General features: G+C 36.6%; 1 protein-coding gene across 1 annotated transcript; it reads left to right on the forward strand.

Annotated features, from left to right (window-relative positions):
• Positions 1 to 1,013: 1,013 nt before the first annotated feature.
• aph-1 (gamma-secretase subunit Aph-1) lies at positions 1,014 to 43,234 on the forward strand. Its single transcript, XM_081762135.1, has 4 exons — positions 1,014 to 1,228; positions 15,713 to 15,933; positions 21,385 to 21,635; positions 41,664 to 43,234. The coding sequence occupies exons 1-4, from the start codon at positions 1,116 to 1,118 to the stop codon at positions 41,820 to 41,822; spliced, it is 744 nt and encodes a 247-aa protein (XP_081618261.1). The 5' UTR covers positions 1,014 to 1,115; the 3' UTR covers positions 41,823 to 43,234.
• Positions 43,235 to 72,089: the final 28,855 nt, after the last annotated feature.

Below are 72,089 nucleotides of genomic sequence, written 5' to 3' on the forward strand. Positions count from 1 at the left end.
ATTTTTTGTCTTATACTCTTGACCTCTCTTGGAGTCACCTTTCGTAACTTTTGAGCCAACGCAACACTAAATCTGCGTTTTAGTTTTGGACAACATGTGTAGTTGTTATAATTGATAGCATGATTTCATTGCGTTATACCCTTCAATTTTTGCATTGATTGATACAGAATAAGGTTCTTGAAATTATTTAATAGAAGCAAATGTTTTTAAGTACTGATTTATCCAATTTCTTCAGTTTCTTGAGATGAAATCCAAAGGCCTTATGCAAAGTTGTTCTGACACGTTATTACTGTCATACTAAAGAGTTCGACTAGCATAAATGTACTGTAGTAGTCAGTCCTTTACTATGACGCTAATCATACGTCAAAACGATTAAGGCCCGTAGCTCCAACGGGTAGACCAAGTTCACACCGTTATGTATACTGAAATTTTGGGCCTTTTGCAGAATCGTTTAAACGTATGATTAGCGTCGTACTAAAAGCCTGACTATTGCAGGAAACATATATGTTAGTCGTACTCTCTACCTAGGTAGTATCTCACTAATCACCCATTAGAACGATTCTGCATAAGTCGGTCTATCTTTAAAAATTTTATGAGTTGAATTTTTGCACTTTAGGGGGAAGTTACACCTAACATGTATGTAAAAAAAAATCACTAATTTTAAGGAGTGGATACATTTATCTTCTTTCGTTAAAAAAGGAAACCCTAATGTTTCCTATTTGATGATAACAGCTGTTTGCTATAATATCATTTTTGTTATTTGATCTAGGAGGTCCTTCTGTACCAGTCCTAAAAGAATTTGATTTCCCGATACGGGTAACACAACACAAAAATGCAAATAGCTGCTATTTATAGCATTATAACTGCTATTTGGATTATAGCAAACTAATCAAAAATATCCGTTGCGTTGACACAACCATTACGGAACGTGCTAACTTATCAATACGTACGGTAGAGGTTACTAGATGAAAGACTTTCGCTTGGTCTTAGCTACACTGCCACTCGTTTCTGCGTTGTTCTATTGTTTCTTATTGTATGATATTCTGTGCAACTGCTTGGTTTAGAAGTTGTATAAAATGGTGGAATGAGCAGCAAAAGAAAATAAATTTGCAAAAATGACTGTGATGGAGTTTTTCGGCTGTGCATTTTTGGCATTTGGCCCACCACTTGCCATGTTCACATTTACAATTGCTAAAGATCCGATTCGAATAATAATTTTGATAGCTAGGTAAGTTTATTGTGTTGCGATCTTTGACAGGTTGACATAATAATTGAGCATTTAGTTAGTTCCTCAGATGTATAGTATCTGAAAATCGTGATAGAATATGTCATATATGAAATCTGTATTATATTTAAATCTGTATTATATTTAAAACTTGCAGTTCTTGCAATAGTTTGTGTTTTTTTTTGTTATTGACGTGAATGTATCCCCCCTCTTAGTAATAAAAGGCTATATGAGACCTGCTCAAAGAGAATTTAAACCCCTACTCAAGTTTCAATCCGATACTCAATACCCTATTCGGAATTGAACTTGTACCATGCACATAAAAAGGTAAATAATTATTCTATATATCACCATCATTAATCAAGACAATGTTAAGAGTAGAAGTGTTGAAATTCGGAAAAAACAGATATGTATTAGTTGTTGGAAATCTCATGAGAGTAAAGTTACGGTTTATGTATATATATATATGAATGACAACATGTTCGATTAGCGAACTTACCGCTCAAAATGTATTTTCTACGATACGTGGGTTTACTTCCGTACATGATATCTACATTGCAGCACCGAGGCTATAGAAGACCTACAGCTTACTGTGGAATCCGGGCCACATCTCACCTGGGTCTCCTGCGCCAAAGTGGCGGTGTTCGATACCGGGTGGTAGGTCCAGAAATATGAAGATGTAATGAGGCATGTAGTTGTCTGTATTCAAAGATGGCAGTTTGAGTGATATTGATACGCACAACTGAATAGCTCTCTTAAAGTGAATCTGCACCGAGAAATGAAACTTCATCCTTTATAAAACCATTTTAAGTAAGTAACAGCGAATTTCGAGCTAGTAACGTGACTGACATAATCTCCAAGACACGAACCCTAACCAGTTGCGACGAGTGGCTTTCAACTTAGATTGTGTTAAGTAAACAATGTTCCAGTTCCGAAGGTTTGAATATTTTACCAAAGCTCGTAGTTATGGTGCTCTTATATACACAAGATGACAGTGAGTTTAACACTTGTACTTTCCAGTACCTGATTTACCATATTTTATTAATCAACGGTGGGTACTGTATAATATTCAGGATTGAAGTACCGGTACGCGGTATTTGAATCTTAAATAAATCAAACAGTAATTATGTTATAGAAGTTCCTTGATAACAGACAAATTAGAGTTTGCTTGCTAAAGTTCTGTATAGTTCCTGAAAGAGTATAGTATGGCAGTTGATTAAGAGGGTCATATTCAGTTTGAAATAATTTATATCGGGACACGTCTTTTTAGGTCTGAATCGAGGGCCAGATCAGAAGGTTTGGTCGCCACTTTTCTTTGCATTACGGAAGTTAACAAAGTAAATGCCAAATGCCTATGACAATACTGAAGTATTTGAACTAATGGCTACCAGGAATTTCACACCCTTATTTACACGATATAAAATATAAGCAGATGTTTTATCCTAATATCAAACCAAGCTATCTTTACATCATAATACCCTTTATTATAATTACTTGGCTTCTGGTGAATCTATTCGTTTCGGTGGATTGCCAGTGTTATTTTGTAAGGACTTTATGTAGATAGCCAAGTGAGTACTGCCGACTTTGTAGAGAAATTCATGCTGATTTATTCTGTATTGTATACGCAGATTTTTCCTTACCTAACCTCACCGAGATTTGATTCTTAACGTCTAACGAATGGAGTTAATCAGAAGTTACGTCTCATAGAACACTCTTCTGTCAAATTATTATCTAATCGACCAGCAAAGTTCTAGAACACAGGCCCCCCTTCCCATTTTAGCTATAATAAAACCAACGTGCCCTGCGTGGCTCTAACCCGCCTTCACTCGCTAACGCTCGCTCGGCAATACTATGTGGAATAAATATTAAACTTTGGTACAGAAAGGAACCAACCTAGCTACTAAGCTATACGGGGGGGAATTTATTCTAGAACTTTCCCTGATTGACCTTACTACATAAATATTTAGGATAATACTTATGTTGAAATGGAGATTCGGAATTACCCCTGACGTTTATTTATTTTTTTTTCTAAAGTACTTTAATGAGAAATATTCTTACAGAATTTTATCCTCTCTAAGAGAGAGTTTTTCCATCCACGGTTAAAGTTCTTGTTACGTTGTAAACGCTGATTATAAAATAACGGAAAATTATTTTATTTTTCAATGTTCAGTTAACTCTCTCCAGTTTATGCGTGGCAAATTATTAGTTCAGGTAAACTTTGGTTCATTTAGTAGTTACTGCTGTAACAACATAATAAGAATGTTGTTCTTGTCAAAGAAGAGGAACCAAAATGATAGATAAGAATTTAAGTTCATCTTTTGATTTGAGGTTTCAACGAATTTACACTTTTCATGATCTCTGAAAGCCGAAAACGTGATTTGAAATAAAGTGAAATGAAATCTTTAAGTTTTACGTCCCACGCCTATGTCGGCTAGGCTATAGGAGATGGTGGTGATGAGAAAAGAAGGAAATTGTGTAATGAAGAATGTGGGAGGAAACGGGAGAACACCGGAGAAGACCCACGCACACGGTGTTTGCCCGTCACAAAGCTCACTTGGCGCAAGCTGGGAACGAACCAAGAGTCCTATGCACCAGAGGTGAACGCTTTACCACTGAGCCGCTGCGGTTCCGAAAACGTGATTTGTGGATATCTGTTCGTCCCGATGTAAATGTGTTCATTCACCTAGAGGCCGTACTGTTCAATGTATCCGCAGCAAATTTTGTTCCTACCCGCAAAATTAATGGTAGTTTATTGTAGGGTGAAAAAGAAGTGCAATTTTCTGGAAAACGGCTTCAATGATTTTGTTTGTATTTCACACATCGATATTTTATTAGCAATCCTGTAGTGTCGTATGAGTTACCTCTCTAGAAGATAATCAGAAAGTATAACTTATTTTTCGGGTGAGTTTTTCGTGGATTATTTTCTCAAGAACATTCCAGGCGATTTATTTTATATATCTTAAATGCGTATTCCAGTAATAACTCCAAAACATGACATGTCATTTCTCATGAAATAAAACTGCGAAGAGTTGTTTTCTTCAGAGGATTTTTTTTTTCCGGAAGCGCCTTATATTTATGTCTGAATTTCACTAATATATGTTGCAGTAATAACTGGAACATAACATTCAGTTTAAAGATTTTGGAGGGAGAGAGTGTAGTGTGGTGACCCGTACCTTATTTCTTTTTGTATTTTACCTACAAGATCATATTCTACTGTAATGAAGCAAAATTAGATTGCAGAAAGTAATGTTAAATGAACGAATAGGGCCATTTTCTCTCTAAAATACGATAGAGACGAAAAGGGTTTTCATAACCGGATTTCAGATAGTATGCAGTACTCTTGCAGATTACCGTCATGAATTAGTTCAAGACGAATTTCTAGCTTTTTGATGCTTATTGTTACTATCACATTGCATGAGACATGGTGAATGTATAAATAAATATGATCTTTTTCCTTAAAATCACGTGTTTGCAACTTCCAGTACACGTTATCAGCAGGGTTGTTTTGTTTAAAATAAATTTTATATACATTTTAAACATTTTGTTTTAAACACGTGTATTTTTAAGACTTGTTTTAAACATATTTTTATTTTATTTTTGTAAAAAAAATTGCCAGAAAAAGAAAATGGTCAAAAAGTGCTTCCAGGCCCGTAGCCAGGGAGGGGCTAGAGGGGGCTCTTATGTTTTGTCCCCTCTAAATACACGCTGAAGAGAATTTCCAAACTGACACAAAACCAGTGAAATTCTTGCTATTGTAATTACCAAATTAAATTCAGCTTTGGGAATTCTACCCATTTACGCGTAAAATTATATGTTTCTTTGCTAGATGCACCAAACATCTTCAACTGCCTTTACCCATTTCAAGAATTTGAAACCATGCCATGTTATTGCAACCACGACAAGCATCCGAGAATACCAGGTGCACTTCCAAACAACAGTATCATAGTCCACAACGTTAGTTGTGAATATAAATAAACTGTAATGTCTCTCTTATTTTGGAAGATAGAAAATTGAGTACAAACGTTCAATAAAACATATACCTCTATTTTGTATTAATATAATCTAAAGTTGCTGTAATATAATTTTGTTCTAATGTTTAAAGAATAAAACTTCAATTTTAATTGATATGAAAAAAAGTACCTCGCAAAGAGCTCGTATTAAGCACACAAAATTGAAACAGGAAATTACGTTCGATTATACATATATAATAAATATTCTCTTTTAAGTTTTTCTATTAATAAATGCAAGTACTTTGGTCTCAATTTTTTTTTATCTCATCATTCTTAGGAGTTAATACAAACAAAACAAAAAAGCTGTAGTAAAAGCTTACGAGAAATTGATAATTTGTAAAACAATACTACAAAATAGCCCTTATTGCTGATCAAGTGAATAGAGCGCGCGTGTTTGAATGTGATCTTGGGGTTTGATACCCGTGGAATTCTTGAAATCGAGAGCAATGTGGTGGTTCGTATTCCACTTTAAACTGCAAGTTTCACGTTTTTATTAGCCTCGGTACTGGGAAAAAAAAAAAAAAAAAAAAACCATGCTAAATTTTAACAAACAAACAAGTTGGCCTTCTACAAAATGAGAATGTGAAGGGAAAAAAAATTATTATCATTATATTTATAGAAACTTAAGTCAATTTTATGAACATATAATGATGCCATTATACAATAAAAGTCAATTGAAGTGTTTTGTTGTGACAAAAAAGTCTATGTCAAAATATTCTCTTCATAATATTTTGTTTTCTGCAAATAGAACAATCCTGAATAATGGGACTTGTGCTCACTCTAACATTCAGTTAATTAGCTTTTGTTTAGTGTAAATACGACGTACAATGACGTTCCTCGTCTACGTTTACCATAGCACTATATTGCCCCAAGCACCTCAATTATATTGCATCGTTTTTTTTTTGTTTTTTTTTTAAATCTTCGTATGTTAATGATCAATGTTCTTAATCTTAATTTGTGTACTTTAATATTGTCAATACAGGATATTAGGTATAATAGAAACTATAGCTCTTACAGATTCTGTAAATAATAAATAAGTATGCAATTTTGTGGTGTTGTGTCATGTCTTAATCATTGCCTCCCCAGTATTCACTTCTGTCCCCCTGGCTACGGGCCTGAGTGCTTCTCATTCAAAAGACTATTTTCTTCCCACGTGAATCTTTTGATTTCTTGTGGCTACAGCAGGTCAATGTGGTGATCTACAATTTATTTTGCCTCATTTTTTTCCCTTGCTTTTAACGTTTCTTGTATTTAAATGCTTATCAGTTAATTTGCGAGAAAGTGTCGTAGCCGAAGGTTAGACTACTTATAGAACTGATATTAATAAATAAATAAAAGAATTATCGTGGAAACCAGTTTTTGTGTTGTATTCAGAAAACAAAGGGTTCTTTGCTAAATTGTGCTTCTGGAATATTGCAGGTATTTGTTGACACAGTACATGTTGGTTCTCATTTTCCATACATACATACTTTAGAGAAAGAAATAATCCAAAATGAAAGAAAGAAAAACTACGTGACAAGGTGCAATCTAGAATTTTATGATTGCCGCTGGAGAGGGGCGTCTGTTTAGAGGTCATCCGCCCCCTACCCTGTATTTCAGATGTTGGGAGCGTAATGCAGATTTCCTGAGCAAAGTCCACAGAAAATAAATGAAGTCCTTATACCGAACAAATACGGATTTTGATCACCGTATCTGTTGACCGTAAGGAACTACAGGCCTAAATTGCTCTCTTGTACATTTTTTGGCCTAGGATTCCAAAGGTTTCACTACTCTCGAGTTTCGGGCCTACTTAAAAGTCTGGAAATTGGGCCTAAGCAACTTTCCAATTTATATCATCTATATTTCATCCGTATTTATTCGGTGTAAAGACACCAAACTTGTTCTGTTGGACTTTGCTTATCAAAAGGTTTCTAAAACTGCCTTACTGTCCCCAAAATCTGAGATTCATGGTAGGCTGCCCTCTTGCCCCTACTGACGCTCCTGTCTAGTGGGAGTCATATGAAACTATTCCACGCCCTTTCATGTGGATTTAGTTTCATTTATTTCGGACTCTTGACTGCGAAGGTATTACGTTTTGAAATTGAATTCATTTGCTGAGCAAAATTGAACCTTATTGAAAATGGATCCATTGTGCTCTGAACGCCCCAAATATTACTTTTCTTCAATAAATTTTTGACTTGAGAAAAAGTAACCAATTACATAGGCTTGCAGAAAATATACTAAAGTTAACACAACGTGAAGTGTGCTTCAAATATTACTTTCCGAAAATTTATTATTTTAAAATAATTTTATTAGCATCAGTGTTCTGAAATAGTAATCAAATTTTGCAACTGAAATCTCACCCGGGGGCGCGGTGGCTCAGTGGTAGAGCGTTCACCTCTGGTGCGTGGGGTCCCGGGTTCGATCCCAGCCCCCGCCAAGTGAACTTTGTGGTGGACAAACACCGTGCTCGTGGGTTTTCTCGGGGTTCTCCCATTTCCTCTCACTTTCTTCATTCCACCATTTCACTCATCTCTCATAATCACCGTCTCCTTTAGCCTAACCGGCATAACCGTGGGACGTAAAACTTAAAGATTTCATTTCATTTTTGAAATCTCACCCGCCTTCACGAAACGTGAGTTTAGCCCCTAAGGGCATAACTAGATAATGTTCAGAAACAGTAACCCCAAAATGACTTGTCTTAGGGTTAAATAACCGCACAAGCTTATTTCTGGTAAAATTCGTGCCTTAAAACATGTAAAATGACTCCCTTTGCATTTGAAATTTCAAATTGCAATCAAAGATGGCAGCAATGATACTTGCCATCGCACCATCTGATGTATCAGACCACTTTCAAGTTTCATCATCCTCCCTCAACCCGTTCTCAACACACAAGGGTGCAGAGTACTTTTATTTCACTATGTATATCGATAGACTGTGAAATCTCCATAGTAAATATATTTTAAAATCTACCTATAAAGCTTATTACAACCAAGTAAGTACTTACGGGAGTTACTGGCAAGAGGGAGTAATAAAAAGGGGTCATGATATGAAATAAGTTGAGAATTACTAATCTATACTGAAATATTCTGTACCGAACACGGTGTAGTCTTAGCCGGGATAAAATAAATGAAAAAGTCGGTTTGCAAGCAGTGGTGCTATTCAGCCGGTTCGCTAGTACCGGTTGTTAAATATTTCGAGTTCGCAGAACCATTTGTTATAACCAGACATAATAGTAAATTTTACCCAGTTAAAACCAGGAACAATAAATTTTAAAGTAACTACCTTTGATTTAAAAATTCTGACAGCTAAAGGGTTAAACAAATGATTCCGTAGAACAAAGGATAAGCGGTTTATTGCTTAATCTCAAATGCTCAGATATCAAGAATGAAAACTGGGATCACATGAGTGTAGCGATGAGGGTGTTTACGTATATTTGAAACGAATACTTATTATCAACACTTGCTGATTCATTGCTATATTAAGGTCTTTCCAATACTTTTTGACAGCCATCTATGTTGGGTAATTTGTTTCCTAGATATTTGCAGTAGTTACTGTATACGATGTTGATTTGGCTAATTGGCAGAACTTACCACTGCCACTTTTCACTAAAAGTGGATTTTGCTCTTCCCCCGATATATTTGCCATGTTCAAATCGTCCCCAACCGGCTTCCTTTGTAATAAAGCAAAAACTTTTCCCTAACGGCATTCACAAGTAACACTCCAAACAAGCAATAAACGGCATGATTGTGGTATCGACGGGGAGATTGTTGCCATCTTACGTTAAAAGTAGATACATTTTGGGTATGTATCAATAATAATAGTATCACAAATATAAAAAGCACTAAACTAGTCCTTTCAAAGTCAAGCCATTCTTATCGAAGTCATCACAAAGATCAAAGACTGTTGTTTGAATTGTTATATCATCATGAGCGTTGCATCTTACCTTGTGCACTGAACTATAGAATACAAATGCTGCATATTTGGTTGTATTTTATGATTGCAGTATGTGCCCATGTGTGCAACTGTGACTCGTTACACAGGGGTGAGTATATAGCTTTAAGTGAATGATGGTTGATCAAATCCATTTTGGGGTTGACTGTAAGATTGTGCTAACTTGATACTGTATAGACTTACATAATAAAGATTTGATAACTTCGAAGATCAGCTAAGAGGGTGATGGAAATTAGAGATAGTCCTTCTCCCTCTTTTTAATAAAGATTGAATTAGTGTTTGTGCTGATAAAAATGTATGTGGTCGGTGCAAATCGGAGGACTTTGCTTACTGATAGGACTTCAGTGTGGGCTTTATGACTTAGATTTTTGACTTTTTGTGTATTTTTGCTTCTAAGTTTGAATATAGTTCATTTGTATAAAGGGATCAGATATTGTTTGTGCTGTCATGTAAAATGCAAAATATATATATATGTGTAGATATTCAGGAGGAGGGAAAACAGCCTATAGTTTAGGCATTTCAATGAAAGTGTGTTATTCAATAGGAAATAACGGCAAATGCCCTCCAAAAATAATGTGTTCAAAACCATGAGTGAGCCAAATTAATGAGAATATGACATAAATGCTGCAGCAAAAGAGGTATATAGTATGCTACAGCTTAAAACTATGTAAACATAAGAAGTTCTCTCGAAACTATTCTTGTTGGAGAACCTCGTAAAAGGTTATTTCTCCAAAAACAGACAATATTAAAAGTAATTAATCCCCTGCCTTACATTTCGTCGTCTGAGATTCAATACCGCGTAAGTAACGTTTCACCAATTTTACAGGAGAGACAAAAGACTGTTTAAAAGCTAGTTTCAGCCTCATGATACGCGATATTACTTTGACGGAATAACAGAGCCGTTTATCGTGATATAGGCGTACTACTTAACCAGATTGTGCACCACCCTACAATGACTCCAATGGTATCGAAAACTCAAATTCGCCAAAATTGGAGATACCCGGTGTTGAATCTCAGACGACGATATGTAGTGTTGTACTTGTTCTTGTGTTTTGTAGGTATTGGTTTATGTGTTTATATTGACAATATAGTACTGTCAATTTGGAATTTGAGGAACTGATGGAAATATTTTGAATTCTGATTTCAATGAAGCAATGGTATAAGAAAGAAGAGGTGATTAGAAAACCCGTTCAAGTGAAAACACATTTCGAAGTTGCTCACAAGTTTGGTGTTACACTATGTTCTTTTACACTTTACTTCTTGTTTCATTTGGGGTTCTTGCGCAACATACATACGCAACACTAAAACAAAACTTACAAGTAAACCTTACGTTTGGGTGAATCGAGTTGCTGACTGAGACACATATGAGAAAGTAGTACTAAATGTGGTCAGTATTTCAGTGAAGTTGTAGGTGCGAAGCTCCAGGGGTTTAGGAGATACAGCTACCAGAACATCACATGGAAGTACAGAATAGTCTTCATACAGTTGGAGGTAAAAGCTCTGTAAGACCTCTTGTAACGACAAAAGGTGAATAACAAATATATGAGTACATATTAGAACCAGGGGAAAGTCATATAGTAAGGGTATACCTGACGGCGGCCATTTTGAAGTCCGCCATTTTGAATTAACGTTAAGTTTTTAAAATAGGAATAGGGTCATGTGTTACATGATTTAGGCGTAAATTTAATTAGAAGAACAATGGTGACATTACTTTTAATTTACGCGCAATTGGTAAAAAGTTACAGGGAAATTAAATATTGTTGCAGCATATGTATTAGTCCTTTACTCCACCTTGTAAATTTTGAGTTAATGATAATAATTTAATAAAAAGCAGGTGGATAAATATTAGATCCATGGTAAGAGTTGCCTTGATGGCGGCCATGTTCAAATCCGCCATTTTGAATCAGACAAAAGTTCTAAACAAAACGCATAACAGTGACACCTTGTTAATAGAAATTTTACCATAAATCCAACAGTATAACCATTTTTACTTTACCATTAACCATCACAAAATTAAATGGGAATAGAGTAATGCAATAGATGACTTCGGGCTAGAAGTTAATCAGAAATGCAATGGTGGCCTTACAATATTAGTTGTTTGATGAGCAAAAGTGGTTATATCGTTGGATTTATGGTAAAATTTGCTATTAATAAGGTGTCACTGTTATGCGTTTTGTTTAAAACTTTTGTCTGATTCAAAATGGCGGATTTGAACATGGCCGCCATCAAGGCAACTCTTACCATGGATCTAATATTTATCCACCTACTTTTTATTTAATTATTATCATTAATACAAAATTTACAAGGTGGATTAAAGGACTAAGACATATGCTGCAACAATATTTAATTTCTCTGTAACTTTTTACCAATTGCGCGTAAATCAAAATAATGGCACCATTGTCCATCTGATTAAATTTACGCCTTAAATCATGTATCATGTGACCCTATTCCTATTTTAAAACTTAACCTTAATTCAAAATGGCGGATTTCAAGATGGCCGCCGTCAGGTATACCCTTACTATATGACTTCCCCTTAGTACTAATATGTACCCATATATTCTTTATTCACCTTTTGTCGTTACAAGAGGTCTTACAGAGCTTTTACCTCCAACTGTTTGAAGACTATTCTGTACTTCCATGTGATGTTCTGGTAGCTGTATCTCCTAAACCCCTGGAGCTTCGCACCTACAACTTCACTGAAATACTGACCACATTTAGTACTACTTTCTCATATGTGCCTTAGTCAGCAACTCGATTCACCCAAACGTAAGGTTTACTTGTTAGTATTAAAAGTAGAATCCAATTCTTAACCTGAAACCAGATTCTTGTGTTTTGTGTGTAATACATTTTTGAATATAGTTAGCAGTTTTTAGTATAGAGGAGCAAGCAAGCGATGTGATAGTGTGCTAAATTTGAGTACCAAGTTTCTCGTGGAGTTTTGCTTAGTTATTTCAATTTAATGAACTGGTATTTCTTTCATATTTCATATTTAATCCATTTTCGTCCCCTTAAGATAAGTTGAATTTTGAGTGATGTTAAATCTCAAAATGATTGGGAAGTATCGTTATGTAGGATATTTTTAATAATGTATTTTATATATATATATATATATATATATATATATATATATATATATATATATATGCATAATTGTCGAATTACTTAAATTTCAGTTTTCAAACTGTTATCCATTACAATTTAGTAATCACGTCACATCATTCATGAATATATTTTCATTCATGTTCTTTATTTTGATTTTTTATACATATATATTTTATCAGGAAATAAAATTAGAAAGTAGCATATGCACAGAATGGTAGAAGTGAGCACATACCTAAGACCAATTGTTGAGCAACACTGTTCTGGAATGAGGCGGCGAATCGTAACAGGTATACGAACTTCGAGTTTCCAGCAAAAGAAGTGATGGGAATACCATGCAAAACTTCAACAAGGTGTGGGTGCACGAGCTTATTACTTATCATCGTGTTTATCCCTCGTCCTGGTGGCGAAGTGGGTAGAGGCCTTCAAACGGAGCTTGTCAGCAGCTGATTTGTCTCGCATTGGATCCTGTGTCCAAGTACAAACATGCTGAACAGTGCTTAAGTGGGGATAGACACTCGACAATAGTGAAATTAGCTCAGCAACTAAGAATTTATGCGTCAGCGATGCGCCGCATTATTAAGAAGGACTTCCATGTGCGGAGATTTGTGCAAAAAAGAGTACCGTATCACCTGAGGTATAAAGGTAGCACGCAACGATTCATCCTGCATGAGTCTCGGGAGATTTCAACAAGGACATCCCATCCCACGGTGTCGTGTTTGAATACCTTCACTCACACCACCATTATTTGATAGGGCAGAGCAACGCACACCCACAGTTTCCTGTAATCCTGCATGGCATTTCTGCCGTGTAGAACTTCTGATTTGGCGTACACACATTACTCGTTATTTTTACCTATATTCCCAAACATCGTCGAGTAATAACCGAACTTCAATGCCTGTTCACACTACCGCTCTGCGCACATGCTCAATCTGCCAGAAACATTTGGAAGTACACACACACACTTTCAAATGTGTTATATATATATATGATATAGATATAATTTATACCCAATTTGCGAGAAAAGCGGTAGTTGCCATGACAATAATCAACACACGTATGTGGAGAAAAAGAGCTGAGTGGAGATTCGGACTGTAGAAATAGTTCGTACATATGCAAAATAATGTTACGTAAATGCTGTACATTTTATAAATATTGAATTACAGCTCAAATAAACTAATTTTCCTAGAGTAATAGATATTAAAATAATCACGCGGGGCGAAATTAGAATATTTATCAGAAAAGAAAGAATAGATTTTCGTACAGATCTACTTACTACATAATCATGTACTAAACATCCTTATCGCAATGATTTATGTATGATGTAGAGTGAGTGATGGTCATAATTTACATGCCTTCGTGCATAGGCAGAACACTTGAAAGAAATTCACGAAGTATGGTTGCAATATATCATCAAATTACTTATTCGATGCCATACTTCTCAAATAGTGTGTGAACATTGGTACAGACTTTAAGATCTTTGAAAAGTACAATATTTCTCACCATTACGCTATGCACTTAATCGTGTGTTCGGATCCTATTTTAAACATGAAACCTCGTCTCACATAGCCTCGGTGTTAAAAAAAAAGTTGAAGTCCAATCCATTATACATATATTTTGGAATAGTGTTACAACAAAATTTTCTGTCTCCGTACGTCATTTTGTTTTTATAAAGTTCGGCATCTTGCGTTGTAGGCATTCCAAGTGGGTATTATTATGCCAGTTCATGAATGCGACGAATTTCTAGAGCACTTGCGCATCAAGTAACGAATGAAATACAGGACATATGACGTTAAGGCACATTAGCATCAGGGTTTGCCGTAATTGGTCCAGCTTGCTCCTGTTATTGTTCAGGTTTTTACCAAATTAGAACTTACATCTGAAAGTAATTTATTTCTTCTACATCCATCAAGCAGTTTACAGCATGCTGCTCACATCGAATCTGGGAAATTCCAGCTTTGATTTTTGACATTGATTTCATCCATATTTTTATTTGTTTATTTTTAAATTCTTTAATGAAAATTTAGCTCAAATGAAATCGAATGGTGGGATAATGCAGTATAACTGGATTACTTTCTGCTTAGTACGCTCACTTTTGGTGCACGTGATCCTGGATTATACTCTCAGTAAGTGTCCAGTTCATTGGTCTCCCGATTGGAACGTAATGCCGGAAAGTAACAAAATCCTCGTACACATAACATTTGCGCCAAAGAATTGTAGTGTGAGAATTAGAAAATTGTTCATGTGAAGGGCGTACTAATGAAGATGCTTTTCTCGCATAAGGTTTTTGAAAGTTATTTCATTCAGCTAAAAGTATGTGATAAGTGGTTACGGTTGGTATCCGTATGCTAGTAGTGATATTAAAAGAGTTACAGCTTACGGATGTTTATAAAATTAAAGATAATACAAATTAATAAGATTAGGAATAGATAAATAAATTCATGCGTAAAATACCGAGTAAATATCGTAAATTGTATGTGGGTTGGTATGTGGCTTTTGAAGTTCAAAATTCTTACGTATAGTAGTGTTGTGAGTTCTAAGAGAAAGTACCTTCGTCTTGTAATGAATTATGAACAAATGCCGTACGATTATAGAAATGTTCAGGTGTAGAGAATAGTGTATGATGTTATTTTTATTTAACCTTCTGGTTCCCAAGGGTTTGAGGTATTTTGTGTATAGTCTTATTTTGATTTTAATGTTTTTTTCGAGAAATATACAGGGTGGCCCAACAATCTTCGCTTTGTTGGATTCACTGTTTCATACTGATATTGTTTTTTATCTTATTAGACTTTGGACCAGGAATTTTGGATCACACATAAAATCATTGTGATAAATTAACGGAAACGCGTAATCAAATATGACATTTTCGTCACAAATATTATATTTGTTTACACCAAACCAACGTTATTTGCTATTTTGCGAACAAGATAAATGTAATTAACAAGTAAGATCTTATACTTTATTAATTTCATAAGAAAAGTAAGTATATGATTCTGTATTTTCTCACATTTTTGACTCATTTGTTTTAATGTCTTCAAACGCACATCACGTGGGTCACCGGTGGGTTTCACGACAGCAGTAACACATACATATTGTCTGTATCAACTGTGGGGGTCAAATTTCAGAAAATTAACACAGCACAGAAGGAACCTTCGTAAAATCCAAGTGATTGATGGCAGTGGCGTAGGAAAGGGGGCGCCAGAGGGGTAGCCCCCCCAAAGAGGTCCGACAGTGCACTTTGGTACTTTGATGTTTGTAATTTTTTTAATATTTTTTTTTTGTTTGTAATTTTTCTGTATGTACCTATAACAGCACTTGCCCCCCCTCCCCCAAACACACATCCTGGCTACGCTACTGATTGATGGCGATACCGGTAACCCACGTGCTAGGTAGAATGTTAACAAATTTGAAATATGAGTACCTAATGTTTGCTTGTTTATTTCAGTGCCTTTTTCTGGTTACTCTCACTGCTCTTATCATCTTTATTGTGGTTTTTGGTGGTGCAGTTGAAGAATACGTTGGAGTTTGGTTTGGTATTTTCCGTCTTATTTCAAGAATTGTTCCGATTCCTTCTATATAAATTACTTCGGAGAGCCGAAGGAGGTTTGAAAAAGGTTACCGACGTAAATACGCAAATAACAAACAACAAACATGTTCTCGCGTACGGTAAGTTAACATTGGAATTTATATGTTTGATGTGTGTGACCTAAATCATTCATATCAATATCATTTATTTTCCTTCCAAGCTTAACATCTCTGAGATAGAGATGAAAACCTTTCTTTCCTTGCTAATCATTAATGTATAATAGAACCCCTAGAATCTTTCCTATATTTCCACTGCCCTCATGATTCTTAATTTCTATTTTTCATTTTACTTACACAATCTTCTCTAATCTGTGTTAGATCATTTTAATTATGTCCCGTGCATTCGTTTAATCTTCCTATGACATTATTCTTTTGTTTTTATATTTTTATCGGTGATGACATGTAATGAAATGAAATCTGTTCGTGTTCGTCGAATTCATTGTCCGTCTGCAAATTTATGGACAATTCTGAATTCAAACTTAAGTAGATTGAGATCTAGAAGGCTGCAGTGGGTTAGAAAAAGTCACAGCGGCTACCGTTGTGCCCACTGCTGGTCCTCAAATAAATGATTTAAAAAAAAGAAAGAAAAAAAAACTTATTTCAGATCCATGTATCCCAAAGCACAGAGGAGTACGGTACATGATAAAAGAAAGCAGGACTTCTAGAACTGCCAGAAATTATCACTTTATTGAGGATAATTCGTATGTAGTTCATCTAATGATAAACTACCTCAGAGTTCAAGCTCAGATAGCCTGAAGTCCAATTTTAGCATGGCATGCATACTTTTTTCAATTTGGGAGAACCGGGCACTTCCACTGCATAGATTGCCAGGGTCATAGGTAAAAGTCCATGTTTCGTGAAAAGTAGTTGCAGATTCCAAGCCTGGTTGACTTGTGATGGGTTGTAACATGTTCGTACACAACTCTTGACGATACGATTTTGGTCTTTGCGAGAGATTATTCGGCACAGATTATCTTTGTTTAACTAATTCTGCGAACAGATTAGCTATCCAAGTTCACTAGTTCAGCCACTGTACGCACACTCAATCTTTGGTCACTTCTGATCATCTCGCGTGCTCGTAATATTTGTGTCAATAACTAAAAACGCGACTTGGCTGAACCATCATTGTCTTCAACACTTTCCCCTCCCCTCCATGGAATGTTTATGCCATTCAAATATTTGTACTGTATCCAAGTATCAACGTATGCCTTGGTCAGCATTCGGAACGTTTCAGTTGCGATTTCTTCACAAGAAACCTGATATTAATCCTTTGTTCCACTTCGAAAGTAACCACTTCCTGTCACACCACGGTTACTCGTGATCACGAAATGACACCTCAGTCGGAACTCCCCAAGGATAAGTAAATCGAAACTTCATGCAAACGGAAGATAGAGTTGGAGCTTCAATACAACGCAAGTAATTTATTTCAACTGCTTCCGTTTATGAAATGTACATTCATTACTGTTTTTGGTGTAACATCTTGTATATGTAGAACGGGTAATACACTTTTCACTTTTCTTTGAAAATAAGTGTATGTTTCTTTCTCTTTTTTTTAAGAAAAACAGGTGGAAATAAGTAAGTCTTTCCGAATTAAAATTTTGAGAAAGAAGAATTTTCATTAGAAATAATTTCCACAAAATGTTCGAATTTTTTTCCATTTTAAACTTTTGAAAAATCGTCATTAGACACATCTGTAATTTTAACCGAGTGGTTTGAATTTGAAATGCTTGTTTTCTGTGCTGATAATAGTATTGTGTACGTTTGCGAAACATGGTCGCTAACTTTGTGAGAAGAACGCATACTAACGCATTTGAACAAGAATTTTAGAAAGAATCCAAAAAAGTGGATCAAAAGATTAGATTTTGGCCAAGAATTTTAGAAATGATCCCCCAAAAAAATGCATCAAGCGATTGTGATCTTGGCCAATAATTAGTTTTTGGATCAGGGAGCACAAAATTTTTGAAGGGCCCCTAAATCGAGTTTTCGTATATTTTTTTTTACAGAATAAGCACATCATATTGAGTTAAGTGATAGTTTGGGTTTGGCTACACTTATGTAGTTCTCCAGGTATAAGGCCTACAAGGAAATTTTTGCCTGAAATATATTGGATCTTCTGATCCAAGAAAAGCTCCTAAGGCGAATATTCGGACTGAAGAAGGATGAAAATGGGTAATGATGGAAACTTCATAACGAGGAGATGCATAATTTATGCTGGTGTTTCCCAACCTTTTTGACCGCACACTTGACAGTGATCGCGACACTTTTTATTATTATTATTAATAAAATTATGATAGCGTAAGACTATAGGTTTCTACGAAGTAGTGACTATGTAGTACTGAGCATTGTTGCTGTCGTTAGTACAGTTTGACCGACAATTGATTTTAACTGATTAGTAAATACTTCATGACTTTTAAATTCTAAGATTTAACGACACACCCGATGAGATTCACCGGTTGGTAACCACAGGTTTACACCGTTGACCTAACGTTGTTAAGGTCATTAAGTCTAGGAGACTCAGGGGGCAAGTCATGTAGTAGATGGAAAAATAGGAACACTCAAATTTTAACTGGAACCCCAATCGGAAAAAGACAATTAGGAGGACGTAGACGCGGATGGGAGGACAATTAAGGTGGATCTCGCAGAAATAGGAATACAAAGTAGCAACTGGATCAAGTTGATCTAGAACGCAACTCAGTGGAGAGCTATAGTGAATGCGACGTTGAACCTTCGAGTTCCATAGGACATAGAATAAAGTTAGTTATGTAAGGCAATGAGAATGCAACACAAAGATTCTTAAAAGCGATAAATGTTCATCACTCTCCCGCCGGAGTTTCTCGCACCAAAGACTGTAGTTCTTATCACTTAACCATGAAGCCTGTGTGACATTTGACATTGCATACGTAATGAAGGCTATGAGATGTTGGAGGGAGAATGTGTTCGAAAGCCTTTTAAAGCTTTTTGTATAGAAACTTATCCAACGTAGCTACATCTGGTATTTATTGAAATATGTAAAATTTATATAACTGAAGACCTATCGGGCTGCAATAGCCTTTCGAGAGATGTAACGTTAGGGAATTTTAAGTGCTGATTTATTGTAACTAAGATTGACTTAGCAGAATGTAAGATTTAAATTCGATTTGTAATCCGTTAATATGTCCTACGTTGCTCGGTGGAAAACAAATTGAATTTTGTGCAGTACTCATAGTGGGAAAGTCTCTTTATTTTATCTGTGATCCAAAGTGCAGATGAAGCCATTTTACATTTAATATTTACACACCAAAGAAGAATACATTGACAAATAGTCACTAATAAAACTTTAGGTAAAGCTGGTATAAAATGGATTTATTAAATTTATTAACAATGGGTGGAAGTAATTTTAGAAAGGAGTGCATATATTTGACAGCCCTGCCTTAACAGTTGGCTGGTAAAACTTCAGAACATTCATGAAATCCACCAATTAGTGTGCCCAGTCTTGATTACGAAGTAAGACCATTAACCAGGGTGGAAAAAAATCATGATTTTTTTCAAAAAAATCATTTTTGTTGATTTTTTTGATTTAAATCGATTTTTTTGATTTAAATCAAATCTTTTTTTTCGTATAATACAAGTCGCGAACTGAAGAAAAAACATTAGGAATTAGTATTAAATGTTAATTATGTCATTTAAGTGAAAGTATTGGGTTTTAATTTTGAATTAATTCCCAATCGTTAACCTATTTTAATACCAAACAGTTTCTTAAGCATTAAGGAAAAAGTACAGCAATGTATATCAACATGACACTTTTCTTTTCACGAAAGTTACTGATATTTGACAGGGGCATATTTTTAAACAATTGGGACTAGCTAGCGGCACGAAATACATATAAAATACGTAAATTTCGCCTAAAATTAACTAACTCACTCTATGACCTATGGAACCCGGAGGTTCAATGCCATGTTCACAAAAGCTCACCACTAACTTCTATCCTTAGTCAACTGGATCCAGTTTGTACTTTGTATTCCTATTTCTGCGAGATGCAACTTAATATTGTCCTCACATCTGCGCTTAGGCCTTCCTAATGGTCGTTTTCCGATTGGACTTCCAGTTAAAACTGAAAGCGTTCCTACTTTCTTCCATTCTCGCTACATGTCCTGGCCACCTGAGCCTCCAAGATTTGATGACCCTAACAATATTTATGAATGGTATAAATTATGCAGTTCCTCATCATGAAGTTTTCGCCATTCCTCATTTCCGTTCCTTGTGGTTCCGAATATTCCTTTCAGGATTTTATTCTCAATTACTTTCAGTCTGCGTTCTTCCCTCAGCGTAAGCGACCATGTTTCACAACCATACAGCACAACAGGCATAATTATCGTTTTATATATTTTAAAGCTTCAAATTCCTCGACACAATTCACGACGATAAGAGATTTTGAACTGAATAATAACACGAATTCCCTGCAGGAATTCCAAAATAAAAAAATCAAGATGATCATTTCGAGAAGAAGAAACACTTGTGATTGTTAAAAATATGCTTTATGTGACGTGAAAAACAGTTCAAATGCGAGTTGTCCGTGCATTTAAGACATCTATACATAGCAGGCACGTTTTTATACTTTTCTGTTGGCTATTTTATTTCCTCTAACAATTTTTTCTGCACAGGTGCGGCAAATTTTCTGCGATCACATCGCAGATCGTGGCATGTTCTGCAATGGGGTCAAGTATCCACTTTATCAAAAGTATTATTCGATATTTTAACGCATCCAAAATTTGTCGTATTACGATCCCGAGGAACTTCTATGTATTTAGTACATAAATTTCGCCCAAAATTTTAAAATCTATATATTTTTTTTTTTTTTTTTTTTGTTTCGGAGAGGGGATCGGACCCCTCTAAATACGCCCCTATTATCTGGAAACAGACAAATAGACGTGAACACAAAAGAGTTTTCATCTTAAATGTCCATGGTGATTTCCCCGTTGGAGTAGAAATTTTAAAACCCTGTGTTACAAAGAGAAGAAAGCAGGGTTCACCCGTTCCCGTTCAAACGGGATTTTCCCTGGTCGTTCCCTACATGATACTCGTTTTCATACTGTGCTTACATACATTTGAGTCTCATTGTATTATGATTATTATCTTCCATAATCGAAATAACAGAAGAGAAACGGGATTTTACTTACTTTCACTTTAAATTAATTCATTTCGGAATTTGATTTAAATCAACGATTTTTATTAAAAAAATCAAGTGATTTAAATCTTGATTAAAATCGTGATTTAAATCAGACTGATTTAAATCAATCCACCCTGCCATTAACCGTTCACGTACATGTGTTATTGTACAGTACATTGAAGCTTATAGAAGGCAGAATATTAGTAATTTGTTAAGATGTCTGTCGTCCTGTTGTTAGATTATGATTAGATGTAAGCCTTAGAATTCAATCTGCAATATATAAGTAAACTCCTAACACACAAATAGACGAGCTGTTGTGCTAAAAATTATGGTATATAATTTTAATTTTATGTAATAGTTATCAAACTCGATCTGTTTGTTTACAGTCTCTGGTTTGGGTTTTGGAGTAATGAGTGGGGCATTCTCATTAGTGAACGTCTTAGCTGATGCAGTAGGACCTGGAACAATGGGATTGAAAGGTGGATCAGAGCTGTTCTTCATAACATCTGCAGCAACTACCCTGTGTTTCATTTTGTTACATACATTTTGGGGAGTCATCTTCTTTTCAGCAGCAGATAACAAAAATTATGTGTTGTTGACGTGGGTTGTCGCCAGTCATATGGTAGTTTCGTGTTTGGTAAGTAATTTCTCATAATATATTTTTAGTCTGATCTCTTCACTTTAATTGAAAGTACAAATTTTTGTCATATATTTAGTATCTAAATTAATTACATTTTGTGATGCTGTATGTTCTTGTGTTTCAAAGAACACATTAATTTGTCATGAATGTGAATAGTTTAAACAGAGTGAATCTTTGGATTTCTTGCCACGTTAAATTTTTGAGTGATTTTGCATTAATGCTGACATGCTGACAATATTCAGTGATCGTAGGCCACAATGCTCGTTGATAGAACACTTAATGCTGAGTCATTCGATCGCATGTCCTAATTTATCCAGTCCATGTGAGCACTATTTTGTACACTCCTCCAAAATATAATTGCGCCCATGAATTTTTCTAAGTCCCTTAAACTAGGTAGTTTGGCAACAATGCATTCAAATGGGAAGTAATAGGGATAATATTACGAGACTTCTGAACACAGTTTGATGTTCAAAATACTCAGTTTCTCTTTTTCTTCTTCTTCTTCTTCTTCATGGAATGTTACTTTTAAAATAAAATAGTTCCTTTGCAAGTGCAGAAAACTTTTTTGTAATTAAATAAGAAAAAAAGATTTTCGACGAAAAGAATCGTAAAAAGAACAAGGACGATTGTTAAAAGTTCGTTAGCTATCAGTACAACTGAAGAAAAATTCTAGTTGTTTCGATAGCTATGCATGTTAAGTTGTTCCTTTATGTTGGGATTCAATACTTTTGAACCTGATTCGAATCCCACTGGGTGATCTTGTTTGTTTCTAACTTTTCTGCAATTCTTGCCTTACAGTTTGATTTATTTATTATATTATATATACTTATTACGTGGAGGTAATTGACAACTTTCTAACCTATAAAAAAAAATCAGAAAAGCCGAAGTTCTAGTGTTCAGGAAACCACTATCAACCGTAATAACTTCTTCATCACTACTGGTGCATATTCCATTATTATTATTATTATTATTATTATTATTATTATTATTATTATTATTATTATTATTATTATTATTATTATTATTGTTGTTGAGGGAACAAAACTTGTTTGAGGTTACTATATTTGGGGAGGCAACATTTTATTTCTTCGCAGTTTGTTGTTACACCTATAACCTTTCTGTGGTCTTGGTGCATCGGAACGATTTCAGACAGCTTTCCACGGCGATCTCACTTTTTCTTTATTTATATTTCAAACGACTTAATACGAATGAAAATCGAAAAATCCTTGCCCCTGTCTTTTTTTCGAGCGTGTGACACATTTTAATACAAAATCGAGATACACGAGCGATGCGGTAGACTTTTCTTGGAACGGCCCGTGTGACTTTCGATTTCTTCCGCCGCGCGGCGCATGCTGTTAGCTGCCAGAGATGGCTGGCGTGCTCAAGACATCCACGCCAAATGAGCAGCGAAATGTTACTAGTTTTCTATAGTGCAAGGAATACAGCCACAGATATCCACAGGAAAATGGATCCGGTGTATTGGAACAGTAGTTTAGCAGTGCGAAGTGTGCAGTGATGATGCTAGGAGTTTAAAAGTGAGCAACAAGATGTTCAGGACAACGAGCGATCGGTCCGACCTCGTTCCTCAGACACCGGACAGCATTATGTATGTTGACAAAATTATGAAAGCGGATTGATGAACCAGTGAGCTTAGCATATTCCTATGGTAGTGTTTATGACATCGTCCAAGATTCGTTGGGATAACGAAGGTGTCAAGTCGGTGGGTTCCAAAGCTTCTTAATGATGTGAAGAGCAAGCGAATGGTCATGTTAGTGAATCACTTGCAGCATTACGCCAGGTAGGACGACAGTTTTGTGTACTTCATTGTTACTGGCGAGGAAACCTGGATACTGCATAACACTCACGAGTCAAAACAGTAGACCATGCTGTGGAGACAGCCCGGCTTGCCAGTAAAATAAGGAAATTACGAGCAAATGATTGACCGGTAAACTAACGCTCACAGTGTTCTGGGACAGTCTGAAACCACTCTCACTGTGTTCCCTGCCAAGATCTAAAACCATCAACGCAAAACGCTACTGTTGCACATTATGCCATCTGCGAGCAGCCATAAGGAAATGTGTCAGGATATTTGAGATGTTGAAGACGTGTTTTTCCACCGTGACAACGCAAAACCGCACATTGTGAAAACTTCACTCTTGGGGTGGGAGAGTATAGAGAATTCCTCTGACAGTCCAGGGGTTGCCACTAATGTCTACCACCTTTGTGGGCCATTAAAGATCTTCCTGGCAGGACAGAGGTTCACAAACGACATCAAATGGCAGAACATTGTTTGTCGCTGGTTCCCTCATAAGCCGGCTGCCTTCTACGCAGCAGGCATCGAGAAACTTGTACGGTGGGACAAGTGCCTTAACAGATGTAGTGATTATGAGTAGAAATAGGAAAAGGTGGTAGGATATTGTATATATATATATATATATATATATATATATATATATATATATATATATATATATATATATATATATATATATATATATATATTGTTTTGTGCTTATATTTTGTGATCTGGCAATAAATCAATAGGCGCAAAGACTACTCGGTTTTCCTCGTAGTTCGCAATAGTACACACTGGTCAACGTAACACCTTTTGGTAGTGATTTCACCGTAAGAATGCCACAGATGTCCATAAAATATTTACATCACCTTATCTCGAAGGTCTCACATGAAGTATTTTGGGAGTGGGGATGAGGTATGTTTTCCACAGCTTTTAAACCTGTTTTGTCTCAGGTGCAATGTGATGGATGTATGCCATATCCTGAATTACGAATCTTTGCTAAAACCTGCTTGCATCTTCTGTACGAAGACAAATCATATGCTCACAGGTGAGCACTCGCTCCTGCTTTCTTCCAGAAAAGTTTGCCCGGGGAAGAAGTCAATATTAGTTGGAGCTGCTCTGGGACACTGTTTGACGTATCTTAGCTCAGGCGGAGAGCAGTTCATCAACTCGTGGGGTAAGGGTCGGGTCGGAAGCATATCTGGAAAAGGCAGTGTACTCGTTGCCAACTGTGGGGGCTTGAGCAGGAATAGTAGGAACATCATTAAGTCTTCTCATTCGAGCTCAACATTCAGGAATTTGATAACCTGGCTGGTCGATATTTTCCTCATGTTCAGCCACAGACCTGTGTGGCCACCACTTCGTCCGTGTGTATTGTAACCTCTTACATGAAATGCTAAAATTTCTATAATACACCAGAGGTATTCGATTCTGAGTACCATGTCATGGATGACATCAGTGTTTACTGGGTCAGCGTTGTTGAAGGTGCACTATAGCGAAGTTCATCGTCAGTGAACGTCATCTGATACTTTTGGAAATTGGCAGCTCAATTTCTCACAGTAGCATAGAAGGTGCAAGGTTCCTCAACAATTGACACACATCAAGATGGAGTCTTTGGGGTCATTCTTTTCTTGTAGATGTACTCGATAACTACTCGATGTACAACTTTTTTGAGCGCTGTTCCTTGCTCATACCTATTCACAGGAGAGTTCTGTTGATTGGCGGAGCCTGAGGCGAAAGTAAATTGTGGGGCTCCAGAGATCTACCCGGAAACACTTACACCAAAGGCGCACGTTAACGACTAAACCGGCGGGAAGGGCCTGTTTTATATATATATATATATAATATATATGGAGTGTAACAAAAAGGTACGGCAAAATTTCAAGGGTAGATTCCTTATGCGTAGACAAGAAAAAAAGTTCATATGACCATATGCCAGGGAGTGCATCGTTACAGAGTTACGGCCATTGAGCCGCCTGACCTTGTGAAATAGTCACATTTTGTCACCTATCAATGTAATTCAATTTAAACCTCAATAACTCAGTCCCTAATTAAGCTAGGAAGATAATTGTGGTATCAATGTGTTCCTGAAGGATGAAGCTTTCCTCGTACATGCATTTTGTGCGTGTGGGGGATACGACGGTGGACAGGAGAGGATAAAATGCTTGTTTTTTCGTTTTTTGCATCAGGATTTTGATACTGACATTCCTTTCCCCTTGGGAGTACAGTCAAAAATTCGTATGTGAAGCAATGAAATAGTCCAGTATATGGCAATACCCTTTATGTGTACTTGTTGCGTAGAAGTCTTAAATGGAATCACCCTGAAAATAAATGTGATTTTCAAACTGTGACTAAAAAATTGGCCCCTCCTCCCTCATATAAGCAACAAGTACACATACAGGCTATTACCATATACTGGACTATCTCATTGCTTCATATACGAATTTTTGACTGTACTCCCAAGGGGAAAGGAATGTCAGTATCAAAATCCTGATGCAAAAAACGAAAAAACAAGCATTTTATCCTCTCCTGTCCACCGTCGTATCCCCCACACGCACAAAATGCATGTACGAGAAAGCTTCATCCTTCAGGAACACATTGATACCACAATTATCTTCCTAGCTTAATTAGGGACTGAGTTATTGAGGTTTAAATTGAATTACATTGATAGGTGACAAAATGTGACTATTTCACAAGGTCAGGCGGCTCAATGGCCGTAACTCTGTAACGATGCACTCCCTGGCATATGGTCATATGAACTTTTTTTCTTGTCTACGCATAAGGAATCTACCCTTGAAATTTTGCCGTACCTTATTACACCCTATATATATACTAACAAACTCGCACTCTCACCAAAATGTGTATGTATATTAGGGTGGCAACCAGTTATATGGGAAAATTTCGAAATTTATGTTAACAGTGTCTCACCTCCTAAATTTATTCCGTTTAGTTACTTAAGCATGCGTGCAAAATTGCATGAAATTATTGTAATATTTAAAGGTCGTTCAACGCGCTCAAACTTATAGCTGCTTAAGCATTACATGCAAAACTCAGCGTGTCTTAACCTGGATCAATCTAACTTTTTCTCTTTGAGGTTCAGTTTTCATACTTAAAGTACATGACCTTAGGATGTATTCACAACGTATTGTAAAGTTTGGTGATGATATGTTTAGAGGTTTCATATATAAAGTATATTACATTGGGCGCTTGTGACGTCATTTGACTTTCTCATTTTACCTGAGATTTTGTTTTCAAACCTAGCATTTATTACAACTATTTGATATTTGAAAATAAGATACAATGTGAAATACACTTTAGGAATCATGAATACACTTTGGTTTCTGTATTTCTGTTCTTTCCAAGGAGAACTCGCTGAGAGACGCTATGTCTTAGATAAGGTTATTTTCTAGAAATAAATTTTGGAGAGAATCGACGGAAAGTCCGTACGAAACAGGCCCTACTTCCCGAAATCTGTCCGTTACAAAGAAGCCAAAGTTGTGTCGACCAGCCAACATTACACCAGAGCTGTCTTTAGCACTGGATCGTGCAAAAACCAGCAACAGAAATGCCACTCATGTTCTAGCTGCTGCATGGGGAAGCTTTGGCCCACAGCTCACGAGAAATCTGTGTTAATAAGGAATCTATTAGAAGAGCACGCAGAAGGAACCGCAAGTAAATCGCTAAAAAAATTTGTTTATCTTTTCCATCTGGTGGTCCACTTACAGTGCAATGAGATGAGAAGTTGTTGCCTGCTCTCATTTCTAAGGAATCAGTTAATTGCATGGCGGTTCTCGTTTCTGGGAATGGTGACACGAAACTCTTAGGAGTGCCTACTATTCCAAATGGAAGTGGTATTTTCCAGTCGGAAGCTGTTTTTAAATTGCTGGAGGATTGAAACTTAACCATACGTGTGCATTTTATGTGCTTTGACAGAACAGCATGTAACACGGGGTCAAAAAATGGAGCTTATACCCTGCTGGAACAGAAAATGCAGAAGGATCTGATCAGGGTCCCTTGCAGGCATCACATAATGGAACTAATTGCGGCAAGAGTGTTCGACATGGTTTTCTGTGCTTCAATGGGTCCACTTATAAAACTCTTTCAACGTTTGTCTGAGGCATGGAACTGAGTTGACAAACTGAAGTTTGATACCGGAATCCAGGACGAAGTTGTCGCAGAGGTTTTGACCCCAGTAAAGTATGAAGTGATATGCTTCAGGCAACAACTGACGCACTATCAAGCCACAGATGATTACAGAGAACTTTTTCAACTTGCTCTCATATTTTTGAGGGAAGTTCTTCACGTATCACATTCTACGTTCCTGGAACCTACCGTCGTCCATGATGAGTGGCGAAATTGATTTATTGCCTGAAAATATATCTTTTCCGGTCACAGTTTTACCTTACACTTCGTGAGCAGAACGGGTTTCGGGACTTCAACATATTTGCCGTCGTAGTGTATTTCAAGGCATGGTATTCCTTTCCTCTTCCACTTTCAGCTCCAAGGAATGACCTGAATCTCTTAAGGCGCATTCATTTCTACAAGAGTGTTAATGCAAAAATTGCAGAAGCAGCAATGCACAGTTTCTCATGAGATCTGTGGTATTTGAGCGAACCACTTTATATATATATATATATATATATATATATATATATCTCCGGAAGTCCACGCAGCAGTAAAGAAAGACATGGTTACAGTGTTATTTAGGGATGGAAGTGAAGAAGAAGAACTCATGCGCTTAAGATATGAGGAGACCACGAAGATAAAGCCCTTAGTGACTTCGTTTCCAGGAACACCAGAAAGCTGTTTGAATCACTAGATCTCCACTGTTTTTTTTTTTTTTATTTTATTTTATTTTATTTTATTTTTTTTTTAATTAGAAAACCCTGAAACATGGGAAACGAACGATACTTTTCTTCAGGCTCGAAAGCCTCTCAAAGCTCTGCATGTTGTAAATGATCTGGAAGAACGAGGGATTGCAGTGATTCAAAATTTCAATGGAAAACTGACCAATCAGGAAGATCAGGTTTAATTTCTTCAGGTTGTAGAGCAGCACAGGAAGAAATTTCCTCACCCCAAGTAAATTCATTCTCAATCAAAGTATTTTTTGTTTGTTGTGTTGAATATACTTTCGCAAACTTATATACTGAAAAAATATACATTCGTAAAACATAAATATTACTAAATGATGTTTCCAAACATTTTATTGAATTTCATAGTATTTATATGTGAATTTTCACATATTAGTGGTTTTAAGCGAATTTATTGATGCGTTGAACGACCACTAAATATTGTGTAATTGCTTCAAAATTTTTGTAGTAAACATTTGAGATAAAAAGAAATAAAATTTGACCCTGATACCATTAAAAATGCAAAACTGAATTTTTGTTGCCACCCTAATATATAGTGAGAGAGAGAGAGTGAGAATGAGGATTTAGTGTGTTTCAGATAAAACGCGCAGTCCTTAACAATCACAAATTGTTGGAGATAAAAGGAAGAAACAAACAAAAACAAACAAACAAAAAAAAGTAACGTGTACATATCAACCTGCTCCAAACTTAGTGCACTGAAACTTTCCACGGCTGACTAAAGACCAAGCAGTGTTCATAAACGATAAAAACAATAAAGTTAGTTTCGTTTGATATTCTAGTATTGGCCAGATCAGGTCTATTGTGAAGTGGTGGTGATAAGTGCATTTTAAAGCAGTAACTACTATAGCTCATACTATACACATTTCAGTTCAATAGCTACCAGCGTATCAGTTTCTATCATGTGCATATCAGAACTTCCTCATAGCTATATGGTACACAACTTTAGCGTGGGAGACCAGCTTTGATTGCAGGTGATCTCTCTTTTGATTTAATTCCATGTTAACCTGTAGATGCACGTCTCACATAACCTAGGCCATGAAAATATATTAAATTCCAAACAATCAACCAAATAACACACAGTAAAAATCATTTCTGCATATAAATACGTTGCATGTAATAAATATCTGGGTTTCCCTTTGCCAGTCTATGATTTAAACGTTTTAATTTCAACATGCTAGTTAGTAATTCCCAAAACGCTACGATACATACTTTGTTCTTTTCCGCCTTCCGCTTATGACAGCAGGTGCAAATAAGCTCGTCAGTTTAAGAAAAAAACGAAACATTTATGCCATTTCAACCTTATTCTTAGTTTTCTTAGTTCTGAATTCATATATTCATCCTGCCACTGGGTTTTGACCAAAAAGGAGCTGAATGTTTTTATACTTTCCAACATGAATCTGATCGTTATTCGTCACACACACACACACACACACACACACATATATATATATATATATATATATATATATATATATATATATGTGGTGCCCACCCCCCTCATGTCCATGACGCACCCCCCTCAATTGTCTATCTGTAGGTGTTCTGCCATGAAAAAAAAATCTTCGATTCATTTTTATACCCCCTCAAACATATTTATATAGATTTTTAACCTCCCCAAATATTTCAATGATGCAGTTTGCGTCATAGCCTCCCTTTGTGGGCACCCCTGTATATATATATATATATATATATATATATATATATATATATATATATATATATATATATATATACAGTGGCGGATCCAGAATATGATCAAGGGAGGGGCTAAACCATAGTTTGCGTTTTATCCAGTGTAAAGCAGGTGAAGCCCATTTTATACAGTGTATACCTGAGCGTCAAGGAGGGGCTATAGCCCCCCCCCTTGGATCCGCCACTGTGTATATATATTGCAAATTTCCCAGGAGGAAAAGCTTCGTAATGTGACACGTGACGAAAGCAAACCAGTCAAGTCAGTTTTACATGATGTTGAATTTAGAGTCCAGTTTTTTGCTGTAATACTTTTAACTCTAAAGCTAACATGAATGTATACAAACACACCTATGAACTTTCCCAAGCCGAAAGTCTACACTTGAACTGCTAAAGAATGTGAAAAATCAGCGAACAATTTCTAGATGATACTGATACTGTCAAATTTGAATTTCAAGTCGCGTCAGTCACGATTCCCCTTTATTCTTTGCTCGAAAGTGAATAATTATATGTATTATTTGAATTTTGCCACATAGACACCTCGTGTCTGTAATCGCGCAAAAATAAAGATACATAAATTTCCCACGGTTGAAGGGCTAATATTGTGACAAAAAATCTTCAAATCGGTCTGACTATTTTTGCGTGATGATGAGTTTCAACTTCGGGTCCCTCTCCATTGCGTATCCCTCTTTGTTCACTGTGCCAGAATAAGTATAGATAAAGAAACTTCGCTAGGCCTAACCTTGTGCCAACAGTGATCTAAATTAGTAATTTTACACCCTAGGGTGCTATGCTCTTGAAATTTTATTGCAGCCTTATGGTTTATCGATTTTTACATGTAAAATTGCGTATGTTATTTCAAACATATAATCCATACATTAATTTATTTATTTCAAACTGTAAGATGTTTTAATTCAGTATAACAACCTTTCTTACGTTTTCTTTTTGTTATCTTTGGTCGAAAAGCCTGGGGTTTTCTTTTAATTACAACAAAGCTTTGTGCGTTTGCCAATGTAGTATTTGGTTCTCAAAATAACATTACATTAAGTATAACAAAATAGAAGCTAAATTTTTCAAATAGCGAGATAAGTTGAGAATGCTTCACTACTAGAACTTTTTCTCCTTCGAATGCATTGTTGCCAAAGTGCCTATTTTTAGGGACTTGAAAAAATTTACACGCGCAATTATATTTTGGAGGAGTGTACAATTAGACTATATATATATATAGTAATTTGTTTCCTTTCATTTTATTATTTAATCATTAATCATTTCAATTTTTTCAGCACCCTTTAGCCTAAGTTTTCTAGTCATTTCAATAATCTTTATCTTTCAAGATGTAACGTTACATTTACAAATGGGGATAAGTAGAAGTAACAGCTTTTGCCCAGTCGGTGTGGTTCATTAAACTAACAGAGCTTTGTTATTTATGTAAAGAACATACGGCCTAACTAACAAGAAGAAGACAGACTTTGGTAAGTGAACTTCGAAGCCATTTTTTGCGAGGTGTAGTGCACATTTAAAGAGTTAATATTACAGACTGGGAGAGCGCAATAGGCAAAAATAACGGAGAAAAACTGTCTTCTACCGTATTCAAAAAGTTTTCTACTTGCCGCACATATCATACGACGCGCAAGTTTATCAAGTAAAGGCGTGGTAGAGTGAGGAAAATATGCGACTCGTATAGAAAGGGTCCCGGGTTCGATTGCTGTTAGAGTCAAACTTTGTTTCGTTCTTTACATCAACCAATGAAGTAGCCTTTTGTAACTATAAGTAAAATATTCATTCACCATATGTTTATGATGAATAAAACAATAGAAATTTTCAAATCTTTTCTAACCTCTGTCAATGTTCCATGTTAACTAGCAAGAAAATTTATTCTATTCCGTAAATATACTGATATCACGAGTTATATTATGGTAACGACAGTCGTGTAATAAATATTCTTGACGCTTTGTTTCTACATCTGTTGACAGTGTGCGAATTACAAAGAAGTTGAGGGGGAAATCCCCTTTGCTAATACTGGATGTTGCTATAACCAAAGGAGATTTCCCTCTCATCCCCCTTGTAACCGGCGGGATCGGATTCCACGTTAATCAGTAGGTCCCGTCTCATATAGCCTCGCTGCTGAAAGGGACGTTAAACTCAAAATCAACTCAACTCAACAGATGTAGACACGAAGCGTCAAGAACATTTTTTTACACAACGACTGCGGTAACAATAATATTTACGGAATAGATTAAATTTTATTCCTAGTTAACATGGAATATTGAAAGACACGTGATTGAAAATTTCTATTGTTTTAATTCATTATAAACATATGGTGAATTAATATTTTACTATAGTTGTAGATGGCTACTTTATTGTTAGAAGCAAAAAACAAAAGTTTGACTCGAACGGGAATCGAACCCGGGACTCTTTGAACTTGAGTCGCAGATTCTTCTCACTATGCCACGTCGTAACTTGACAAAGTTGCACGTCGTACGATATATGCGACAAGTAGAAAATTTTAAGACGGTTTTACTTCGTTATTTTTGGCCATTGCGCTCTCAGTTTGTAACATTAAATCTTTAAATGTGCACTACCACTTAGCAAAAAATGGCCCCGAAGTTAATTTACCAAAGTCTGCCTTCTCCTTGTAAGTTTGGACACACAGAATCTAGGTTATTTGTTTGTGCTTTAGAAGCTTGAAGCTTGGAAAAAAATATGAAAATATGAATATTGCAATCGTTAATCCTCAGAAATAGTATCTTGCATATATATTCAAGGGTGAGTCATAGGTCTTTCAATATTTCCACGACCTGAACAGCAGGCGCGTGTATATGCCGTGATCGGTCTTAAGTAAAAGGTCAAACTGGCCCAAGAAGTAAAGGGGGGACGGACTATTTAACTGGAAGACCGTCACTCCGTTAGTATCTTTAGTCATTTTTTAGTTGCAGTGACAACGAGTTCTAAACAACGTCTGATACGTGAACTATTACTGTATGAGTTCGAACTCGTTGTTTCGAAAAATTTTATGTCGAAGATCAGCCAAGGTCCCCCCCCCCCCCCCCCGATAGCAGATTCTGAGGTCATATGACACGCTGTTGGAAAAAATCGATCCACCAGCACACGACAGTTGCCTAAGCAACTTAGCATGTGCCAGGTCACTATAGTACATCACCTTCACCAACTTGGGAAATTAGAAGCTGCCACATTGTGTCACATGGTTGACCGCAGCTCAACACGGCCCAGAGAAGAGTGGATGTTTGCCGACAAATGCTGCAATATCCTGAATCGGATTATCACATATTACGAATAGTGAGTGTTTTCCGAAATCCGAATGTGCAAAACAATGGTTGAGCAAGGACCAACTTCCAGAACCGGTCGTTAAACAGAGGCGTTTCGAACTTCAAGTCCTGCTCTATGTGTGGTGGGACTACGAGGGGTTAATTCACTTCGAGATCGTACCGCCAACCTTTATTCCGCATAGTTGGAGCGTATGTATACTGCACTACATTAAAAATATCCTGCATTGGTAAACCTAAAGCATACCCTGGCAAAACACGACACGGCTGGACAGACAAAACAAACAATTCAGAAGCTTGTTGGCATCGAACTGATGCCACAACCGGCATATAGATCTGACCTTGACCTTTCGAATTAGTACCTGTTTTAGTCCATGACACTTTCTGAAATCACGATGCTTCACTAATCAGCAGGAGATGGAAACAACAGTGACTGACTGACTTTTGCCTGTAAAGACAAGACTTGGTATCGACGTGGAATCAAGGAGCTTCCAGGAAGGTAGCTGCAGATAGTCCAACACAAGCTGTTGTACTTTGAATGTTAACATGATTTCATTGTATTGTATTAACTACAAATATGTTGTGTAACCAAAATGTTGTAAAACTTACAACTTCCATTTTTGAGATGACTTTTTAACATGGTTAGCACTGGATCGAGCTGTACTTTTATGTTTTCACTTTAAAATATGTATCCTAAGGGGGAAGGGGAAGGAGTTCATTTTTTTTTTAGACAAGACTAGAGTATTTCAAAAGCCCTTGAAGTTACGGAAATAAAACTCAGCATATAAACGAATTAAAAATGTGTGGACATGTGTTTCTGAAAATTCAGCTTCTAAAGGGGCATGAGGGTCGATTGTGTGAGGGTTTACGTAACTCCAGTGAAATGAAACTTGTATCACCAACTATCTTGAAAACCAGAAAATGTTCTTATGTATCTTCCATGAATCTTATTATTCCCGTGCGAAAAACGGGTACTCAGCTACTTCATGATGACTTTCTGCTTTCTGATTAGATTCAGCCAGTGAGACATAAGATTGTGGTGTTAGTATGTCCGACCGTTACTCTGCACGATAACTCTTGAACGGATAGGAATTTTTGAATTCTGTTTCTTGCAGAAGATAGAGCGATTAGCTCCGCCGAGTTCGTTAATGAAATCAATCCTTAGCATCTTAACGGATAAAAAGTGACTTTAAACGGTTGTGCTATGCAAATAACGTGATCCTCCCTCTTATCTTTCCCAAAGTTTATTCCTCATTATATAATAACTTTCAGCTTTCTTATTCTCTCTTCCTGCTCTTCCCACTAAGCTTTCAAAATATGGTTTCTCTTGTATGTTTACTTTCAGTTATTGCGAGAAACTGGCATAGTTAAACAGTTTATGTTGAGTAGTACTTACACAATGAGATCTTACACATTTGTAACGATAAATCAACGAAAAGATGTTCATATATATAAAATTGAAAATCACTATGTTTGTGACTAAATCTCCTGAACCGCCCGACCGATCTCGATCAAATTTTTAACATGGATGAGGTTCGAGGCTGGGCTGGTTTTAGGCTATTCACTTTGATGGTAGAACTGAGGGGCGGGGGAGGGGGTATAGAAAAATAAATAAAACTTAATAACTCCTGAACCACTCGACCGATCTTGATCAAATGTTCAACATATATGAGGGTCAGGTCTTGAGTGTTTATCGTTTCACTTTGACGAGCCAACCTAGGGGAGAAGGAGGAAGCAGATATATGTAAAAAAAAAAAAAAAAAAAAAAAAAAGACTGCCTTTGTGACGAACTAAGCGACCGATCTCAATCAAATTTTCAACATTTATGAGTTTAAGGGCAGGGATTACTTTGGACTATTCACTTTAACGATGCAACGAAGGGGAGAGAAATTTAAAAATAATCAAAAATGACCGATATTAGTGTAGGATCCATAGTTTTCGGGGACGATGAGAGAAACAGTGACATTTCTGATGCTGTTTCAATCCAAGTTCAGTCCTGATAGTTGGGGAAGGGGAAGGGGATAAACATTTAAGAACGTTCGAAAATGACTAATATTAGTGTCGAATCCATAGTTTTAGGAGTAGCTGAGATTAATAGTGACAAATCTGATCTCGTGCGCCGCAGGAGGAGTTACAGTAATAATCGAAAATGACCTATAATAGTGTCTAATCCATAGTTTTTGGGATCAATCAGATAAACAGCAACATTTCCGATCCGGTTTAAATCCAAAATCAGCCCCGCCACTTGGGGGAGAAAGAAAAGCGACATATAAAAACGATCGAAAATGACCCCACTATCAGTGTCGAATTTATAGTTTTCTGGGTCACTTAGATGAACAGTGAAACTTTCGATACCGTTTAAATTCAAATTCAACCCCGCAACTTGGGAGAGGGGAGGAAGAGATATTTAAAAATGATTGAAAATATTAATGCTGAATCCACACTTTTTGGTGTCGCTGAGATGAACGGTGACACTTCCGATGCTATGGCTCGCAACATGGGATATATATATACTAGGTGATTAAAAGTATCCCGACACCCTCCAAAACATACGTTTTTCATATTAGGTACACTGTGCTGCCACCTACTGCCAGGTACTCATTATCAGCGACCTGAGTGGTAATTAGACATCATGAGAAAGCAGAATGGGGCGCTCCGCGGAACTCAGGGACTTTGAACGTGGTCAGGTGATTGGGTGTCACTTGTGTCAGAAGTCTGTACGCGAGATATCCACATTCCTAAACATCCCTAGGTCCACTGTGTCTGATGTGATAGAGAAGTAGAAAAGTGAAGAGACGCGCACAGCACAAAAGTGTACAGGTCGACCTCGTCTGTTGACTGACAGAGACCGCCGATAGTTGAAGAGGGTCGTAAAGTGTAATAGGCAGACATCTATCCAGACCATCACACAGGAATTCCAAACTGCATCAGGATCCACTCCAAGTACTATGACAATTAGGCATGAGGTGAGAAAACTTGGATTTCATGGTCGAGCGGCTGCTCATAAGGCACACATCACGCAGGTAAATTCCAAACGACGCCTCTCTTGGTGTAAGGAGCGTAAACATTGGACGATTGAACAGTGGAAAAACGTTGTGTGGCGTGACGAATCACGGTGCACAATGTGGCGATCCGATGGCAAGGTGTGGGTATGGCGAATGCCCGGTGAACGTCATTTGTCAGTGTGTGTAGTGCCAACAGTAAAATTCGGAGGTGGTGGTGTTATGATGCGGTCGTGTTTTTCTTGGAGGTGGCTTGCACCCCTTGTTATTTTGCGTGGCACTGTCACAGCGCAGGCCTACATTGATGTTTTAAGCACCTTCTTGCTTCCCACTGTTGAAGAGCACTTCGGGGATGGCGATTGCATCTTTCAACACGATCGAGCACCTGTTCATACTGCACGGCCTGTGGCGGAGTGGTTACACGACCATAACATCCCTGTAATTGATTGGCCTGCACAGTGTGCTGACTTGAATCCTATAGAAGACCTTTGGGATGTTTTGGAACGCCGACTTCGTGCCAGACCTCACCGACCTACATCGATACTTCTCCTCAGTCCAGCACTCCGTGAAGAATGAGCTGCCATTCCCGAAAAAACCTTCCAGCACCTGATTGAAAGTATGCCTGCGAAAGTGGAAGCTGTCATCAAGACTAAGGGAGGGCCAACACCAATTGAATTCCAGCAGTACCGATGGAGGGCGCCACGAACTTGTAAGTCATTTTCAGCCAGGTGTCCGGATACTTTTGATCACATGGTATATCGAAAATGACCAATATTAGTGTCGTATACATGGTTTTCGGGGTCGCCGAGATGATCATTGATCTTTCCGATGCTGTTTAAATCGATACCATTTAAAACGAAAACAGCATATTTCACGGGTACTACACACATGAGATACGGAGTTGTGCATTTAAATTTTCATTTCAATCCAGCGAAGCGGGTAATATATTCTAGTTCTATATAACAATACATATTCGCTGTATGTATTTGTTTAGTAAATGAAAGTGTAGGCCAGTTTCTGACGTTACTGCTGAGATATTTCTTATGAATGGTATCATTCTTGTTGTATATTTTTCCATTAATCATTACTGTTCTTTATAAATTTCAAAGGTGATTTTCCGTCTTCTCAAGAATGTAAACACAAGTTGACATTCGGGTTTTGTTTCTGTGCGTCAACTGACGATGAATCATCATATTTAGCTTTATAAAATGTCAATGACAGTGCTCTTTATTTATTTATTTATTTATTTATGCTGCAAACCTGGAAACTGTTAATTTCACCACAATTTTCTTCTCTCTTCTGTTCACGAATACCAACAAGCCATTTCCAATTCTGAATCTATAGAAGTGCTGCAGTATATCTTTGATAAAACTAAAAATCCAATAAATACTTTATTGCATTGGTATGTAACCTAGCAAAATCCATTGTAACTGACATGCAGTGTCATTGGTAGGATTTCATTTACTTTAGAAATAGAGTTAATCCTTACTTTCATTTAAAAAAAAAAAAAAAAAAAAGTTCATATTCGTTCATATCAATCGAATTTTTGTGACATTTTCGGTTTTTGAGAAAACCGGTTTTCTGAAAACCAAAACCGAAACCGCAAAAGAGGTTTTCGAAACCAAAATCGTAAAGGCGGATTTATATATTTTGTATATCTATAATGTAAGATTTTATTAACTGTGTTGTTGTTTTATATCGTTGTATGTAAATTAGAATAATGATTTTTTTTTTACTTAAATTGACACTATTTTAATATTGCATGTAGATTTAAATGTATACATATGTACATATTCAGTGTTCTTGTGGCGTATCCAACTCATACGTTCACGTTGTGAACAATTTGTATGAAAAAGGATGAAAATAAATACAATACAATTTCCGAACGAAAACCGCAAAAGCTCTTTTCGAAAGCGAAAGCCGCCCGAAATCGTGTTTGCGGTTTTATAAGCTAAACGATGTTTGTCCTTTTCAAAGCAGAAACAATGTTTGCTGTTTTTAATTACACCTTTTAACAATTGTGAAAGCATCTATCAATGGAGACAATTGTATTGATTTGTATGTGTGTTTTAACTTTTTGTTTATTTGCTCCAAGACTATTATGGTAATATGTGCAGCACTGTGCGAAAGGGATAGTTCGATGGTTGTACAAGCCACAGTTAAATTAGGGTTGCTATATTTTAAAATCAGAAAAGTGTGTGTGTGGGTGGGGGGGGGGGGCGGGGTTCTAAGCCTTAAGTACTGATGTGAACTTGTGTGTTACAAATACTGACCTGGGATCCTTCGCACTTTTTAGTTGTTTCTTTGATGACACTTCCAATGTACTTTTTGGCTGCAGGGAAGCAAACGACCCCACCTGATTTTCATATTTTTTTGTAAATTAGGCCACGAGGAACGAATCTGAAGGAATTTTGACATTTCGAATGTCGGAACTCGATATATTCGAACATAAAGTGACCACGGAAGCAAAAAGGACCCCATTTGATTTTTCTATATCTTGCAAACTAGACCAAAATGAGCAATAATCTGAAGGAATTTTGACATTCCGACTTCCCGAACTCGAGATATTAGAACTTATACAGTAGTTTTATATAGTATGTATAAAAGTAACCAAGAAAGTTCTGTCGCTTTTTGACATATCACCTTAGAGCATCGATATGTCACCTAAGACGTACCTGGAAGTTCAAAAATAGTACCCATCAGTATCAACGACCTTCTGCCAACCTTCGGGGTGGACATGGATTCCTTCGCGGTAGAACTTGATTTGGCGTGAAGCGAAGAAGGTATCAAGTGCATTTTGCACCTCTACTACGGAGTTGAACTGGAGTCCTTTAAGGTGAGTGTCCAAGGAATGGAACAAGTGATAATCGGACGGTGCAAGGTCCGGGAGTATGGTGGATGCAATAGTGTTTCCCATCCAAGGTGTAGAATGGTGTCCCGTGTCATTCTAGCCATGTGGGGCTTAACGTTGTCCCGTAACGGGAGAACCCCTTAGCGATTGAGAAGTGCTGGCTCCAGAGTTTTGAGTTTTTCTTGAACATGGCTCAACTGCTGACAGTAGGCAATTGCATTGATGTTCTGCTCTGACCAGCCGGTAGCAGTTCCCGATGCACGATGTCGCGATCAGTCCACCAAACACACAGGAGGACTTTCTGCTGCAATGCTGGTTTCAGCTGTTTTGGAACCGGTTCATGAGATTTTAACCAATGATGACGACGCCGTGGAGTTTCGTACAGGACCCACTTCCCACCACATGTCAACATCCTGTCCAGAAATGGCTCCTTCCTCAGACGAGACAGCAAAGAAACACAGGTGTCTGCTCGCGTAGCCTTCTGGCCCGGAGTCAAATCATGTGGGAGCCATAGACCCAACTTGTAGTGCCTCCCAAGTTGATGGAGGTGCTGCCGAATGGTTTCTCCACTCACATTGAATGTTAGCCCCAGTTCCTCACATGTCTGTCCACTGTTCGCTTCAATTGCTATCTAAAGATCTTCATTTTGTACATGTGTTGGTCTTCAGGCACTTCTTGCGTCTTTCGTGAGTGTTTCGTCACCGTTCTTAAACTTGCTAAACCACTCTTGCACTGTCTGCATAATCACGACACCCTCACGAAAGGCCTGAGAAAGTTTTAATATCTCGAGTTCCGAAATTCGATCAGATTCCTTCAGATTCGTGTTCCTCGTGGTCTAATTTACAAAATATATATAAAAATCAGGTGGGGTCCAGTTTGCTTCCGTGGTCATTTCATGATTGTATATCTCGAGTTCCGATACTCGGAATGTCAAAATTCCTTCAGATTCGTGTTCCTCGTGGTCTAATTTACAAAATATATAAAAATCAGGCGGGGTCCAGTTTGCTTCCCTGGAGTCTACTTTTCAAACGAAACTGAATTTTCCAGAGTGTACCTTTTACTTCAAACTGAATTCTGCCCTGGCTAACAAGCGTAAATTCGCCTCTATAAGAGTCTTTAAAGTTACACTTGAAATTATCGTGCGGCATTCTTATAGCTTATGAAGGCATGAATAATTCAAGTATATTTGTCACTACATCTACAAACGAATATTCATTCGTATAGAACCTCCAATACATTACATTAAAAACACATAAACTACACAGAGAAAATCATTGTGCATTATAGCATATCTCTTGTTAGCAAATGGCCCTGCACACGCGCACTGCTCAGATAACCCACAGCCTGAGCGCGAGTCCAAATTTAACTCAATCGCGATTGAGATTGTCAGAGGTGTAGCAGTTTATGTTGAATATACCAACACTTTATCAACTAAGTCGTCTTAGATTTTTCTCCATTCCCAAAAAGCGGGTGGTATTTTTCGTGATTAAGATATGTTTAAGCGGGGGACGAATATAGAACCTGAAAATCGGGTGGTACCTGCTAAAATCGGGTAATATGGCAATACTAAGCTAAATAGAAAATAAGGTATATCCCTATTTAAGATCACTACACATGCAGCTCACGAAATTCGATTAGAAATCTCATCCACTTAGACTGAGATCTTTTATATTATTATTACTCTTTCCGCTTGTTTTTAAAAATAGTACTGCCACTCTTTCTTTTGTTAACAAAAAAGCACCACCTCCCTTAAAAAAAAGAAAAAGAAAAGAAAAAAATATACATCGCAATACACAATTTTATTGTTGATTTGTTGCCACTCTCATAAATGTGGTTTTGCATGTGCTGACTGGTTTCTTATCGCAAATCCCAGACGCCTGCAATAGTTTATACGTGAAGGAAACACCGATCAGGTTTTATTCTGTATCTTTTTACTTCCCAATAACGATAGCCCTGCCTCTTTGTGAGAAATGGCAACTTATTTTTTTATTCTGCCAATTGTAAAGGTATACTCAACAAGAATTTCCTTACACTTTAAGACATTTAAGAAAAAATACCTTCTTTCCCCTCTGCAAATTTTGAGCATTTTTTCCCTACGCCGAGGGAAATTTCCCTCCATATGGCAACTATGTGCCGAAGTGGGGAAAGATTCTTTGCTGTTTTCTCATCGTTACTTGATATTAGTGCTGTCGAATTTTTGAGACCTTTGCGGTTTTCGGTTTTTGAGAAAATCGCAAATGTTTTTTTCGAAAGAAACCGCGAAAGCGGTTTTCAAAACCAAAACCGCAAAAGCGGTTTTCAAAACCGACATCTCGGTTTTATGAAATTCACTTTTTTCAAAAACCGGTTTTCGTTTTTTTCAAAAACCGATTTCGACAGCACTAGTTCATATATGAGTAGTGGCAATTCAAACGTGAACAATGCCCTTAAATGTTTGCAAGAACTACGCAAAATATTGAATTAAATGTATAGAAAGGTAACTGTAATACATACTTTTTATGAAGAGTACTCAATAGTTTTGTTTTCTTTGCAGACGTTGTTAAATAGGAAGACGTACTTAGACTCTTTGCTACCAGCGTACGTCATCTTATTAATAACAGGTGGAATCGCATTTTACGTTGCTGGTGGAACTGTTAGAAGTTTAAAAGCGTGTTTGAAATGTAAACAAGATACATTAGTTATTTCAGGTTAGTGTGGAGTATTGATTTTCTATGCTTCAAACTATAGAACGAAAATTTAATCATCTTAGCAAATTTGTGCGAAGATAACGAGAGCAGTGGGAGGTATAGAACATTTGAGTGTTCAAATTTCGTGCAAGGACACAATAAGTAAACAAATTGTCAAGTGATCATTTTGTTCAGTTAATTAAAAATATATGTAATAGGACTTTTGAATTAACTATTGTTACTTTCAAATGCTGGTGTTTCCAATACTTAAACATTTTCTTTTACTCCATATGTATTTAACATCATACATGCAACAGAAATGTCTGCACCAAAAATGCATATAATTTTATAAAGTTAATTATTTATTTAAGCCTTTGTACATAGTTTTAACAGATGATAAATGTATAATTTTAGAATTGCCTTCTTAACTGTTTTTTATATTTCACTTTAAAATGTGAAAAGACTTGTTTCGTAAAATGTATGCAGAAGCTTCAAGATTATTGAGTAATCCATGCAAATTAAGTTCTTTTAATGAAAGAACCAATGAAACTGATTTCGTTTAAACAAAAGTTTTAAACGTGTTTTTATATTTAGCTCTTTTGTCATTGTTCCTGTTTAGATGTAATTTTTACAGTTATGTATCGAAACAAAAGAAGAGTAACAAATTATGTAGTTTTTTTTATGTACATTATATTATTTAATGCAGAATAATTATTCAGAAACGGAGGAGAAGGGTATATGGATTAAACATTCCATAAAAATAATTGATTATTGTGAAAGATCAGTGCTTTTTTTCTGGGATACGAAATACCGGCACTTTTTTCTCTGAACTTTTTAAAAATTACGGTTTGTAGCCACTTTTATTTTTGTATTTATAAAATGATTTTTCAGTTTAAAACCGACTTGAAATTGGAACAAGAGTGCACTAAAATGAATACGATCAATAGATAGCAGCACCTGCTAATTTCGTCCAATTGCTTAGGTTTTGGTATTTACGTTGCATCCAATCAAAACGCGCAGAATAACATATTTATGGTGAGTACCAGTATGTTGTTCTCCAGAAAAAAAGCGCTGTGAGAGACCAAAGTGAGTGCACCAAATAAATAGAAAAGAAAAAAAAAATCGGGATTTATCTTCCACGTCTGTTTCTAAGTAGTCTCACAATATACAGGCATTTTGCGAAGGTGCTTATTTTGTGAGTATTGTAACTATTTACTTTGGTAGTATTTAAATAGGATATGCAGTGTTGTTAAATTGTGTCGTCTTCAAGAAGCAGTATTGAATTGTACTGTCTATAAGTTTAAACTTCACATTATATGCCGTATCGTGTGGAAAAACAATTTGAAGTGTTTCTTTATAAACAATAAATAAGGGTTTGACATAGAATTGCATATTTTAGATTTGAAATTTTGCGAATAATAATAATAATAAAGAGTCATATCGTTACAAAATTTATTCGATGGTAAGTCTTGAGCTGTTGGCACAGTTATTGGCCTATTTTCTCTTTTCTTACCACTAATTAATTGCGCTACCTCTGCAAAGGATCTCTGGTTTGATCACAGGTCAAGTGAGTTTGCGGTGAACAACATGTTTGTGTGTTTTCTGGGGTTTTCACATTTCCTATCACATCCCCATTCCACCAATTCTTTCATAAATCATTCACTTTCGTTAATCAACCGTCTCCTTTTCCTATAGGGCATAATTGTGGGCCGTAGAACTATAAGATTTTTTTAAATGGCTCTAATCATTTACTAAAATTGAACACTTCAGCCGTTAGTCGACTGCAGAAAAATATGGCTGCGTGTTCTTGTTCGTACTAATCACATACATGTGTGTTCTATAAAAATGTGGAATATTTTTAGTTTATTTTTTTCTCACTTGTATGTTTTTAATTTTTGACTTTTGTCGTTATCGACCTTCAGTTGTTTTCACAGTACAAAAGTCGTTGTGTTACTGTTTTGAGGTCTCTAACACTAGCGGTTTCTGTCGATATAATAAAAGTGGTACCTACTTTTTTTTAAGAAAATTAAAAGAATAATAAGCAATCTAAGTGACAGTTGAAAGTAACAGGTTAAAAGGCAACATAAGTGAGACTTATAATAATAATTAATACCGTAAATTTTATGGCGAGCTTTTCGATGTTTTAACACAATAGCTATCTACTGTTAAATAGATAATTACTATATCGTGGAAAAATTTGAAGATTCATAGCAACAGAAATAAAATAAAAACGCACGTACCAATAAAAAAGTTGCAAAAAATTTCCTGTATTTCCATAATATACTTACGTGGTTACTACAAACAACAAGCAAATGCTGCCACATATACTTATTGAAGACTTATGATATGCTGCACTCTAAGTGGATTCTGATACAGTTAATTAGTGACAACCGGAATTAAGCGAAATCTTAGTATTTTGTTCGACATGGGCTAGTAACAGGAAGCCATGTGTGAAAATACCATGTTACAATTACTTCGTGCAATATTGGTGAATAGATAGCTAAAAAGTTTTAAAGGCAGGTAGACTCTTAAGAAAGAAAATAAAAAAAAAAAAAAAAAAAAAGTTGGTGTTAAAAGGAAAATTGCGATCAAGCTAGTAACGTTAAACATAGGAACAAGAAAATAAAATCCATCTCCCAAACCACTAAATATATGTACATGTACCACAGTCCGATGCCTAAATAGTTGGGACCTTAAATATGATATGGAAAGGAATTGCGTAGCTATTATATATTGTATACAAGATTACTGACTGTATGTTGAGAATGAACTACTACTAAGCAAGGCGATTGAAATATTGAGAAGTAATTTATTCGACAGAATAGATTAAATTTGAAGAAACGTTGAGAACTAATTTGTTAGAAGTAGTAGAGAAGATTCTAGGAGAGGTTCACAGAACTAATTTCCTTAAAACAATAGAGCGAAATCAAGGAGTCATTTGCTCGAAGAAACAAAGTAGATTTTAGGAAATAAACAGAACTAATTTCTTTGAAGTAGTAGTGGATTTTATGAAATATTAAGAACTAACTTATATGAAACAATAGGGTAAATTAAAGGAGATATTAAGAACTAATATCTTTGAAGCAATAGAGCATTTTGAGATTTTTTTTTTCTTTCTTTCTTGAATAAGTGGAGTTCATTTCAAAATATTGAGAATTAATTTGTTAAAAAGAAAAAAAGAAGAAAAAGAGTAAACTAGGAAATATTGAAACGTAATTTGGTCGAAGAAATAGAGTTGCTAGTACAAATCCTGGGAAGTAATTCGCATGAAGGAACAGAGTGGATTGTCGGAAATATTGAGAACTTACTCGAAAGAGTACATTGAATTCTAGGGAATATAGAGGACTGATTTGTTCGAAAGAGTAAAGTTGATTCTAAGAAACATTTTGAACTAATTTTCTAGATGTGTTAGAAAGGTTTTTTTTTTCTTTCTCCCTAAAATGTGTGTCGTAAATTACGTGGGAAAAATAGCATTTTAAATGAAACAGAAGTAATGAAATCCAAACAAATGTATGTGTGTGACAGGATAATGTTAAAAGGAATCGTTCATTGTCTGATTGACAACGAACCTCTTGTCGCATGAGTTGAATATTTTATCACAATAATTGGCAAATAAAATTATTGAAAAAATTATTTAAGTTAGGGAGATAAATTACTCTCCTATGTGTACAGAAAGTACGAACCCGGGCTTTATTTAGTAATGAACCAAGTGTATTAATGGAATTAATGATGATTCTAAATTTGAAACTAATTTCTGATTTTTTTTTTTTTTTTTTTTTAATTTTAAAGGTGAATCTGTTGATAAGTCAACTAACTTACGTACAACACTGTTTACCATATGCGTGGTATCTTGCTTGTAATAATTTAATGTTTGGATGAATGAAACTATTATCTGAAACACAATAAAACGTTCATGCAATGCGTTAAATTTATTAAAAGTTCTTGCAGTAAGTACATTGTCAAATAAAAAGTACTTAATGCAGGTTTGTCCCAAATGATACAAAAGAATTTTTTTTATTTTTCTTTCTAATATGGGAAGTAACATAGAAAACACAATTTATGAGAAAACACAAATAAACTTACGTTGAGACCATCACAGCTTTACATGTAGGTATAGGATAGCATACTTCCCTGCACAAACCTGTTCTTCTTTGAGACATTCATAACGTTATAATTAATTAATTAATTTCTGAAAGAGAAACTTTCAGTGCATTATAGATAGGGGGTTTAAAGGATATTAGAAAAACATGTGTATCTGAATTACAAATGTGTAATATTATATTCAAGTAATATGATTTTTATCTTTTGAAATTTAAATAGACTACATTAACACTAATGAAATTATTTCATCTGTAAACGAACATCAGCTTTATAAAAAGTATGAGTATAAAGTTCTATATCTATGTTGTTAGTACTTAGACATCTTCCTCTTTTTTTACCTAGGAAATTGTAACTCGAAGGTTAAATAGTCATAAAAGGACTAGGCTCATACTGACGCAGTATGAACCAACCCTTTGCTATGCCATGACATATGAGCAGGGCTCCAAAAGTCCCGGGGGCCAGGTCGCCATGGTAACTGGAAATATAAGTTTGGGGCTTAGCTAATTTTAAGTCTAAAATATGTAGGTTTGTGTTTGAAGTTGGGTTTGTGTTGTTATAGCACTTTGTTTTCAGAACTATCGTCTAGATCAGAAGAACATTTTTCGAAAACTGCATTTAAGAACTATACAAACAAATAAGTTACTAGTAACAGAGGTGATTTTTGTTGTTTTCTTTCTTGTTGGAACTCCGATAGCAATGATTGCTTCTCAAAACGTGAGGATAATGAATTTAAAATCAAATAAAACACAAAAATAATCGCATAAAATTAATAAGTAAGTTGAAAGCAGGAAAACAATACGGAAATAATTTCCAAACACTGAATCTTTAATTTTATTTTAAAGTTTCAAATTATTCATAAACAGTAGAACGAATCAAATTTTAGACATTTATCTGAAAAACACATACGATGCGGAACGGTCTCCATCAATCTAATGTTAAATAAAAGATAGGTGTTTACGTTTTGCTCTTGGAAACGTAAGTTCCCCACCTTCAGGCCTGAGATTTGAAACATTTGAAAGAGATATCCTAAAAATGTCTTGGTTTGTCTTTTCCTATGTACAGATTCCAAAAGTAACGGAAATCCTATAGAGCGAACATTTTGTGCCTGTTCACTCATCATGATTAAAACCCAAGCTAAGTATTGGATGAAACTCTGATTCCAGCCATTGAACACAATGTAGCGCTTCTCTTTTGTCAAAAGAATGCATGACTTAATACTGAAAAATAGAACATCCAGTCTCATGTACTGTGAACAGAACTCCTACGTTAACTGTCGGTTATATATTCAGTCTTTTTAGCGAATTAAATATAAAACCGAGTGTTTATAAATGAATATAGCAGTTTGATTTCTTTATATTATCACTTAGATGAGTATACAAAATTGTTTAGTCTCAAATTAAAAATAAGAAAGACAGTTTCAGTTCTACACATGCGCGCAGATAATTTTTCTTTGTTTCCGCTTGGCAGCGACAGTAACGAAGGTGGCGACTCCTCAACAGAAGACGTTTTGTGTTTTGCAGTTCTCTAGTTGTAAATATGTTATTACAGTTCAACGTGCGTTTCATAGGGAGTTGAATCGTATATTAATCATGTGTAATATAGTGTTACCTCTATTTAATGAATTACTTAGGCATGTTTTTCATTTTGATGCCGAAAAATTACGGCTTGGCTTCAGGAAATACACTCGGACCGTTATGAAGTTGAGTTTTGTGATAATGGATAGAAAATATCGATCTTAGTCGATAGGTATTGAAATATTGACACCAATGTGCTGTGCAAATTAATTGGGAAAAACTATTTTTGGCAGAATTTGAATGACTGTCAGTTGTCTGCACCCGGCTTAAACTGGTGTTATCTGCCTTGAGGTGGTGTTACTGTTTGATCTTGACAACAAGAATGTGTTTGTCCAGACATTTGAGTGTGGTTTTAACCGAAAATAGTTACTTCAGATTCAGTTATGAGCTTTTGTGTGTGAGAATTGGATGTGAGTTGTTGATCTCTGTGAGATACGTATTGCTTTTTTCTGTTTAAAAATGGATATTACTCCAAGGAAACGTACAAAACTAATTGCTCTTAAACAGCACACTTGTATGACAGAGAGAGATGTCGCGTGTGCAGTTTGTGTAGACAAACCAAATGTATCAAGAATTTCTACTACATTCAAAGCATCTGGAGCATCGTCTCCAAAAGGGATATATCGGGAGTTGCAAAATAAGTGTTACAACTCTTGGGAGGTGACTCCTGCCATTGAGACAAGAAAAAAAGTTCTCTTGAACTTTTGGCTATCGGACATAGTTTCGGATCTACAAGGTGCCGAAAACATGGGAAAATGACTTTCGGACGCCAATAGTTCGGAAACTATCCAACGTAAAGAGGGCGGGTAAAAAATTCACTGAAGAAGTCACTGCTGTATTGAATTTTGTATGTTTCACAATCCTACCATGCACGCGCAAGGGATTCCCCAAAGGAACGTAGGGAGCCCCGGATAATCTGCCAAGTGAAAATTGGTCTACATGGATATGAATTGATAAGGTTTCTACCATGTAACAGTAATTCGTTTGTATTAAGTCGATATCTGGAACAAATACAAAATGGCGGACACCTTCATGCCCGTTGTATGTGGTTGCATAATCGTCAGGTACGGATGCTGGCCAACAGTGACGTTCTGAGTATTAAGTGTAGCGAATTTGTACTCAAATGCTCTAGAAGAACATCTGGAGTGTCAATAGAGCACAACAGATGAAGCAGGATGATTCACTTGTGTGGAAACACTTAACGGAAAATGCCCATAAAAAATGCACTCATACTAAGTAAACGTTAGTTCAAAGCATCGGAAGTGTGAGGAATAGCATCAAGAACAGAAAGCCATTGCCAATTCACCAATAATATTCCATCAATCCGATGCAATATGATGTTCACGGTTGCATACCAATAAGGATGCAACAACTGAAGCCAAGTTGAAATTGTGCAAGGGGACTCACTAAGAAACTGGGTAAACTAAAGGAATGTCACTAGTGGGATCGCATGATCGATATTGAAATGTGACCAATGTGTGTGTTGATATCGATATGTAGCTAATGGACAAATGTCAACATGTCCCACTCCTGCTGGGATACCGTCTCACGTGCGAAAACTAGGAAAATAACGTTGTACATTCTGCTATTACATTTGGTGCACTTTACGGTAGAACGTAACTAGAATACGATTGTATCAATGTCCCTCTTTGGGACATTGTCTCACAGTCGACACATATGAAAAGAAATCTCTTAATCCATGGTTCAAATTCTGATTTAGCGTGAAGATAACAAACTTGTATCATGTCCTACGTATTCTAGGACATATGACGTACTCGAAATATAGGAAAATACCTCCAGAAATTCGTATCTTACACACAGTGCACATACCAAGACAAATACGAAAATAGAGCTCATCAGTGGCTAAGCGGTTAGCGTACGGGATTTTGGCGTGGGAGGCCCGGGTTCGATTCCCGCCGGGAGCTCATGTGGTTCGGATTTCTCGTTAATCAGTAAGTCCACGTCTCATATAGCCTCGCTGCTGAACGGGACGTTAAAATCAACTCAACTCAACAAATACGAAAATGAACCAATTTGGCACATGTAACACTACAGCTGGAAGACCATACATTTGGAAAATAAAATGGCATGAGAAATAGGAAGAAACGTCTTAAAGCTATGATTGTTTATAACTGTGCAGTAGGAGTAACAAAATGAAACACACAAGTATGTCGGGAGGCTGTACAAGAGGGCTTGTCAAACAAAATGGGTACTCTTCAAAGAAATCAATACAGAGAAAGTGAGGCTCCCTCAAACCTCAGAATAGAGTGCTTTCGCTCGCGTGCTCGCAGTTTCCAATCCTACTGGGAGCCCACGGCCTCAGATTCAAGACCCGAGTATTTATTTTCCTATTTTCCGCACGTGGGTCGGTGTGCCAGCAGTAGTGGGACATGTTGACATTTGTCCATTGGCTACATGTCGATATCAACACACTCATTGGCCACGTTTCAATATCGATCATGCGATCCCACTAGTGACATTCCTTTAGTTTACCCAGTTTCTTAGTGAGTCCCCTTGCTCAATTTCAATTTGGCTTCAGTTGTTGCATCCTTATTGGTATGCAACCGTGAACATCATATTGCATCGGATTGATGGAATATTATTGGTGAATTGGCAATGGCTTTCTGTTCTTGATGCTATTCCTTACATTTCCGAAGCTTTGAACTCACGTTTACTTAGTATGAGTGCATTTTTTATGGGCATTTTCCGTTAAGTGTTTCCACACAAGTGAATCATCCTGCTTCATCTGTTGTGCTCTATTGACACTCCAGATGTTCTTCTAGAGCATTTGAGTACAAATTCGCTACACTTAATACTCAGAACGTCACTGTTGGCCAGCATCCGTACCTGACGATTATGCAACCACACACAACGGGCATGAAGGTGTCCGCCATTTTGTATTTGTTCTAGATATCGACTTAATACAAACGAATTACTGTTACATGGTAGAAACCTTATCAATTCATATCCATTTAGACCAATTTTCATTTGGCGGATTATCCGGGACTCCTTACGTTCCTTTGGGGAATCCCTTGCGCGTGCATGGTAGGATTGTGAAACATGCAAAATTCAATACAGCAGGTATGACTTCTTTAGTGAATTTTTTACCCGCCCTCTTTACGTTGGATAGTTTCCGAACTATTAGAGTCCGAAAGTCATTTTCCCACGCTTTCTGCACCTTGTAGATCTGAAACTATGTCCGATAGGCGAAAGTTCAAAAGAACTTTTTTTCTTGTCTCAGTGGTAGGAGTCACCTCCCAAGAGTTGTAACACTTATTTTGCAACACCCGATACATATAATTCTAATCAGAAATAGTAAAATTAATCCAACAAAATCAAGCAAAGACCTTCGGAGAAGTTTATTGGCTAGTGGTTATGATGTCAGTGATTCACCGCTGCCGTAGGCTTTTGGAAACTGGCCGCAGTGCAAGAAAACCTACGAAATGAACATATTTGTCTTCTGACATGAAGGAAAGGAGAAAAAAAAAAACGTTTAGCATGGGCCAAAAATTACAAATAATTGATTTGATGAGCAGAAGGAGGTGATTTTCAGTTATGAAAGTCATTTATTTGTGCAGGGTTATAAAACAAAGGTTATATGAAACAAGTGAGAGCCCTTTAAGACCTGCAGATGTTTAACAAACTAAAATAACCTCGCAACCTTTTTCTTTCTTTCTTCTTCCTTTCTTTTTTTCCTGACAGTAAATGGCATTGGAAGCTTAGTTCCTATTGAAGGTATGATGAATTGAACATCTCAACGTGATTTGACCCTGTATCACAAATCGAAATTGGTCAAGAATTTCATGCTGGAAACTAAAATTAATGTGCTTGATTGGCCTGGACTACACCAGATTAAAATCCAATTGAGAACTTGTAGAACATTTTGAAGAGGCACTCAGGGAAAATGGACTATATAATCAAGTGAAACATGACAACGTGTATTATACAAGTGTAGTTCCATGATGAAGTCAAAAATAGGGCACTATTGTAGCGGATTCAATGCCAGAATGATTTCAAGAGGTAATTTTAGCTAAAGAATAACGTTTTTCATACTGATATAGGCAGTGGCGGCCTAAGAGCCAAATAGAGAGAAAGAGAAAGAGAGAGAGAGTGAGTGAGTGAGAGAGAGAGAGAGAGAGAGTGTGTGTGTGTGTGTAAAAAAAAAAACTGAATGATGGCTCTCGTAACACCGGGCGACATGGAATACCTCTAAGCAAAATCGTGAGGCCTCTCCCAGATTTTTCACGAAAGAATAAATGTGTATGGGGAAGAGTATACACTATATTTTTTGAAAAGTCAAATAATGTAAATATACAGAAATTGGATTGTATCTATCATATTATTTGTTTTGGTTTAGGGGGTATTAGAGCAGTTTAAGCATTAATTTCAGTAAATAGCAGATTTGTAAGTAGAAAATATTTACAAAATTATATTAAATTTAGAGAATACCTTTGCCTTCATAATTATATAAAACAATTAACTTCATTATATTTTTCCTTTTTTTAGTTTTCCTCGTTTTTTTCTGCTCTTCCCCTAAGCGCTCGCATGTGCGGTTGCACAGACCTCAGGCCGGCCTGGATCTAGATATTTAACAGTATATGTCAAGGCATAGCATGATATAAAAGACTAACTTTTGAAGAAGAGTGAATTTTTACTTTGCCTCAATTAATTTGCATAATGTGGTAGTTTTTGTCGATAATTGAAGACTCGCTGTACAGTGGCGAATCTACAAGGTAAAAACGGGGGGAAGGGGGGCAGCCAGTACCCAGACTATGATAGGTATATATAAACTTTCAAAAATATATAAATAATAGCTTAAATTATTTTGTCACTGAAAAAACTAGGGGCACATGGCCCCCAGCCCTCGCGTAGATCCGCCATTGTTGCTGTAGAAAACAATGTAAGTGCACCTTGAAATTATTTCACTTATTTTTTTAAATACGTTTATGCCTTAGCTAGATTTTCGTTATATGCTAAGTTATATTTCTAAGCGATAGTATTTTCTATTTTGTGACGCTTGGGCACAATTTACTATCGTTTGTCTCTGCTGTTACAGTAACTATTGTTTTTGGCACTTACACTGTTTTCTACAGCGAGTCTTCAATTATCGATATATTCATACAAGTATATTTATGATTCTAGTACATATGATGTCTCGTGACAGATGTATGTGATATATATATACTATGTGATCAAAAGTATCCAGACACCTGGCTGAAAATGACTTACAAGTTCGTGGCGCCCTCCATCGGCACTGCTGGAATTCAATTGGTGTTGACCCCTCCCTTAGCCTTGATGACAGCTTCCACTCTCGCAGGCATACTTTCAATCAGGTGCTAGAAGGTTTTTTTTCGGGAATTGCAGCCCATTCTTCACGGAGTGCTGAACTGAGGAGAGGTATCGATGTAGGTCGGTGAGGCCTGGCACGAAGTCAGCGTTCCAAAGCATCCCAAAGGTGTTCTGTAGGATTCAGATCAGGACTATGTGCAGGCAAGGCCATTACAGGGATGTTATGGTCGTGTAACCACTCCGCCACAGGCCGTGCAGTATGAACAGGTGCTCGATCGTGTTGAAAGATGCAATAGCCATCCCCGAAGTGCTCTTCAACAGTGGGAAGCAAGAAGGTGCTTAAAACATCAATGTAGGCCTGCGCTGTGACAGTGCCACGCAAAACAACAAGGGGTGCAAGCCAGCTCCAAGAAAAAAACAACCGCACCATAACACCACCACCTCCGAATTTTACTGTTGGCACTACACACGCTGACAAATGACGTTCACCGGGCATTCGCCATACCCACACCTTGCCATCGGATCGCCACATTGTGCACCGTGATTCGTCACGCCACACAACGTTTTTCCACTGTTCAATCGTCCAATGTTTACGCTCCTTACACCAAGAGAGGCGTCGTTTGGAATTTACCTGCGTGATGTGTGCCTTATGAGCAGCCGCTCGACCATGAAATCCAAGTTTTCTCACCTCATGCCTAATTGTCATAGTACTTGGAGTGGATCCTGATGCAGTTTGGAATTCCTGTGTGATGGTGTGGATAGATGTCTGCCTATTACACTTTACGACCCTCTTCAATTGTCGGCGTCTCTGTCAGTCAACAGACGAGATCGGCCTGTACACTTTTGTGCTGTACGTGTCCCTTCACGTTTCCACTTCACTATCACATCAGACACAGTGGACCTAGAGATGTTTAGGAGTGTGGATATCTCGCGTACAGACTTCTGACACAAGAGACGCCCAATTACCTGACCATGTTCGAAGACCGTGAGTTCGGCGGAGCTCCCCATTCTGGTTTCTCACGATGTCTAAATACTACTGACGTCGTTGATAATGAGTGCCTGGCAGTAGGTAGCAGCACAATGCACCTACTATGAAAAGCGTGTGTTTTTGGGGATGTCCTGATACTTTTGATCACATAGTGTATATTCAACTGCACTATAATATTTTGCATGTGCTTTGTAATTTAGTTGGACTGCATATTCCTCGGGTTAGATGATTTGCCTATTGTACGTTCATCAAGCAAAGTGAATAGCACATATCAAACGTGTAAAATATACTACTTTCTCCATTTAACATTAAAAGGAGAACATAGGGAGCCTAAGAATTTGGTAACCGAAACAAAACCATGATTTTGCAAATTTACTTCTGATTGACATATTGTCGTAAAATAGGTTTCTTCGAAATGTCTTCAACGCCGAATAAGTAAGACTGACGAATCCAGAACTTCCTTGAGTGGGAAGCCGCAGGTCTGCGAAAATTATATAGGGTCTTTTAAAACAACACCGACAACGTTTGGAAGGTGATTTCTGACACCAAAATAAGACAAAAAGTATAGACCAACCTGGGCACAAATGCTTCCTTTCGGAGTTATAGGCTGCCAAAAGCATGAAAATATGCAGTTTAAAAGTCCATAGCTCCAAAACTATGGGACCTACCGTAGTCGGATCAAGACTTTACTTAGGAACTAATACGTATGTTATCCAAATATCAAAGTTCCACAATCCTGCAGTACTTTCGCAACAATTTTTATAGATGTAGTGTGTGAGTACTTCAAATTATATGCCCGTAACCAAACTGCCTCTACAAAAATTGTTGCGTAACTACCTTAGGATTCTGAAACATGTAATTTTGCATAGCGCACATATTAGTTCCTAAGTGAAGTTTTGACCCGACTACGGGTCAAGTCCTATAGTTTTGGAGCTATTAAACCTTTAAAATTCATTTTTTCACGTTTTCGGCAGCCTATAACTCCGAAAGGAAGCATTTGTGCACCCAGGTTGGTCTATGGTCTTTGTCTTATCTTGGTGTCAGGAATCAATATCCCCAACGCTGTCGGTGTTGTTTTGAAACAAACACACACACACACACATACATACATACATATATATATATATATATATATATATATATATATATATATATATATATATATATATATATATATATATATATATATATAGTGACGAATCCAGGATATGATTAACGGAGGGGCTAAACCATACTTTGCCGCTTTATCCAGTGTAAAGCAGGATTGATGCCCATTTTATCCAGTGTAAATCTGAGCGTCAATGGGGAGGAGGCTATAGCCCCACTTGGATTCGCCCCTATATATATATTGTAGTACTTTATTTCTCAGTAACTACTGACCGGCGCTATACTTGGTGGCCAGGAAAAGGCTCTACTCGACATCAGATACTGTTTTCCACAGCTTCTGAGTTTGGTTCACCTCGGCTAGTTTATCGTTTGTTAGCACATATCTCTAGCTTCGTTATACTCTGGAAGGATTTTTTTTAAATATACCATACATACGTGCTTTTCAACGTTCCAAAATTGAAGTTAAGAAATGGAGTGATGATAAGGTATATTTTTATACGACTTCAAAAATAAGAGAGAATAAAAAAAATAATGTATATGCATTTTACACGGTCCTTGTTTCCTCCAATTTCTCCGTAAATACGTAAGAACGGGACAAGCATCAAGCTGCTCAATAGCAGTGTTTCTTCTAGACATGCAAACTGGGGTCTTCGGAGTTAACATCCCTTTATCTCCTGAAGGTAAATTAAACTGCGAATATATGTCATTGTTGTGCAGGGTAGTTCTTTATCCAATAGTGTCCCATTACACTTTGGTTCCCGAACAAAATTTTCTAGAACAAAGCCTGCTCAGCTGCACGTAAGGCCTGCTATACACTTTGAGATAAATCGTAGGAAATATCTTAAAATTTATCGTAGGACAAATATTACGACATATCTCATAGGAAATCCTACCCTTTTGTGCCATACACATGAAGATTTTCCTGTTTCACATCCTCCGGAGAGGTGTAGGGCTCAAAAGGCATACTCGGCCAGCAATGGTTTTCAGTACCTTCTGCCTTGTATGTCTATTGTGATAGAGCGTTGACTTTGTATTATATAAAAATGTATGCTCCTCGTATGCACTAAGGGCCGTGGTGGCTCAGTGGTAGAGCGTTCACCTCTGGTGCTTGGGGTCCCGGGTTCGATCCCAGCCCCCGCCAAGTGAACTTTGTGGTGGACAAACACCGTGAGCGTGGGTTTTCTCGGGGTTTTCCCGTTTCCTCCCACTTTCTTCACTCCACCATTTCATTCATTACTCATCATCACAGGGGCGTCATTTAGGGGGGTAAGAGGGGTATTTCCCCCCTGAGTTTGAGATTTATATAGATTTTATCAATAGAGTAGTAGTAAATGAGTGAAAAACGCGAAATTTTACTTATATCGAGGGGTTTTGCCCTCCCCCCCAAGCAAAATCTGAAATGACGCTCCTGCATCATCACCGTCTCCTTTAGCCTAACAGGTATAACCGTGGGACGTAAAACTCAAAGATTTCATTTCATTTCGTATGCACTAATAAGTGTGCAATAGCTGTCGGGAGAAAACAAATTTGTTTTCACTTTCTCTCACCTGATGTCGCTCAAGTCGAAATCTTAACGAATTTTCTTTCCGAAATAGAGCGTGCTCTAAGCGAGAGAAATCTCATGTAATTGTTCAGAACACAGGATGTGTCATGGAATCTGATGCCATAAACGTTTGAGATTTTGACCCAAGGAAAATCGTAAGATACTTCGTAGGATTTATCTCATAGTTAGAGACACGATTTTGTTGTAAATAAAAATTCACAATTTCGTTATAAAAAATACGCGTAAAGCGGGATAAAATCGTGAAGAAAAATTCAATGTAAGAACACTATTTTCCGTGGCAATTACAATTAGTTACCTTTTATTTCACCTTAATTTCCACTCATCAATCACCATAATATGAGCTTATGCATGACTACATCAAACAATATTTGAGTTTTTAAAAAAATAACACTAAGCATACTCACTGAATAAAAGTATCATTTAAAGAAAAAACACACCCAGAGAGAACATTAATAAAAAAAAATAAAAAAACTAGTGTTCACAGTTTACTTATGCAAATAACACTTAAGTATTGTTTCAATGTTTTCTGGTGTTAAATTTGTTCTTTTGTCGGTAAGTATGTCATTGTAAGAAGAGAGAGCCCTCTCCACATCAACATTCGAAACTGATATGTACACTCATGTCCAAAATGATTGTCGCATATCTATAACTGTCTTCTTGTAAGACATAATTTGATAATGCTTTTGTAGCATACTTTTAATACTGATACTATGTGTATAACCGGGAAATGAATATTTGTGGTAAATTTTATAGGGAAAGAATTATAAATACGAAAATTAGTATGAGTGAAACAAAATTTTGCTAAATGGACAAGAAAGTTTTATTTTCGTTTTATTGTTCTTATTTACTGCTCTTTTGACATGAAATGTGTTACATACATGCCTTTGCCGATTATACACATACTAAAAATGTAAGAAATACGGGACAAATTCGTTATCAAATTGTATTCCTGCAACAACATATTTATAGACATGCGACAATAATTTTGGACAGGAGTGTACATTAGTTGGAGACACTTTCCAGCAATTTCTCAATGCTCATTTGACATACCGCGCAACACTTTCCACACTATCCACTTCACCCGTAGATACCGTTTGGAGCTCGCATGTAACATTTCAAAAATTCATGGTGGTCTGTTTTCTCAAAAACGAGAATTTTCATCACATTGCGTTGAAAAATTGTCACTTTTGAGTAAATTTCGTGGAATATCGGGACTTGTTGCAAATTTCGCTAATTCGACAGAATTTCACGTTTAATCGCGAGCGTTATATGGCCTAACAAATGGTGAAGAGGTATATATTTTAGGTACACAACGTTTTCGCACAAAACTGATACATTTCGCGTTTTCGCGTGTCACCAAAAAATCGTGTCTCTACTCATAGTGTATAGCATGCCTAAGGAGAGCTTTTACCAAGGTCTTCTGCTGAATCAAGAGTGGCGTCAGAAATTTTGAAAGAAGGTAAGTGGAGATTTTTTTTTTCCTAATTTATTGTAAGTTCCGTTCCACAGCTTGTCTAAATGCTCCATATGGTTAAATTCAGTCGCTGGATTTTATTTCTTTAAATATATATCTGAACAGCCTGAAAAGGTTCATTTTTATGCCTTATCACAAAAACAGTCTCGAAAAATTTACGTTTTTGTTCAATAAATTGACCTCTGGTCTTGGGATGTTTGTCTTCATTCTTGCACAACAGGATGGTAGATTCGGCTGAGGCGCAAAATGTTACTTGCTGTAACACTTGGGAATAGTAGCAATAGACCGGGAACAGATTATTGGTCTACTATATTGATAGACAAAATACTCTTGGTATCTCGTCTAATTGGAAAAAAAAAAAAACAGTGAATTATATTCTATAGAGGGGGTGCGCGACCCCTTCTGGATCTGTCTCTAAGCAACGGAAGGTTCACATATATATATGTATAGGGTGTTAATGAACTATACCGACAAACTGTAAGGGGTGATTCCTTGCATAAAAATAAGAGCAAAAGTTAATATGGACCTATGGCGAAAAGTGTATAGTTTCAGAGCTAGGGCTGTCCAAAATCGCGAAAAAGCAGTTTCAAGAGGCTCTATTTCGAATTCGAGGGACTGTGGATGGTGGTCCTTATCAGCGTAAAGGAAGTCGACGCATACGCAATCCAAAAATTCATATTTCATTAATATTCAATTGGTGTACAGAGTATTTCCTGCAGGGTAAATTCCCAGACATGCCATCAATCCAATTTTGAGATATGCTCTGACTTTATGATTGGTCCAAAGTAGGCAAACGATAAGCCTTAACAGCAGTGAACACGGAATCCTTTGGCGCGATGTCGGAAGTGTTAAGGATTGTCAGCAGCACGGTACTCGGAAAAATGCATGCTGCGATGTTTTCTTTCACGCTTATAAGTGAAGAAAACGTCAAATATACCATGACGAAATACATATCATCACACGTTATTCCGAACACAAATAAACATGGAGTTGCCGGTTCCACACACTTCTACTTTCCCTCCGAAGCACTGGATGTTCATTGTTGTCAAGGCTTACCTCCTGTCTAATTTGGACCCTTCTTGAAATCAGGGTACATCTGCAAACTTTATTGAGAGCATATTTGAGAATTACACCCTGTAGGGAGTACCCTCTACACCAATTGGTTAAATATGCACTTTCGGATTGTGTATGCATGGCTTCCTTTACGCTGATAAGGATCACCATCCATAATTTCTGGAATTCGAAATAGGGCCTATTGAAATTTTCTTTTTCACGATTTTGGACAGCCCTAACTCTGAAACGACTCACTTTTCGCCATAGGTCTATATGAACTTTTTCTCTTACTTTGATATGAGGAATCACCTCTTACAGTTTGTCGGTATAATTCATTAATGCCCTATATATATTGCAGAAAGGGGTAACTGACAAATTATAAATCTTTCAGAAAAAGGCAAAACAGGTTGACTTCTTTATATAATGCTCATTTACAAATTATGTATGTCATAACTGTAAATTTACATAGATGTTACTGTATAATGAGTTACACAAATTACAGGGAAAATAGGAACTTTTGCTACATGTACACTCGTGTCCAAAATTATTGTCACATATCTATAAATATGCTGTTGTAGGAATATAATTTGATAACGAATTCGCCCGGTATCTCTTACAATATTAGTATGTGTAGGCCTATAATCGGCAAAGACGTGTATGTGGCAAATTTAATGTCAAAAGAGCAGCAAATAAGAACAATAAAACGAAAATAAAACTTTCTTGTCTATTTAGCAACATTTTGTTTTACTCATTCTAATTTTCGTATTTATAATTCTTTTCCTATGAAATTTACCACAAATATACATTTCCCGATTATACACATAGTATCAGTATTAAAAGTACCCTGCAAAATTGTCAAATTATATTCTTACAAGAAGATGGTTATATATATGCGACAATCATTTTGGACATCAGTGTACCTTGGGGCTAGACTTTTTTTTTCTCAATTGTCTATGTACTTACCTCCTTTTTGCATAACACCTTTATTTAGACCAAATGCATGGTTATCTGGTATAATAATGCACAGAATCTACTGAACTGCAATTGTTATTGACAACCTACATTTACCAACAGGGATGCTCTTTACATAGTAACTATAAAAATACAAAAGTGAGCGAAATAAAAATATGTAAACGTGTACGTAAACGAAATAAAAAAAATGTAAAAAGATTGTACATATTTGACCGTGGACAAAAATGTATCTTCCATATCCTTCAATGTCAAGCAACCAACCAAACATTTCTGGTTGCTGGGTCATCATTAGATAATGATGATGATAAAAAGGTTAAGCAAAAAAGGGTGTGTGATAGTTATCTCCTTTTTGTAGGTTGCAACGTTATAATGATAATATGCAATAAGGAGACATCTACCACTTATAACCTTTATACAGAACCACAGTCTATTTTGTGTCAGTTATACCTCTAGCTATCTCTGGATTGGTTGGGTTGTGGTTATTACCGTTTTGCATGATGATGGAGTCTATTTGAAGTTCAAAAATGCAATTATCGCAATTTCGCCAAAAATGTCAGTTACCTCCTGTTTGCAAAATAGCGGCGATGTATATTATGTTCGAAGTGTAAAAAAGCAGAGGCGGTATGTTTTACTACGATTTTGACTCGACATACCTGCTGTGAGGGTATTTTGCCTAAAAGATTGCATTTCTATTTACATAATGACTGAAGACCAGTGGAGAGCTTCTCTGTAATTACGAGAGGGGCAGGCATGGAGAAACTTAGATCCCCACCTACAACTTTCTGAAAAAAAATAGAGAATTATACCCTTATGTTGTATTATAGAGAATTATACATGAAAATGCTCAAAGGCCGACTTTTTATATTAACAATTTCTTACAGAAAAATTTCTGGACCACCCACTCGACTGAGGGATATTGGAAACCCCTGGAAGTTCCGCCCCCACAGCAAACAACCCCAAAATCCACCCATGCTCAAAACACGACATTTATATGCATTAACGCAAGAAGACACACACATAACAGAAACAATTAAATATGACACATCAAAATATGACCTAGATGAACTTCTTTAAAGGCATGTTTTAAAAACAATAGGTATGAAAAGATAATAAAAATGCCGGTGTTGTGAGCTTAGAAATTATTTCTACATAAAAAATAAAAATCTTTTTACATACAAAGCTATTCGTCAATTACTGTGTATAAAACTGGATTTATTAAAAGTATCTAGCATCTATTCTCCAGTGACGGTATGTCTTGATTATTGATAAACCAGAGGCGGTGTGGCATACCACTACATACCGTCTCACTTCGACCACTGTATAATCTTCCGCAAAAGGATGGAGGATTTGGGAATGGGAGAATATTACCTGCTGTATCACTTGAAAGTATTAGCTAGTTTGTAGTAACAACAGAGTGATAGTAGATTACTGGACCAATATAATAATACATCCTCATCTCATTGCAATAACAGTTATAACGATTTTCCCTTGAGGGGGTCCGCGCCCGTTGTAGAGCCACATAAGGTTTATCTCTCTTTATGTGCAGAAGGGTGAAGGGGGCGCAAAATATTACCCGTAGTAAAACGACGTTATTAATTTGAACTAACAATAGGTTTAAAGGATGTTATGATTACTGGTCTAATATAGTAAATTTTGCTCTAGAAAATATACTTTTGCCGTCTTGTCTCGTTGAAATAACACAGAAAATCATATTTTCCCTTCAAAGGAGGCATTCGCCTTCTGAACCTGCCATTGAAGTAAGAATGGCTTAATTTACAAGAAGATCGGTAAATATTTTTGTAAACCTTCTCTTTAATTGTCAATATGTATATATATAAATAACATATGTAATATGTAATCATCATAATTAACAGTAGCGGTTCGTGGTCTGTAGAAGCACCGATTGCAATATCAAAGGTATGTAGGTACGCGCAAGTGTTCCCTTTCCCCAGCGTTCTTGAGTTTTATCCAAAAAATATTCAGGAAATCTACACTCATGTTATTGAACAAGAGATAAATCGAATATATAGCATGTGCTGTAAGCCATGAATGATGGCGTTAACCCAAAAAGAAGAAAAAGCAAGAAAATTGCATATCATACACGCACAAGGGCACCCATCTTGTGGTTTCCAAGGGGGGGATATAAGCGAGGTTTCAAATATAGTTTCAAATTTTGCTATAAGTAATGTAAAAATTCTATTGGGCTTTCGATATTCCCAAGTACGATTTTCTCTTAGGGGGCGAGCGCCCCACCTTGCCCCCCTGATGGGCGCCCTTGTACATGCAGTTAAACAAAAATTATTTAATTAAATAAGCTATGCATTATTTTAAAATAAAAGGTCTTTCTTCGTTCTTTTCGAGCTTCAAATTTTTCTATGACTTCATTGAAATTTGAAATGCTGCTCGCCAAGTTTTTCTGAATAAAAAGCATCGCTACCGCAAATATTTTCCGTTTTATTTTCTTTAGGATACAGAAACACTTTTCTCCTCTAGGGATGCGCACGAGTCGAGTCGAGTCGAGATTTTAGCCTGTCTCGACTCGACTCGAGAAAATGTTGTCTCGACTCGAAAATATGTTTCTATCTCGACTCGACTCGAATTCGAGTCGAGACGTCTCGAAATTCGAGTCGAGACAAAATGTACGAGTTAAAATATACACACATATCAGCCAGACCATTATGACTACCTACCTAATTGTCAGTATGTCGACTTTTGGCATGGATAAAAACGGCGACACGTCTTGGCATACACGCAATGATCCTTGAGAGGTCTCTGGAGAGAGCTGACACCACATGTGCACACTCAGGTCACCTAATTCCCGTAAATTCCGGGAAGGGGGGCGATGCGTTCTGACGTCACGTTCAATCACATCCCACAAGGGACATCACTCAAATGTCCGGCTCCAGTTTCAATGAAACTTTTTTTGCTGATAGAAGCCTTGTATGCATTACTTGTGATGACAATTTTTTGCCATGGTGCATGTTTTCTATTTTTTTAATAACTTTTAAGAGTTGTGATGTGGTTATTAGAGATTACTACAGAAGTCCCTTACTACCCTTTGTAAACGAAGCGTTAATGAAGAAAAGTGAAGAACAACCATGTGGATACATATAAGTCCTGGGGGGAAGTTGTATGGTAGGTATGACCTTGACGGCAGCCATCTTGAAATCCGCCATTTTGAATTAAGGTCAAGTTTTCAAAATGGGAATAGGGTAATATGATACATAATTTCGGGCTAGAATTTAATTAGGAAAACAATGATGAGGTTAGTTTTAGAAAGTTACAGGCATATTAATTGTTTTTACTTACTATGTGCGTAAGTCCCTTCTTACTTTCGTCTCAAGACCTGCAAATCGATCGCAACGGCAGAGCCCGGTTTCGCACTAATGTTTAGAAATCTTTAAACTCACTTGACGCAATATTTCTGGATTATTGTATTGTATTTTGCCTTTAATTAAATTGGAATCCTCTTCGTGATCTTGTGTAAAGTATCACTAAAAGAGAATTTCTGTTTTTTATGTAGAACGTAAGCATAGCAATTATAAAAGGTGAGTAAGGTGCGTATGTATTTATAAGAAAGTTTATTTTACGAGTCTTTTGTGGTTCCGCCAACCTATTCTTTAGTTGTTTGTTGTTTTTTTTTTCAAAATGCTCATATCTCATAAATAAAAGAGCTATTATAAAATCTCTTACCACTATTCTTTAATACTAATAAAATTTTATTTATTGTAAAAGCACTGGCGAGATATTTCTTATCTAAAATTATGGTGGAGCTCCTTCGTGGCTAACGGTTAGCATACTTGCCTTTGGCGTGGGAAACCTAGGCTTGATTCCCGGTGGGAGTTCATATGGTTCGGATTCCACGTTAATCAGTAGGTCCGCGACTCACATAGCCTCGCTGCTGAACGGGACGTTAAACTCAGAATCAATTCAACTCAAAATTATGGTTTTGACTTTATTATGATGTCATTAGTTTAAACGCCCAACTGCCCAGTAATTATAAACATTGACTACATTATAAAATTGTAATTTGTGACGACTAAAATATCACAAATTAAAGATTATTCTTTGGGTTTTGGAAAATTTTGAAAAACGTGAAAAACTGGTACTGCACCGATACAACACACTTTTTGGATTTGTCATTGTGTAAAGTGATACAAACTAAAGAAGAATTACAACTTTATGAAATTGTATTAGGACTTATTATTTAGAAATAAACAGCAAATAAGTGTAATTGAATTGTTTACAAAACTAATTATGATGAGAAAACTCTTGAATACTATTATACAAACAATGATTCTCTTTTGTTTAACACTGTAATGTAAAGATCCAATAGTCAGAGAAATAAATATAATAATAATTGTGTTTGAACATAATTCACGGTCGTTTTCTACAATCCTAAAACACGATTGTCTAATTTGTTTAGCATTGTTTATTAAAAAGAATACTTAAGAGCCTGACCCTAAATGATGTCTGTCCGACCAAATCTTCAAGCCTGATTACGGCCATGGGTGTCAATGTTTCCCATACTAAAAGAATAAGGCTTCAATTTAATTATGATTTAATGTTTTTTTTAAAAAAATGAAATAAAATCTTTGAGTTTAACGTCCCAGGATTATGCCTGTTAGACTAAGGAAGATAATGATTAAAGTAACTGAATGATGATGGAAGAATTGTTGGAATGAAATTGTGGGAGGAAACGGAAGTACCCCGAGAAAACCCACGAGCACGATGTTGTCCACTACAAAACTACTTTGCCGGAAATCGAAACACAGCCCCACGCACCAGAGGTAAGCGCTCTACCACTGAACCATAGTGATCCATCTAATTTGTTTAGATAATAAACTAAGTAGTAACAAAGACTATTTCAAAAAGACTGGTTATTTACTAAGTAGTATTTTGTGTTCGCAAATATGATGTACGCAAATGTTACCACCAGGTCTCAAAGGGTTAAACATGCATTTCGCGGTCTGCAACCCGATTTCCAATAGTGATTCTGGACAAACATTCATCTACCAAGAGATAGAAACACGCAATGAACCCAGGAACATTGTCGAACATGATCGTTTTGGTGTACCTGTGTTCTTGTGTGTGCGGTTAAAAAAAGAAAGAAAGAAAAGAAAATGAGTTCGTGGCTTCTATTGCTACTAGTGTCGCATTTAAAATAACATATAGTAAATAACTATTAGTCTTGTAATATTTTCTTTAACTGTAAAAATTGGAACTTCCCGGTAAGTTTGTCTAGGGTAATTAACAAGCACAGAGTAGTACATACCACACGTTTAGGGAAACTTTGATAAATAAAGCATTTCCACAGTCCATACAGGATATTTTGGTGCTTAAGAATGGTGCTCTGATTTGAGAAGAATTTCCTTTAAGTTAACTGTCATGAAATAAAAGACCAACTTTTCAGTCCGGAGAAGTCGCCTACTTAAGCCTTCATGAAACTATAACTTCAAATCGATTTTCTTTAACGCAGCTAAGCTGTGCTTTAATCATGAGAGAGCAGAACATGTGTTTTCTTACATCATACTGCCTCACGTCTAAAAGACAATTTCAATAATCAGAAAGCTGTCTGGCCTAAAGTCCTAAACATGGAATGGCCTACAAACAGACTGTCCATCAAAAAGACTAATTCTGTTACTTATACGATTGAGTTGGTTGAATATAAGAAAATTCCTCTCACCAGAGAAGAGAAGCGCCTTCAGCAAAATCTTCGTTTGAGGTTAGGTTCGCATCGAGAATTAGTCCAGTATTCTTTAAGTTCACACTCAGTTGAATACAGTCAGACTGTTTCTTAAAAGTAGTCTTTGAACCTCGTAAACAAGCATCCTTCTTGCTCACAATTCAAATAAGGCTCTCACTCTAAAATCCCTACGACTTGCTCCGTTACTATGGAAACCAGGTATTGCTAGCAATCTTAAATATACGTGGAAATGTCAATATCCATAAAAATTAAAAAGACACTGTCTCCCGTGAAAATGTTAGATGTTCCCTACTAAGAAATAACATAAGAGTAATCTATTTCTCTATCCGGGGATTGATTTACCTTGCCTTAACTAGAAACAAGTCGAACTGACTCAAAATAGTTCTGAATTCCACTCATGTACTCAGAAATAACTTATTTCAACAAATATGCTGCCTGCTTCAAAGCTTGTTATAGAGAACACTGCTTCAACTCGAGTTTTATATCTGATATATCCCAGAGAATCCATTATTTTCGAAGCGAAACCTTTAAGTCAGGGTTGCCACTCTTGAGACAATCGATGATGCCAAACACGGGCCTGAATTACCATATATTTTTTCTAAATTATGACAGATTCTTTACTAATCTTTCCACACTAGTTTTAAAGACCAACCACCACTTATTTTTATTAAGATGAGCTAACTGTATACATGTACTTGTATTAAAGAAATAACATGACTCTTTAACGAACGATATATATATATATTCAATTTTTGTTTAAAGGTATTTGAATGACTTAAACTTATATTTGTACGTTTTTAGTTTATATCCGTATCAAATATCAAGTTTATGATGAATCAACTACACAAAGTAGGATCCAAAAACGCTCATTGCTATTTGTTCCATCCTTCAGTCGAACCAGGAACTGAAACATAAATAGTGACATTTTCTTTTTAAAGATACTTTGTCCAGCTGAGTATTGTGAAGGTTTATGTCAGTAGAAGGAATTGCATTCCATTATACAAGCGCAATTTCACAACATTATGTACACATTTTAAATATTGAACACCCTTGTCCATATGATTAGCGTACGCGTCTTTGGTGCGGGAGACCTAGGTTCGATTTCCGATGGGAACTCGTGTGCTTCTGAACCCACGTTAATATGTAAGTTCACGTCTCTTATAGCCTTGATGCTGAAAGGGACACTAAACTCTAATCTAATACTAAATACAAATATTTAAAGAAAAATGATGACGCACCAAGATGACGTGAATTTGGCTATCAAATCCATTTTGTGTTTTCAGTTATTTTCTAGTAGTATTTTTTCTAGGCATCCTTTCAAAAGACAGTGATGCAAATTTCGTAACTGCGAATTCCTGTTAAAAGCCATGAAATTATCCGATTAGATGCAAAATTTCCCGTCCACTAAAATAGATACCGTAAATTTACAATATCTAACAATAAATAATTTTGAAAAATATCGCTTTCGATGGAAAAAATGAAGTGAAATCTTTGAGTTTTACGTCCCACGGTTATGCCGGTTAGGTTAAAGGTGAGGGGTGATGATGAGAAATTAGTGAAATCGTGGAATGAAAAAAGTGGGAGGAACGGAAGAACCCCGAGGAAACCCACGCACACGGTTTTTGTCCACCACAAAGTTCACTTGGTGCGAGCTGGGATCCAACCAGGGTTCCGAAGCACCAGAGGTGAACGATCTACCACTGAGCCACCGCGGCCCCGCTTTAGAGGGGCCATGACGTATAGTTGAACTCATTCTCGTAGTATGAAAGGTATTATTTATAATTATGCATGATAGGATCACAAACAAAATTTAAAAATATTATGTGCACTTTCGTTTAACAAATATTATATTGTCTTTTATGGTGTGGGAGGGAATGTTATATTCGAGAAAAAAGTCCTTAACACGATTCTTGTTGCTGCGCACTGCATGTTCCTTGCCACAGAAATGATGCAGCGATAGGTAGGCTATTTTTCAATTGCTTTACATTAGCTTGATGTTTCAAGTCTTTTGTGTGTTTCTGAAGTCCACGTTTACCACAAAAGAGCTCAATATTAACATGTCTTACATAGCTTTGCATAGATTCTCAACACGGACTGCAATTACCCGTTAAATTGTGCATCCGAAAGGCACTCTTTGTTAAACCTCGCTTATCACTGCTCCTCTTAATAATATATATAACTTCACCGCGAATGAAATGTTGCATTTCTCTCTTTCATCCTAACACAAAACAAAACGAACCACAGCTGTGACACGAAGGAGCTATTTCGAAAAGAAACAAGCTATGCTTCATAGAGATGTGTCCCAAATGACATAAGTATAAAGTATTGTTTTCTTTCCAGTTTATTGATATCAGTTGGTGTTCATAATGAGTTTACTCATTAGTTTAGAAAGAGTATATAGGGAATTTGGGCATATGTTGTACGTATTCTCCTGAGAAATTGATGAGATCAGAAAAATTATAAGGACAGATGGAGTAGGTTTAAGCGCATCTACGTGACTTTATCAAATATTTATTCTCCATAATGGTACCACGCGGAAAACTTGGTATACTATAATCTTTGCCTCCCTCTGTTAGCTGTTTCCTATCATATATATCGGATGGTTTTGATATTTCTTCTGATCATTAAAACATAGCAATGGTACCTGTGTGCGTGCAGAAATGCAAAAGCACAAGATAACTTCCTATTTGTTTTGGAAACAACAAACCCATTTCACGTGTGCGAGAGAAATTGAGCACAGCGAGATCAGATGTTTACTCACGGTCAGCAGGAGTCCATGGTAAAAGATTTGGCTAACTATCTCATCATATTGATGTGAAAACACTCGCAAAACCCTACAAATACAAAAGACTGCGCTTCAAAGAAAGTTTAGACACAGATGTTTCAATTTTCTCTTAGCATCTTTCTTCAGCAAAAGAGTCGGTTCATTGTATTCGAAAAAGGGAAGGGAGAAAAGGGTGAATTTATATTTTATGGGGGGGTAACATTGTAAGTAGTATAAACAATACATGCCGCTTCCGGCTCTGTACTGAAGCACTTCATTTAGCGGTATATCACTAGATCTGTCCTGACCCTCATCCCGCCTCAAGTTGTAAAGTAGAAAGGGACAGAAGTATTCAACATGACTGCGCACTTGAGTTTCAGTTCAAAATACTAAAACCAGTGAGCAAGTAAACAGTCTTTTGTAGGATCGTGTTTTACTTCTTGAATTTATTTTTGAACATTTCTGTGAATTCAACAACAGAACGCAGTAGAAATACGGACTAGTTTTTACTCCAACCATTACTTTCGCTCCAACCCAGGGATGCCACATTTATGATTTCGTATAATACTAGATTTACTGATTTTACTATTGAACTAGTGATCTAGTACGTACTTTGGGTAAATAGGCACATTCTAGTGATTTTTTTGCATTTTTTTCTGATGCAGACAAATGACAAGGAAATGGTTCTTAAAATAAAAGGAAGAAGTATATTGCAGTTCAAAACAAATGTAGGAACTTTAAATTATTTTTTCTTTTCCCACTGACTGAATGAAATCCCTGCTGTGTAACGACCTTAGGTAAACAACGTCTATCTTTGGTCCGCTACCTCCTTTTGTTAGCCGACATGAGATGGGTTACTTTTTTAAATAAAAAAAGAAAGTGAAGAAATAATTATCCAGTATATTTACGTTTTGTCAGGCACACAAGCGCAGTCTGTACTTGGTTCCTAACGAATTTTAGCAACATAACATAAATGAAACATATGTACCAGAAAATAGAGGCAGTGCATACGGACATTTTCATCTGTGACACATTTGATGAGAAATATAGTTAGATGTCACGTGCAAGCATTCTAAACATGTCCTATCCTTTAATTCTATTCGTATGTTTATGTAGGTGAAACTGAGAAATCAAGAAACAATAATAACTGGTTTTCTTCCAAGGGAAAAATCTAAATGTGAAGGGGTGTTACACTGGGACTTTAATTGCGTCCTTTGTACAAGATTAACAACTAATCGCAATTTTACAAGATTAACAAGTAATCGCATATTTTTTTAATTTATCTTAGTTCTTAGGGAGAGGAAGATGGAAGCGAACACTCGTAAGGACCTCTGCAAGAAAACATGAATAATATCCGGCACTGTTTGTTACATTACACAAAATAGTTATATATATATATATATATATATATATATATATATATATATATATATATATATATATATATATATATATATATATATATAATATTGAGTTTTAGTCAGGGTTTTCATTCTGTAGGAGAGGGGGATAATAATACCTGGCGAACATTTTCTATTCTCAGAGTGTTGCAAATGATAGCATTTCCTCCATTATAACTTGGCCAAGCTAGTTGCATTATATATAATTATTAAGTTAGCCTAAAAAGCTTAAATTTTATGGCAGTTTTACTCTGTAGCCATGTTTCTCATTTTCGGTCTACGGGACTCTGTGTTCGGAAATTTTCGATGGCTTCCAAGTCGGAAAATAAGTGTGTCAAAGGCATATATATTATATGTATGGTTATATGAGGCATGGATCTACAGTTTAAAGTGGGATACCGGTAACACCTTAATGAGCTTCCACCGTAAATCGAACCAGAGTCTCCCGCGATCAAGGCGTATGTGTTAACCACACAGCCACGAGGAAATTCACATAAGCACACACATATCTATATTGTTGAGTTGATTTTGACTTTACCGACTCTTTCAGCAGCGAGGATATATGAAAGGTAGACCTACTGATTAACGTGGAATCCGAACTACATGAGCTCGCGCCGGGAATTGAACCTGAGTCTTAGACAAAGACTCGTACACTAGCCACAGAGTTCACACACACACACAGAATCAGAGTCCTCACACACCAAGGGTGAAAGCTGTGCCACTGAGTCACAGCAGCCACGGGGCTAGGTCGAGTCCACTTTACGTTCATAGTTTCTTAATACATAAATGTTACGATTATGAAATAGATTTTCCTTAATGAGCTGCATAAAAACAAAAGCTTTCGAAATGCATTAAACAATTAGCTCGATTTGAGTGTGAACTTAAAGTTATATCAGAGTGTAAATACGGATACGCACCAAAGCTCGAAAACTTAATACACTATTTCTCCTATATAGTCAGCATGTATCAAGCAATCGTTCAGCTTTCATTTGAGAGGATGGAAATCGAAGGCTCTTGAACAACTATGCTACTAATGTGCGGAATGTATTTATCTTACAGTGAACTGCTTTGATACCAAGTGGCCTAACTCCAAAATTGAAATTTTCCAGTAGTGAAAGTTAAAGTTCAATATATCATGAACAATCCATATTTCTTTTATGTTGGGAGCCAAAACCATAACTACTGTATGTAGTTCATTGTTTTATAATTTAGTGTTTACAAAAATCCTTTTAAAAAATACCTATTCACAGAAGTGAAAGGTACTTATCTGTACTAGTTCTTGGCATCCAAGCAGTCCATTTATTGTAATACTAGCTTAATATACCCATTCTTCGCATGGGGGCTGTATTTAAAAGTCAACACCTGTGGAAGTATCACCATTCATTTCAGCGACCGCGAAAACTATGGATTTGACACTAGTATCAATCAATATGGGCTATTTATACATGTCTCGGTATTCCTTACCCCTGACACCCGGCCCGCATACAGTGGTACCTAAATTGGCAAGTCATCGCTGATGGAAGTGTCACCATTGATCTCAGCGACCGTGAAAACTATGGATTTGACACTAATGTCGATCAATTTGGATTACTTTTACTACATGTCTCGGTAAACGCCCCCCTGAGACCCCTCTGGTTCCAATTTTGACAAAAACGCTTCGCCTTAGACTGGGACCTGGACCAAGGTATCCGTGACCAAAATTTGGTAACTCTCGGTCAACTTGTCTGGTTCCCAGGTTGGTCCCAGTAAACGTCCCCCCGAGACCCCCTGGTTCGAAATTAAAAAAAAAAACGCTTCGTCTTGATCTGGGGCCTGGACCAAGGTACCCGTGACCAAATTTTGGGAACTCTCGGTCCACTCGTCTGGTCCCCAGGTCGCACACAAACAGACAGACAAACACACAAACAAACTCTTTATTTTATTTATATTAGATAAGATGTACTATGTAAAATAGTCTCGTATCATAATATGTGATGTACAACAAATGTTACATTATATATTACCCGTAGCTCGTGACATGCTGCAACATATTAAAGCCTCAAAATAGTTGGGCAAGCGAATAATCCAGAAGTTACGTAACCCTATTGCGTTCATGGGAACGAAAACACAATAATTATAACTATGCTAAATTACTATAGACTACCAACTTTTTATTCAGAGAATTTATGAAGTTCACTTTATCGCAATAGTTTTATACAAACTAGATTTAGACTATGGATAATAGTTTTATACAAACTAGATAATCAATTATTATTATTATCATTATATTTGCAGTACAACCAAATACAACGACATTAACT

Source organism: Thermobia domestica, chromosome 6 (genome assembly GCF_964235325.1).
Source record: "Thermobia domestica chromosome 6, izTheDome1.hap1.1, whole genome shotgun sequence".
Lineage (NCBI taxonomy): Eukaryota > Metazoa > Arthropoda > Insecta > Zygentoma > Lepismatidae > Thermobia > Thermobia domestica.

Bases quoted from the DNA above. Each gene is read 5' to 3' on its own strand.
- aph-1 (XM_081762135.1), top strand. From the start codon at position 1,116: ATGACTGTGATGGAGTTTTTCGGCTGTGCATTTTTGGCATTTGGCCCA. The intron at 1,229-15,712 runs GTAAGTTTATTG...TGTTTATTTCAG, and splicing joins ATAATAATTTTGATAGCTAG to TGCCTTTTTCTGGTTACTCT. The intron at 15,934-21,384 runs GTAAGTTAACAT...GTTTGTTTACAG, and splicing joins CAAACATGTTCTCGCGTACG to TCTCTGGTTTGGGTTTTGGA.